The sequence below is a fragment of the Rhinichthys klamathensis genome, unplaced genomic scaffold (assembly GCF_029890125.1).
Source record: "Rhinichthys klamathensis goyatoka isolate OS25496 unplaced genomic scaffold, OSU_Roscu_1.1 h1tg000229l_1, whole genome shotgun sequence".
NCBI classification, from domain to species: domain Eukaryota; kingdom Metazoa; phylum Chordata; class Actinopteri; order Cypriniformes; family Leuciscidae; genus Rhinichthys; species Rhinichthys klamathensis.
Genome location: NW_026606753.1, coordinates 3309342 through 3381430, shown reverse-complemented (window position 1 = coordinate 3381430; position 72089 = coordinate 3309342). Strand labels below are relative to the sequence as shown.

At 40.8% G+C, this 72089-nt stretch overlaps 1 protein-coding gene across 1 annotated transcript; it reads right to left on the bottom strand.

Annotated features, from left to right (window-relative positions):
• Positions 1–17599: 17599 nt before the first annotated feature.
• On the bottom strand, positions 17600–58794 carry tet2 (tet methylcytosine dioxygenase 2). The gene is made up of 10 exons (XM_056265132.1): positions 58377–58794; positions 25453–28317; positions 24441–24531; positions 24250–24343; positions 23828–24036; positions 23023–23173; positions 22845–22934; positions 22507–22644; positions 20418–20769; positions 17600–20259 (listed from the first exon to the last, which is right to left on the bottom strand). The coding sequence occupies exons 2-10, from the start codon at positions 28271–28273 to the stop codon at positions 18896–18898; spliced, it is 5310 nt and encodes a 1769-aa protein (XP_056121107.1). The 5' UTR covers positions 28274–28317; positions 58377–58794; the 3' UTR covers positions 17600–18895.
• Between the last annotated feature and the right edge of the window lie 13295 nt (positions 58795–72089).

The window sequence follows — 72089 nt, the reverse complement described above, 5'->3', positions numbered from 1 at the left end:
AGTTCATGTAACGTTAACACACAGACAGCTACAGGCTAGCACAACCCAAATCAAACCCGAGTGTGTGGTTTATTTGTGTGTTTTGTTTTTTATCCGCGGAGTTGCGGTCTTGTAAACATCGAAAGTATGACTGAAACTAATAGATTGGAGCCATTTTCTGGGTTGTTTTGTTGTATTACATTTAACTTATATGCGAATGTTGTACACCTCCCCATTACAAACTTTCAAGACTATCAATGTTATAAAATGACCAACTTCTAAAAACAAATGTATAGTTGTCTTTGTAAAGAATTGCTCGCTTATATATAATGCCGAAGTCATATTTCAATGTCTTTGGAAAACAAGAAAAAACACAAAATGACTTAAGCAATTATGCTATGAGGCTAACGATATGTAGCTTTGGAGCCGCTGCTGTGACACTGTCTACAAACGCTTCCAGTGTGAATACTCTCGCGCGTCTGCAGCTGCAGTGACGATGTTACGCTGACGCGCTGCTCAAATGCCGCTCACGCTTGCGGTGTGAAACCTATATGTGAAACGGCCGTAAGGCTGCATCGAAAGGTAACTTCGCGTCTACTGCCATGTTTGATCCATAGGTATAAACAAACTGCTTCGGTGTGTCGCATAGACGCGTCATCGTCTTGCTGCTCCCTCCCCGTTCTGTGATTGGTTCCCTAAATGAGGCGAAAATTTGGTCCATGGTCTCCATACTGCCTTTCAGCGTGAATAAAATCGCGCTGCGGGAAGGCAGTATGGGGAAACCCAGACTAAACTTAAACATTAATGAAATCAAATCAAATATTAAAACAAAACTATACCACTGCCAGGGCATTACCTTGTATCTAGATTGTTAAAACGAGTCCAGTTTTCTTGTTTTTTTTTCTGAACAGGTATCAACAGGACAGGTATCTTTTATCAGGGAGCAGCAGAAACAGTCTATGTAGTCAGAGGTCATGACCACTAGTACAGATATAAGTCGACCAACGTTACTTCTCTGATAGTAGCTTAGGTTTGGTCATGACATGGTTTCCCACGTACACTAGATTACATTAAACAGATGTAAAGCCCAATTTATACTTCTGCGTCGAACTCACGGCGTAGCTACGTACTGCTGTATGTAGCGCGCGTACCCTGACGTGCACCTCTCCAAAAATGTAACAATGCGTCAATTATACGCGTAGCCTACCGCAAGCGCTGTGATTGCTAGAACCGACAAGCTAGTGCGACAAGCGAGTGTGTTCCTGTGAAACTGTTGCGGTCATGCTCGCCTCACGCACGCGCTCGCGCCCTCCCGTTGCCGAAGTTGAATTGACGCGCAGCACAAATCATTGAGACTGATCCTCGGCTCGCTGTTTGTGAGTTTCCACAATCTAAATAGTTATCAGGACGTCATCAACAGAAGGGAATTCAAATGGCAGCACATCTCCACTAAACTAAACGCAGGCCTATCAGGTAAAGTTATGTATAATTTTAATTTAAGTTAAAAAGGCTACAGCTGCGTAGCGCACAGAAGCCGTTGCCATGGTTACTATCCATAGAGCGCCTGTCATTCACTCGCGGAGCGCTGTCTCCCTTTCTGTTCACCTGAGAGAACCTGCCAAAGCCCCTCCACTGCTTGTTTGTGTGGGTTATTTGCTGGCTGACCAACATCCCACCCCTGCTGTGATCATGGTTTGACTGTAGGCCTATGTGTATTCAGAGCCAGTGAGCAACGGACTTTCAAAATAATAATAAAAAAAAAACTGCGTTAACGCGCGATAAAAAAATTTGTCGGCATTAATTAATAAATGCGTTAACGCAATAATAACGCGTTAACTTGCCCAGGCCTAATTTTTTTATTTTTTATAAATGCTTCAACTTCACAAACAAGGTACATAATCAAATACCTGGATATAACAAATTTTGTTCAGTTTGAGCATAACCAGCAACTAAATAGAAGGATCAGGAAAGAGTTGGGAGATCAGGAAAACGTATAAACAGAATAATTCAAGTTGTTTTGTTGTGATTTATATTACACACATTTTTGTCATGCATTTCATTGGGGGTGTGCATGAATATTAGAATTTTCGAACATTCGATCTGCAATTATTATTCGAAAAATAACTCGCAGTTAGAACTAAATGCACTGGGTGGCACTGTGGAGCGTGTTTACAAGTTGTTTGTGATCACATAATGTTGTCCTCTACTCTGCCTCGCGAAGTTTGGAATTACTTGAAAATGATCTTACTAAATGATTTTACAAAATGGAATTACTTTTAATCAAATTAATTAATGAATCTGAGTTATATCATCACCACAATGAGAAATCACATGAAATCCAAACAGCAGTCGAATGTAAGCGCAGCTGTACCCCGAGTGAGCCGAGAAGATAACTTATCTAATAGCAAAATGATTTTGAGACATATACTTCCTTTAAGTTTCGTTGAGGGAGACAGGTTTAAGAACAGAAAACGCAAAGTCCTGTTGGAAACTTCGCTTAGCACACCGTTATCTGTGTCTCGGAAACATCTGTCAGTTCAGTGTGTTTTCTCACTCGAGCATGTGGATATTAGTGTTTTTCTCAACATAAACGTGAACCAATATAAACACAATAATCATATGCTGACTCGAGTGTATATATATGTACGTTTTGTACGATAACTGGCGCAGTCTGCTTTATTAGGTGTTTTTTCCGTTTGTGCTGCTTGAGCTTAAATGCTTTTGTTCTTTATATTTTTTGTTTACATATATTTTTTAATGTGTTCAACTAAAAGAAAACTTTAACATATATTGTTAGTTTGTTGTGTACAACCTGAATTGCGGAAAAGTTGGGACGTTTTTTAAATTTGAATAAAATGAAAACTATAAGACTTTCAAATCACATGAGCCAACATTTTATTCACAATAGAACATAGATAACATAACAAATGTTTAAACTGAGAAATTTTACACTTTTATCCAATAAATGAGCTCATTTCAAATTTGATGCCTGCTACAGGTCTCAAAATAGTTGGGACGGGGGCACGTTTACCATGGTGTAACATCTCCTCTTCTTTTCAAAACAGTTTGAAGACGTTTGGGCATCGAGTTTATGAGTGTCTGGAGTTTTGGTGTTGGAATTTGGTCCCATTCTTGCCTTATATAGGTTTCCAGCTGCTGAAGTGTTCGTGGTCGTCTTTGACGCATTTTTCGTTTAATGATGCGCCAAATGTTCTCTATAGGTGAAAGATCTGGACTGCAGGCAGGCCAATTCAACACCCGGACTCTTCTACGATGTAGCCATGCAGTTGTAATAGCTGCAGTATGTGGTTTTGCATTGTCCTGCTGAAATACACAAGGCCTTCCCTGAAATAGGATTGCTCTAATGTTGCTCTAAAACCTTTATATAGCTTTCAGCATTCATAGTGCCTTCCAAAACATGCAAGCTGCCCATACCTTATGCACCCCCATACCATCAGAGATGCTGGCTTTTGAACTGAACGCTGATAACACGATGGAAGGTCTCCCTCGTCTTTTGCCCGGAGGACACGGCGTCCGTGATTTCCAACAAGAATGTCAAATTTGGACTTGTCGGACCATAGAATACTTTTCCACTTTGAAATAGTCCATTTTAAATGAGCCTTGGCCCACAGGACACGACGCCGCATCTGGACCATGTTCACATATGGCTTCCTTTTTGCATGATAGAGCTTTAGTTGGCATCTGGAGATAGCACGGCGGATTGTGTTTACCGACAGTGGTTTCTGGAAGTGTTTCTGGGCCCATTTAGTAATGTCATTCACACAATCATGCCGATGAGTGATGCAGTCGTCTGAGGGCTCGAAGACCACGGGCATCCAATAAAGGTCCTTGTCCCTTACGCACAGAGATTTCTCCAGTTTCTCTGAATCTTTTGATGATGTTGTGCACTGTAGATGATGAGATTTGCAGAGCCTTTGCAATTTGACGTTGAGGAACATTGTTTTTAAAGTGTTCCACAATCTTTTTATGCACTCTTTCACAGATTGGAGAGCCTCTGCCCATCTTTACTTCTGAGAGACTCTACCTTTCTAAGACATCCCTTTTATAGCTAATCATGTTACAGACCTGATATAAATGAACTTAATTAGTAGGGATGGCCCGATACCGATACTGGCATCGGGGATCGGGCCGATACTGTCCTAATATACTCGTACTCGTACTCATAAAAATTTGCCGATACCACGTACATTTTGCAAAACGAAACTGGCCGCCGCGAGTGCTTTGTCGAGGTGAACTGAGGCATAGGAAAGTATAATGTCGGCGGTTTGGGCTCATTTCAAGATAAGGGGTGATGACAACAGCAAGGCAGACTGTGAGTTATGTTCAGCTAAGGTGTCGAGAGGAGGGAAAGAAAGTACATCGTTTAACACCAGCAATCTAATTAAACATCTGAAGACGCATCATAGATCTGATGGCCGAGCGCGTGCGCGGGCGGTAATGCACTCACTCTGTGTGTGCGGCTTACGGGAGAATAAAACGATTCGCGGGACTCCCGCAAACTAGAAATATCTATGAATAAAACATAAAAACTAAAAGATTTTTATTCATCTCTTGCAGAAAAGCAACAAGAACAACTACAACAAAATAGAAACGATTTACAGGCCAGAGTTTCTATTCATAACATGGTTACAGCGTTGAGCGATGTAGCCAATCACAGACATATGTGTTGATTTCTGGAACGCAATGGCCAATCAGAAGCATTTAAGATAGACTCCCCTCACCGCTCAAAACGGACTTTTTTGTTCAGTGCTGAATTCTGTATGCTGGCAAATCCTCTAATTATAACAAACAAAGTGTGGATATTATGAAAGATTGATTGTGCAGTCAGCTTCATTGATAATAACAGAGATGTGTGAGATCGCGATGAACTGTCAGCTTTTAGGATTTATTAAGGGAGCGCACTTTGCGTGCATTCAGTCATGCCAGACCATGCACGCAGTAGCCTGCTTGCTTTTATGTTAAATTAACAGTGGTTTGTGTGTTGTTAATACATTTATTATTTTACTAATTTTTATTTATTTTTAGACTTGTTAAAACAAGCAGAGAAGAAAATAAAAACAGTCTTCTAACCTGTGTTCTAAAATAGTCGTCTTCTTTTCTGGGAGCCTATTACTTTTGCGGTAGAAATATCGGTATCGGTACTCGGTATCGGCAAGTACACAAATGTAAATACTCGTACTCGTATCGGTTTGAAAAAAAATGGTATCAGTATGTTCTATGTTTCCCTGAACATAGAACATACTGAATCGTACCGAAACCGTGATCCTAACTGTGTGTTCACACCAGACGCGAATAGCGCGTCAAATTAGCGCACACCGCGTCTAGTTATACGCTTGAACACTTTGAATCTATTTGCGCGTACAGAGCGAAATTGACGCGTGTAAAAAAGAAAAGTTTGAAGCGAAATTTACGCGTGTCACGGAGGCGAAATCCGTTGAAATTCCGGAGGCGAAACCTGTTGGCGGCCATCTTTTTACAAGATGGCTGATGTTGATCGAGCATTCATTGTGAGAGTCACTGCTCTGTATTTGCTCTGGAGAGCGGAACAGCGGCGTAGGGATCATCGTCGCCGTATTTTGACCTGTTGTCCCACATCGGAGCGAGGATCACCCTCGCCCTCACCCACCTAATCTGTCATTTATTTATTTTTGATGATTTTTCTTTCACTTTCACACAACACTGTCCAGACACGAATTATGTTCTTATGCACTAAAGTATGTTGGTTGTCTTTACATTAGAATAATAATGTTTCATATAATCTAGATTAGATACGGAAAAAATAGCATTCAATACAAAATGAATGTCTCATATATTGAAATCAAGTTTTTATGTGATAAAATATTTGCTTTGTTGTGCATTAGAACCACACCGGGGGGCTGTTCCATAAATGAAGCTTAGAAAAGCGGGGATTAAACTCCAAAACCGGACTTGAATGAGCCTAACAAATAAGTTGGGGCTAAAGTGGTTCCATAAAAGGTAATTGAAGTTCACGCAATCTCACTAATTTGATCCAGGTTTATCTAGTCTAGATAATTGGTGTGCACGCGTTTCTGAAGCAGCCCTAGAGGTCGATCGTGGATCAAATCGATCCACCATCAAACAGCCTATATTTTGTGCTGTTCTATGCGTTTGTGACATGTTTTTTTTTTCCCCTCAGTGCAAAAATGACATTTTACAGTTATATTCTCCATCTGTAAATGTTAGAAAGTCGTGCAAATGTATCCATTTTGCTGCTAAACTTCATATTGAACGAGCGCTGCTGCGCGCATGCGCGCCAAATAGGAGCGCAATAATTCTGACTAAAATATACATTTTGCTTGGAAAATGAATATGCGATATTTTATAACACTAGAAATATCTTCTAATTATAATAATTTCTCTTTAGGATGTTGGATAAGTTGCAGTGAACTTCTAGCTCATTACACTCATATATTTTATACTTCTAATAAAAAAAGGAAATTGAAAAGAAGTAGCCTAATTCAGGGAAGATTTTTTTAAAGAAACTAAATATATAAAGATACTAAATATAGTTTTGGGTATAGGACCTATGCTTTATAAAGATGATATATACTTATTTAGAATGCTGAGAATTACAGCTTTTAATGCAATCATTTTTTTGAGAAAGCAAGAATCCCCAGTTTTAAATGAGTGGTTAGATTTAGTTTCTAAAGTACATTATGGAGAGGATAACATTAAATTAAGAACAAATGTACATTTTGAAAAGATATTTGCAACTCTAAAATCAAAGAATATTCCATAAAATAAAGGAATATATATTGGCCTACATTAACTACATTTTTATGTAACCTTCCCTTTTATTTCTAGTTATTTACTTATTTAATATTGAATATTTTATATTTAAATAATATTACTTGAATAACTATTAGGAATTATGTGTCATTCATTATAAGAGTTTGATATATGTGAATGTTATATTTTTATTAATATTTATTTATTGTTTTATTTATATGTATGTGTTGGTATTATCACAAAAGAAAAAAAAGTAGAAGGAAAAATAAGGAATATTTATTGGGGGAAAATATGATGTCTTTAAAAGGAACTGTCCATTTGTATAATTGTTAAATGTGTTTGAATTGAAAGACATAATAAAGTACATTATATATATATATATAAGAGACAGTGTAGAGAAAGAATTCTCTGATAACCGAGGCATTCCTTAATTAAAATGTCTTTATTACAAAAATGACATGTCCTAAACGGACAACTTTAAAACGCCTTATATATGTGTCTATATTGTAGCCTTATTTAAGTTGATTTTCTGTATACTGTGTATTTATAAAGTCCAATAATGGTATAATTAGAGACTGTCAGTGTGTTCTTGTCGGTCAGTGTTGAGGATCTGTGTAACAACTGAGGCTTAGCCTGACAGTTAGCCTGCCCTGGACCAGGCTAGTTTCCCAGCATAAGTTGCCAGGGTAACTGAGTTTGAACTTTTTAAAGTTTGATTTATGAAACCGAATCTACCAAAAATAAGCCTGACTAACCGAAATAAGCCTGGCTTATACTCTAATCTTGGTTTATGGAACAGCCCCCAGGTATTGTCATATTACAAAATAAGTTATAGATATAAGGTATTGAGGCCAAACATAAAATAACATTATAAACTGAAAAGCGGGCCTGTCCCCGTTTATCACGTCACTTCACCACGTGACCGCAGCAAGCAGGCTCCTGATTGGTTATTGCGGGCGCAAACTGACGCAGAAGTTTCGATTTTTCAACTCGGGCGGCTGACGCGAATTCACGTCAAATGCGTGATAAATTATTCGACGCGCGAATGAGGCGAATTCGCATCTACCGTGCCCGCGTTCTACGCCTCATTCGCGCTGTAGGAATCTTTTACGCGCGTAATGCGTCTTTGCATTGACTTAAAGGGGTGGTTCAGAATTTTGGACATCGGGCCTCATTTCCAAGTTAGCCTTAGTGTTATTTGTCAGTGGAGTTTTCAAAAAATTTTCATCCAGTCGTTCCAGTTGCATAGTTCGCCGGTGCTAGGCTAGTGCGAGTCAACGTTAACTGCTAGCTTACCCACTCCACAGTACACCAAAAACAAATAAATTATAATGGCAGACTATCGATGTAAATGTCTGTTAAGAGAATAATGTTAAAAATCAAACTACTCTTGCATCTCAATGATCCCAATACATTTACAGAAACTATAGTTTCTCAGCAGCGGCGGAATTTTACTTTGCTCCGGTTTGTAGTACTGCGCCGAAAAGTAAACACAGAACAGAAGCGCACTACGCGGGACTACCTGTACTACCTCTCTCTACCTCTCTCTCTCACTACCTCTCTCGGTTGCCTAGGTAACTTAATATCACTCCGCCGCTGCTGTAGACTGCGCTAATAAATACAGGGAACAAAGTATATGAAGAGTTTGGTTCCAAAACGCGATAAACGCCATTTAAAAAAAAAAATTTGTTACTGCAAAAATCAGTATTGGATCTGGTTGGTATTGAAAAGTCAATGTTTAATTTTAAGTAAAATGCGATATCCGCCGTGTGTTATTCTGTCATGTTTTCTCCCTTTCTTTCCAAACCGCGACAAACGCCAGTCTCCCCACTCTGCAGAATGCGATATATCCGCTCTCAACCAATCACAACGCACCATTCCACGCAATGTAAACAGTAACGGCAGCGCCTTAAATACACCTGGCTTCCTAGTTTTTCTTATCTATTTTGTACTTTTCGATCAACAAACAAACAAAAAAATTAATAATTTTGACGGCATTGATGAACCTGTGGTTGTTTCTGCGGTGGGTAAGAAACGTAAGGCATCGAAATCGAATCATTTACGTGAGGAGATTAAGAAGATGAGGCACTCGGGAGGAGGAAAAATGTTTTCAATCTTCTTTACAGTTCTTAATAAAAATATTATACTAATAAACTTACGTTGTTGTGTATTTTCAACAGTTTCAATATGAAAAAAAAAAACTTTTATATTGATTCAATGGATTAATTGCATTTTGAATTAAAAAAAAAATGGATTTATTGCATTTTGAGGAAAAAATAATCCGTTTTTATAATAAATCTTTAAAAAACAAAACCTGGATTTTTTTTTTTTTTTTTTTATTATGACCTACAAATGCTATGTGAAAGTTTGAAACAGAAAATAGTGGTTTTCATCTTTCCACTTTCTTGGTAAAGAAAACACATTTTTACTCAAATTAATCTAAATGGATTTATTGCGTTTTGGAACCAAACTCTTCAAATATAGCTGCGAGCAGCGATTACGGGCCCAAGCTGGTGGCACCGCCACCCTGGTGCCTTTAGGTAGAGGCGGTGGCACCGGCTTGGGCCCTCCATCGCTGCTCGCAGCTATATATATATATATATAAATATATATATATATACACTCACCTAAAGGATTATTAGGAACACCATACTAATACTGTGTTTGACCCCCTTTCACCTTCAGAACTGCCTTAATTATACGTGGCATTGATTCAACAAGGTGCTGAAAGCATTCTTTAGAAATGTTGGCCCATATTGATAGGATAGCATCTTGCAGTTGATGGAGATTTGTGGGATGCACATCCAGGGCACAAAGCTCCCGTTCCACCACATCCCAAAGATGCTCTATTGGGTTGAGATCTGGTGACTGTGGGGGCCATTTTAGTACAGTGAACTCATTGTCATGTTCAAGAAACCAATTTGAAATGATTCGACCTTTGTGACATGGTGCATTATCCTGCTGGAAGTAGCCATCAGAGGATGGGTACACGGTGGCCATAAAGGGATGGACATGGTCAGAAACAATGCTCAGGTAGGCCGGGGCATTTAAACGATGCCCAATTGGCACTAAGGGGCCTAAAGTGTGCCAAGAAAACATCCCCCACACCATTACACCACCACCACCAGCCTCAGTGGTAACAAGGCATGATGGATCCATGTTCTCATTCTGTTTACGCCAAATTCTGACTCTACCATCTGAATGTCTCAACAGAAATCGAGACTCATCAGACCAGGCAACATTTTTCCAGTCTTCAACTGTCCAATTTTGGTGAGCTCTTGCAAATTGTAGCCTCTTTTTCCTATTTGTAGTGGAGATGAGTGGTACCCGGTGGGGTCTTCTGCTGTTGTAGCCCACCCGCCTCAAGGTTGTGCGTGTTGTGGCTTCACAAATGCTTTGCTGCATACCTCGGTTGTAACGAGTGGTTATTTCAGTCAAAGTTGCTCTTCTATCAGCTTGAATCAGTCGGCCCATTCTCCTCTGACCTCTAGCATCAACAAGGCATTTTCGCCCACAGGACTGCCGCATACTGGATGTTTTTCCCTTTTCACACCATTCTTTGTAAACCCTAGAAATGGTTGTGCGTGAAAATCCCAGTAACTGAGCAGATTGTGAAATACTCAGACCGGCCCGTCTGGCACCAACAACCATGCCACGCTCAAAATAGCTTAAATCACCTTTCTTTCCCATTCTGACATTCAGTTTGGAGTTCAGGAGATTGTCTTGACCAGGACCACACCCCTAAATGCATTGAAGCAACTGCCATGTGATTGTTGATTTAGATAATTGCATTAATGAGAAATTGAACAGGTGTTCCTAGTAATCCTTTAGGTGAGTGTTATCGTCTGGTTTTAGCCAGGTTTCTGTCAAACACAGCACATCTAGGTTATAATCTGTGATCATATCATTAACAATAAGTGCTTTTGAAGTAAGTGATCAACCCGAGCTTTATCATTTGTTCATTTGTATCATATCTGTTTTTATTTGTTGAACATCAATTACATTTTTACTCTTAAATGGGTTTGGGAGTTTTTTGTATTTCCTAATTCGGGGAACAGACACAGTCTCTATATTATGAAATCTAGGTAGACGAGTCTCTATGTGATGGGATTTATCTGATCTTAGTGATGTGAGAGAGCTAGCAGACGGTCGGTTTAGCCAGTCTGTCTGCTTCCTGACCTGAGCCCTAATTCATGTTTGAGCTCTAAGACTATGTGCCATATTACTAGAGAGAAGAGCAGCACCATCCCAGGAGGGATGAATTCCATCTCTTTTCAACAGGTCAGGTCTGCCCCAAAAACTTTTCCAATTGTCTATGAATTCTATATTATTTTGCGGACACCACTTAGACAGCCAACCATTGAGTGAGGACAGTCTACTAAGTATCTCATCACTCCAGCGAACAGGAAGGGGGCCAGAGCAAATTACAGTGCCTGACATCGTACTTGTGAGTTCACACACCTCTTTAACGTTAATTTTAGTGATCTCCGACTGGCGAAGTCGAACATCATTCGTGCCAACGTGAAGAATAATCTTAGAGAATTTACATTTAGCATTAGCCAGCACTTTTAAATTTGCTTTGATGTCAGGCGCTCTGGCTCCCGGCAAACATGTGACCTTGGTGGCTGGTGTCTCTATTTTCACGTTCCGTGTAATAGTATCGCCAATAACTAGGGCACATTCAACAGAATTCTCAGTGGGTGTTTCACTGAGTGGGGAGAATCTATTTGTTATGGTAATCGGAATGGAAGAGCAGTGTTTTGTCCCGCAACTACAGCGTCTCATGGTCACCCAGTTGCCCTGCTGCACGGGCTATTCAGCCGGAACCGAACAATGTACAGAGTACACTAAGCTAGTTGCATCCAAAGCAGTATCTAAAGCCCTTGCACTCTTTCTATCCTCAATTAAAGTTTGGATGTGTGTCTCTAGTTCTGAAATCTTCTCCTTCAGCCTGACTATCTCCCTGCATTTATCACATGTAAAGCCCTCAGTACTGACAGAGAAGGCTATGCTATACATGTGACACGAAGTGCAAGTGACAATAACAGGAGAAGACATTACTCACCGTGTTTGTTGACTAATCCTACTAACCACAGTTGTTTGATACTCGTAAAAAACGCGAGCGAGAAAAAACAAACAAAGCACGGATGGCAGGTTAACAGGCAAGCGAGATACTAGCGTGTTGTGCTAGCGATAACGATTTAGATAAAAGCTAGCGATGTCAGATTAATGTCATATCAACATATATTAGATAGTCTAATATTTCCTGAGTAAGTTATATTTAGGAATATAAACAACAAGGAATGATAGTAAATAGAGATTCAAAACAGAAAGCTATTTGGAGCTTACAGACGCAAACCAGCAGCAAGGCAGACAGGAGCAATCCAGAAAAGGAGTTAAAAGGAATATTGAATGAGGAAAATACACTCACCGGCCACTTTATTAGGTACACCTGTCCAACTGCTCGTTAACACTTAATTTCTAAGCAGCCAATCACATGGCGGCAACTCAGTGCATTTAGGCATGTAGACATGGTCAAGACAATCTCCTGCAGTTCAAACCAAGCATCAGTATGGGGAAGAAAGTTGATTTGAGTGACTTTGAACGTGGCATGATTGTTGGTGCCAGAAGGGCTGGTCTGAGTATTTCAGAAACTGCTAATCTACTGGGATTTTCACGCACAACCATCTCTAGGGTTTACAGAGAATGGTCCGAAAAAGAAAAAACATCCAGTGAGCGGCAGTTCTGTGGGCGGAAATGCCTTGTTGATGCCAGAGGTCAGAGGAGAATGGCCAGACTGGTTCGAGCTGATAGAAGGGCAACAGTGACTGAAATAACCACTCGCTACAACCGAGGTATGCAGCAAAGCATTTGTGAAGCCACAACACGCACAACCTTGAGGCGGATGGGCTACAACAGCAGAAGACTCCACCGGGTACCACTCATCTCCACTACAAATAGGAAAAAGAGGCTACAATTTGCAAGAGCTCACCAAAATTGAACAGTTGAAGACTGGAAAAATGTTGCCTGGTCTGATGAGTCTCGATTTCTGTTGAGACATTCAGATGTTAGAGTCAGAATTTGGCGTAAACAGAATGAGAACATGGAACCATCATGCCTTGTTACCACTGTGCAGGCTGGTGGTGGTGGTGTAATGGTGTGGGGGATGTTTTCCTGGCACACTTTACACACCCCTTAGTGCCAATTGGGCATCGTTTAAATGCCACGGCCTACCTGAGCATTGTTTCTGACCATGTCCATCCCTTTATGGCCACCATGTACCCATCCTCTGATGGCTACTTCCACCCTGTCACAAAGCTCTAATCATTTCAAATTGGTTTCTTGAACATGACAATGAGTTCACTGTACTAAAATGGCCTCCACAGTCACCAGATCTCAACCCAATAGAGCATCTTTGGGATGTGGTGGAACGGTAGATTCGCATCATGGATGTGCAGCCGACAAATCTGCGGCAACTGTGTGATGCCATCATGTCAATATGGACCAAACTCCCTGAGGAATGCTTCCAGCACCTTGTTGAATCTATGCCACGAAGAATTGAGGCAGTTCTGAAGGCAAAAGGGGGTCCAACCCGTTACTAGCATGGGGTACCTAATAAAGTGGCCGGTGAGTGTAGATGGCGTGGCTTGTTTTTTCGGGGAATTGAATGGATCTAGAAAAGTAGGTGTTCCATTCAGCTTGTTTCCAAAGATTGCAGAAGAATGACAGTTGGAGGGGATGTTATACCCAGGCCATTATACTGACGTCATCAGAGAAGGAAGGCCATTCCAGAGGGGAAGCACATCTTCAGATTTTGGTGAAAGATTATGAAGACATTTTCTTTGTGGATTAACTTGGATGAATTGTTTACAACAAGACTAGTAATGTGCGTAAACAAAGCAAATACATTTTTATTTCATGCTGACTTTAAGAAAACCCTTACAATTGTAATGGGATTATTACTTGGGTAATAATTGTCCTATAGGATTTTGTCAGTGCACAGCGGCTTTTTTTTAAAAACGATAAATTAAATTTGGGAAATAATAAATTTATACTGTGAATAAATTTCACAGTAAGGTCTTATTAATTAACATCAGTTAATGTGTGTGTGTGTGTGTGTTTGTGTGTATATATATATTTATATTAGTTATCAAAATTATTCAACCCCCATTGCAAATCAGGTTTATTGGCAAAATGTACAGACTTTGAGCTAGTTTGCTATGATAAATCAAACAAAAGTAATTGAAATGGCTCAACACAACAAATTATTTAAGTGGTTTCCCCAAATTCAACTGAAAATGCAACCTTTAATGACTACTGCAGTCTCAAAATTATTCAACCCCTTCATGGCAAGCATCTTTAGTACTTTGTAGAACACTATTTTGCTGTTATGACCTGCTGCAAATGAGAAGTATATCCAGACGCCAGCGTTTCTGAGGAATCTTAGCCCATTCCTCATGAGCAATGGCCTCCAGTTCAGTAATATTCTTGGGTTTGCGTGCTGCAACAGCCTTCCTCAAATCCCACCTGAGATTTTCTATAGGGTTCAAGTCAGGTGACTGTGATGGCCAATCTTCCTGGTCTGTACAATCTTCCTGGACTTCTGCAACCAAACCCTGGTGGAATTTGAGGTATGCTTAGGATCATTGTCCTGTTGGAAGGTCCAGTGACGCCCAAGCTTCAGCTTCCTCACTGACGGCATGCCGTTTTCTCCTCTAGATTTCCTGATACTTCAATGCCAGTGCCAGAGGATGCAAAGCAGCCCCAGAGCATCATCGAGCAACCGCCATGCTTATCTGTATAGGCAGGGTGTTCTTTTCAGCATTATTATGCTTCATTCTTCCTCCAGACATAACGCTGATCCATAGGGCCGAAAAGTTCCAGTTATGTTTCATCGCTCCACAGAATGGAATCCCAAAACTTCTGTGGCCAATTTATATGATTTTAAACAAATTTGAGCCAACTTATCTTGTGCTTTTGGGTCAGTAGTGGTGTACGTCTGAGTTCTGGCATGTGTTTAGTACGGCCTTACTGTGCAAGCTGAAACCTCAGTGTCTGTTGCCTCCAAGTCTTGCTGCAGGTCTTTTGCAGTCACTCTAGAGTTTTTCCGAACCTGCCTTCTCAGAAATCTGGTTGCATCCCTTGATAGCTTCCTTTTTCATCCCCGTCCAGGTAGTGTAACCACTGTACCTTTAACTTTTAACTTTCAAACGGTGTCTCTAGGAACATTTAGTGCCTTTGCTATCTTTTTGTATCCTGTTCTTTGTTTGTGAAGGGTGATTTATATCTTCTCTTAACTTTGTGGACCATTCTTTTGACTTAGACATATTTCTAACATGCAGTCAAACGTGACACTCAACACACCTAGCCAGTTCAGATATTTCATGTTTTCTAGCTCAAACACACCTGGTGCAAATGAAGCCCTTAATTAGTTGCGTCAGGTTAGCTTGAGACAACACCTGTTTTGCAGATTGTGCTGTTGTGAGGGATTCATTCTATCCAGGGGGTTGAATAATTTTGAGAATGTAGAAGTCATTAAAAGTTGAATTTGGAGAAACCACTTGAAACATTTGTTGTGTTGAGCTATTTAAATTACTTTAGATTTGTTCATTGCAAAAAGCTGAAAGTAATTAAATTTTGCCAAATATACCTGATTTGCAATGGGGATTGAATAATTTTGATTACAACTATATAGATAGCATTTATGTGTCTTTGTTAATGCTAATTCATAAAAATACAATTGTTTGTTCTTCATTCAAAGTTAATACTTTAATGTGAAAGGATACAACCTTTTGATAAAAGTTACATAAAATAATAATTAATGCTGTAGAAATAATTATTAGTTCATGTTAACTAATGTCAAGAAATGGAAGCTTATTGTAAAGTCTTCCAAAATTAGAACCACCAAGACTTTTTCTGGCTTCAAATTAGGACAAGATGACTTAGTAAGGTGATAAACTCAAACGCTATAAATAATGAATAATGCTGTAATACTTTCCCTGAAATGTGCAGCATCAGAATCAAGGACTAGTAGAAATGAACTCCTCCAATCTTTTCTGTTAGTCTTTTCAATGAAAATATATTAATAAAAAACAATTTATCTAAAAAAAAGCTTTTTCAATGAATACATTCTCAAAGCAAGAAGAATGGTGTCTTAACCCTGTGAAATGTTAATTGATTGTAATTTCTATAAAACAGCAGTTATTGTGAAAACATACATGCTGTGCCTTTTCACCTCTTTAGACTTTGTTTATATAACATAATAATAAAAAGCAACGAATAATCCAAATGTTGTAGGAATAAAACATGAAAACTTCAAGGGTTGAACACTTTTCTGTTGATTGTTTGTATTTGTACTATTTGCAAATTATAAATAAAACGTTGTATATATTTAACTGTTTAATTACTAAAAAAGTCAAAGTTATTAAACATTGTACAATTTACTGTAAATGCTTGAAATAAATATACATTTTATTAAAAAACCCACATTTCAGCAATATTAGGAATGATAACAAATCATAACAAATATTTTTCAAATAAACTGCATTCAGTTCTTCAGTACAATACAATACTTACAGTATTCAAAGCCATTCTTAATTCAATGTTTTAAGCATTACAAACGAGGAGCAATACAAAAAAAGCAGAAAATAGGACATTTAAAACTTTTAGTGTCTAATGGCAAAATACCAATGTGTACATAAACTGCTAGCTTAATGTAAAAGTTGTGCACCCCAGTTCGTTAGTTGAAGTCAGAAATTCATTCAAGTAAAGTTGACTCCACTCAGAAACACTCTGAAGCATCTTCAAGTATGGCTATTCTTGTCACTCACTAAATTTTAACCACCCATTTCACTTGCTTCATACACAACCTGCTACTCAAGCTGGGCCCTGTACACTTAAATTTAACATCTAATTTAAACTACAGAACTGGAAGCTTCTTCCTTAACTAGTCAGTACATCGAATTGATTTCTAATAGAATTTTTTTTTTAAACGTTGCTATTGTATGACAGAAAAAAAAAAAAAAACCTCAGGTAACCCGAATACCAACAAGACAAAGGTTTTTGGAGCAAAATCTATTATGATTATTATTATTATTGTGTGAGTTGACTTTAAACAAACATGGAAATTAACCTTCGTACATAACATGGACTTAGAATTAAGAAGAATGGACTTAGACTTATGCAATGCAATTATGTGGTGTATATACAACGTGGAATAATCTATTTAATAAATGTACAATATTTTGAATTTACATCTAATTTTTTTGAAAAACAAATTGAAGTGCTTAATTTTTTCATGTCAGAGTGGAATGAGTTGTATTTCATTAATTACCAATAACTCATCAAATATCTAATTTAATTCAGGGACAGGAGTGTAAGAGGCAATAACATGTTTAGTGGTTGTAAATGCATTCAGCCTCAAACTATACATATGCAACTTATTGTCCACATAGTATTTTAACTGACTTGGTCTAACCCTTCGGTAAAGAGCACATGCATTGATTTATATGTCATGACACTTTCCCTTTAATTAAATCAGTGCATGTTAAAATGTTCAAATTACTTCTTAAAAGGTTTATCAGCATTTTGCTTCAACAGTACATAAATTCTGATTGTTTTAATTTTCTAATAAAGTTAGATATGTGTGTGGTATACAAGTAATTCATAAGGATTTAAAATACAAAGGTTCAAACCTGAATTAGAGAAGACAACATGAACACAAGTGATGTTTATGCACAGAAATGAGCTGATATATCCCTGATTTTGCAATTCCATTGACACTTGAAGTTCAAGCAATACTTTCTAGTAGATCAAGTGTGAAGAAAGTAAGAAATGAACTTTGCATCAATAATGGCCTTAAGGTATGTGTTATTTTTGCTACAAAGTGTTTGGAAGTAAAATAACAGAAACACCTTGATATTATAATTCTATTGCCAAACTAGTTCTGAGGTATATGATAAGTAGGTTTTTCTACATCATTCATAAGCCTTCTCAACGCCCTTAGAGATTCTCACATTATATTTATAGCAGGTCAAGTAGCACCATTTGAAATAAAATCAGTTCAAACCCAAAGAAATAGTACTCTTCTTTACTAAACTATTGTCTAAGCATACATTCAAAAAAAATTAATTTACTGTACACATCTCAACTTTTTTTTATACAGCTAAAGTTGCATTATGTAAAAAACCCCACAGCAAGCCAAGCCAGCTGCCTCTGAAACAGTGACATTGATGTAAAAATAACCCTGTAATGTGTTCCTTGATATATGCTTTAAGGACCTAATATTGACCATTGTTTTTCTCTACTCCAGTATTCAGTGTTCTGAAATTTCACGTTTTTTGTTGTTGTTGTTATTTTGTGTGATTTCTTTCTCAGAACATTACTGTTACAAAATTGACCCTCAGTGGCTCACTATACAGTAAGTGTAAAGAATTTGTGAAATTGTAAAAGCACCAGAGAAATTGTTTAAAAGTCTTTTAAATTATTTTTAACTATCCACTATGGAGTTCATCATTATTGTTTTCCACATTGTGAAACTAAAATGAATGCAGTATAATTAACTGTCTTTCAAACTGGAGAGCAGCAAGTGATACCCTCATTATTACTAAACAAGTGCTTCTAAAACACTATTTAAGCTTGATAATGTCTTAATTGCTTAATAAAAAAAATTGTGTATTACTTTAAAATTATACAAGTTGTGTGTTGTTAAAGAAAGGCATTTAAAAACACGTTTTTGCATTCAAAACACTCACTAGCACCATAAAAAGTGATTAGCCACAAAAGTCACCTAAGATGAATATTTCTTTCCAGTAATATGTCCAAATTTGTTGGACTGTAAGCACCATGGATGAAGAACAGTGTTATCATACGTGAGTATTTAAATAATACATAAATATTTCCAATTGATCAAACAGTAAAGATTGACTTTTTAAGAGCGTGTAAAAAGCCAACTGATGCTCTACGTATAGTAATAATACAGAATCTTACTATTGTCAATAACCTGAAACCGAACAAGAATTATGGGTTATGTGGCCAGTGGTACTGAGGTCACTATATTGTTGTAGCACCATTTCATGCACCATATCATTTTTCTGACGCCACTCTCATTCTTGTGTTTATGAATGCTCTGAACCTAGAGAGGTTTTTACAGGAAATGATTGTAAGGCCCGGTCACCTTGGTAAAGGCATAGGGAGATGTGCTTACATATGTATTAGTAGTGCAAGACATTGACCGTTCTGTAAGCATGAGAAGAAACCGCTTATATGGAGGTTCAGAAGGTTCTGAATGTTCTCGTTTCACTCTCTTTCCACTGCTCTTGCTCGTTGTATTTTCAGCACCGTGCTTCTCAGCATCTTCCTCTTTCTCCCGGGCCTTCTCTGCCATCTTTGCTTCCCACAGAGCCAGTCCGTGTTTTGCCTCATTCAAATTCTTGTGCTGGTAAAACACCAGTGAGATACGGGTGGGATGGTTGCGGTCAGGCTTCTTGACTGGTGTAGTCGCATGGAGTTCCCGCTTAGCACACTCGATAATGATCGAACCATGACTAGGTGCCACTGCCACCCCTCCAATTTCAGGGTCAAGGAAGTTGTGCTCGCTGTCAGACCACACATCCTCCTTTTCTTTTTGTTCTGAACTCTGGGTAAGTGGTGTCTGGTTGACAACGGGGTTAAGGGCATTTTCACTGGAATGCCTCAAGCCTGGATGTTGGTTTGGGTTGAAGCATTCATTACCCAAAGGAGAAAACACCTGAGGGATACCATTTGCTCCATGCTTGTTTATCTCTAAATCTTTATTACTTTGCAAACTTAAGGTATTTGGATTTGGGGGAAACATCTGAGGATTCTGGGACATATGAGGTTTGGGGTAAGCTTCAAACTGGCTGCTTTTGCCAATAGTAGCATAGTCCAAATGTAGATGAGCTGAAGGAGGCCTGGAGAAGGCATCAGGTGGCATATTAGGATTATAACCTGGGTAATGTCCCATAGAGTGCATGCCAGGTTTCATGTTACAGGTGCCATAACCATTGGGTGGTAAGCTAGGCTCTCCATAGTGTGGTGGGTAGTTGACGGAATAATGTTGAGGTGCACTGTACTGCTGCTCAGAGTACAGTGAATTTGTTTGGGGATGATACATATCTGGATGCTTTAGATTAGAAGAGTAGTAAGGGTGGTAGTTGTCCATTGGAAGCCCCCCATTACATTGGTAACCAGTATAGAGAGGGTTGGGTGTAAGAGACCTGGGGTATGGGGTGGGTGCATTAGACACGTTAATGTAAGAGTTGGGTGCATGTAAAGGAGAGGGATAAGGACTGGCAGTAGGTGTTGTTTGAGGATGTGGGGTCATTGGTTTAGGAGCATTCGAGAGGGTTCCAGATGCATTTGAGAATCTAGGGAACTGTGAGACGGTGTAAGTGGGATTAGAATTAGGTTGTGTTTGCTGCCGGTGCTGCTGAGGCTGATGGCCAGCTTGGGGGAGATGCCCAGAATCCAGATTTATGTTACCTGGGCCTGGAAGAAATAATGGGATTAGACCAAAATGTAAACTTTTGGTGTTGAAACATTGATAAACACTTTGAATCTGTTCCAATACTCTTTTATATAATTTATTTTATCACCCTAATTCAATTATTTATAACTGAATACATTTTGAAGCCTTGCTTTTGTACCTGTTACAGTTGTGTTCTGGCCTGGGTTCTCAAAAGCGGTCTGTTTCTGCTTTGCTTGCTGGGTGCTGTCCATTTTGGAGTTAGGTGTGTTGGGGTTTGTTTTGTTAGCTGCGGCTCTCTTGGCATCCAGCTTCTTTTGCCGGCAAGACTTGGCAGGCTCTGGTAGCATACGCACCTGTCTACGAAAGGCACTGAGCACCTGAATGGCACCAGTCTTGGTCTTCTCCAGCTGAGCCTCAGCACTGCCAAACTCATCAGTGGAGGAGGCCTTGTATAAGGGAAGCACGTGCAGCTGCTCATCCTCAGGAATTTTTCCAATCTCACGATTGTCGTCTCGTGTTAGCGTGCAGACCTACAACAGGAGTAAAGAGAGAGGGAGGTTTGGCCTGTTTAATTGACCGTTCGCAATAGCCACGCCCCCTAGTTATTGTTATTACGCCCGTCAATCAAATGGTCAAACACGACCAGCGCGACAGATTGCCATGACAGGAGGAGGTATACCCGTGCGTGTCAGTGACCTTTTTTGGAGCAATACCTCAGCGATATCCTCCAGATCAAGGCAAAAGGGGTTACAGCAGTGGAGGGATATATTCAAAATTTAAAAATACGCAATGAAGGAGACACGACTACTATCGAGGCTAATGCTTACCGGTCTCAAGTGAAATCTGAGAAACCCCATGACCTGTACCTCAAATGCAACCAGCACAGCCTTGAAGAAGATTTTATAAGCTGGTTCAGTGGCTAATTGTTTGGAGTTAAAAATATATAACTCGTGCTGCATATTTAGTAATTTTGCCTCAGATACAGGATTATACATTCGCTTTAACAAGCAGGTTGTTCATTACCACGGCAACCGCTTGCGTGCCATGCTGAATGCAATTTTCGTGTTTAAAAAGTAACTATACATAAGAGACGGAAAGATGCAGATAACCATACATTATTTAAGGTTATTTCTATTTGTTACGATATTGATATATGAACTGATGTTGTCAAGTAAGCTTCATGCTTTCCCCGTTGTGAACGTGCAATCATCTAAACTGTAGCTACGGGTGCTGCACTGCTAATTGACTGCTGCTCGTTTTCCCCCGAGAATATCATGTTAACAACAACCCTTTAGAAAACGTAATTCCTTTGTGGATCCTCTTGATCTGCTTTCTCCATGTTTCTTTGACTAATCTCAGTGTCTCAGTCTCACGCACACACGCTGCACGCGAGTTAACCATGTTCGACACATTTAACTGGGAGTGGGGCCGTCCATACTGTTTGATCCATTGTAGGCACCGCTCACGTTGTGTTTTCGGCTTTGGAAACGGAAAGAACACAACTCCTCCAGACAATCTCTCGGGGTACCTAGTGTCCGATTTACAAACGCCGTGGGCGCACCGCTTCACCATCTTGCTTGGAGTCAATGTTTGATGGACCGGCTCACATAGTAACGGTTGCTATGATGTGTGATTGGAAAATGGCCGTTTTGGGGGAGGGGCCGGCGAAAGGTCAATTGGTAATTTTGCAACCACAACTGTGTTTTAGCTATCTTTTGTTTTCCACCTTCAGAGTATAAAGCAGGGTATATATTATTTGTATCGTGTAATAGACTTAACTGCTGGCTTTGGTGAATGCTCTTTATTAGTCTTATTAGGGTACACTACCGTATTTAAAGTTACCATGAAATCAAAATGGACAATTTTTTTTTTTTTACTGAATGTAAATGTTATTTTTAAAAAGTTTTTATAATAAATGATTTTTCTGTGCACATCTTTATTTATTTTTTTATTCATCTCCACTCATAATCTTCAATAAAAAAACATCAACCTCCCCTCCCCTTCGAACAGCATCTGCTCTCTTCGTGCCATGTCTCGGTGGAGGGTGAGATTAAATATCCTTCACAACTGACTGCTAACTGACATTCAGATCTCCCTCCATTTAGTTAGCAACTCCACTTCCTACAGTCCAATCAATTCCCAAGGACGAAATCCAGTTCCGCCCTACATTTATTTCTCATTCCAGAAGCCATTTCACTCGGAAATACATCACTATAGGGAAGAAAAGACTATCACAATGTCTGTTTCATGTCGACTTTAATTCTTACCACAGTACTGCCCCCTTGCATGTTGTGCAGGTCTCTGTGGGCATGAGCACAGAAGTCTAGACAGGCTGTCACTCCAGAAAATGGCCGTCCTTCTTTTAGGCCCAGGCGGCAATCGGGAGCTCTGTGTTCATGCTCCACCTGTCAAATATCGGTAGATATATAAATGTGAAATTTGTTTTAACTTAAAATTTGCCTACTTTGGTATATGCCACTTTTGCAATTAGCCTAATGCACTATTGCAGTCACTTTACTTATTTTTATATATTACAACACTATACATACATGTAAATACACTATACCATAAAATGAGACCTGAAGCAGAAAGCTTAAATGTATACCTGATTGCCGTAAGCATCGGGTGCCATTTTTTTATACACTGGGGCCATGAAAGTTGCAAGACCCTGGAGATTTTGTTCCAGTTTCTCTTCCTGTAAGGGAATCAAAAATTCTCCTGTTATTTCCTATTTTGTATGTCCTTTGTTGAGTCCATTTTGTGTTTGTGTGAGAGCATCTCACCTCCCTGGGATCATCACCAAGCAGTTTGAACTTTCGTGGGATTTTACTTCTGGCAAATTTGCAGCCATTATAGTACATGCTCCAGGAGCAGCCGAAGGAGAAAGAAGCTCCACAGGCATCAGGTTCCAAACCCTGACATGCACATGTTCTCCTAAGGAAAATGACAGAATGTTAAGTTTTAAGACAAATAACATATTGTAAAGATACCTTACGATATCTAGAATTTGAATGTTTTGTTGAAGCCATTAAATATCTTGTCTTTAGGAAAACATAAAAAACATAACTGTACAATAAGCAGAAAGTTGTCAGATATGTAGCAATACCAAGACCACAGACTATAAATGTATCGGTCGATAAAAAATTTAATATTATATAATAATAATTAATTTAATAAAAATGTTTTTGTCTTTTGGTTAGTGAATGTTTATTAATATTCACACTTAATATTCAATGATATTATTGATCTGACTGCATTGACACCATTGTATGAGATCTGAACTGAGCTGACTGATGATATTACTTTTTTCTCCAGAGCTGCTGTATAGATAAATTAAATAAATTAGTAACCAATGATTTTTACTACCAAAATGAATCAACATTGAATTTACTTTAGCTGGACAATGACATTATTTTCTTCTACAGCTGCTGTACAGCCAAAACAAACTTTGTTGCATTATTTTTCTGTTATCACTGTAAAGCTTCTTTGAAACGATCTGCATTGTAAAAAGCGCTAAATAAATAAAGTTGACTTGACTTGAATGTTTACTGTATTTGTGATAAAGCAATAACAAGCATTTGTCCTTACTCCTCATTTAGAGCACATCTGCGGTTGGTTAGGGCACCATGTTTTGTTAGCGTGTCACTGAGTTCAGTGTAGAGACTGTCAGCCAGGTTCGTTGATATGCCTTCCCAAATTAAGATGACCACTACTATACAGGATGTTTCACATGAGTGACCAGCCCGTTCTCGTACCAAGACCAGGAGTTTCTCGTCTACATTTGCCCTCCGTATTACCTACACAACATAGTGCACATGTACAGATATATCCAGAAAATATACAGGTAGCAGTTTGAGACCTCTGTCATGTAACTGAGTTTTCCATAGAGGGTGCTGTAGATGAGAAAACTAACAATAATGTTTTAATATTTAATTACAGAAACAGACAAAGAGAGGTGATGCATATGCACAAAAAAGAGAACACACAGGATATAAATAAATTGCCTTTACCCATTTAGCAATGGGGCAGCCCTGCCCACTCTTGCCTTCCTTGCCAGTATACACAACTTTTTCAATCCTAATGGCACTTCCAGTCAGTCCAGATCTGTCACAGGAAATATAGTGTAATAGCTAGAAAAAATACTAAGAGAGTAAGTTACAAGCATTTATTTTGTGCATTAGAGAAGTTCATAATATCATACCTTTCCTCCATAATTTTGCGGATGCCTGCAACAGTCTGTGCTGATCCTAAGTGAGTATAATATGGTCCTTCGTCCCTTTCACTGATTTGGTCTATGGATTTTGTAGTAGATTGTCAGGAGAAAAAATTGTATAACTAATATAAAAATGATTTAATTTGATTAAAAATATCAGTAAGATATCAAACTATTTACATTAAAGTATTAGTTCACTTTAAAATGAAAATTAGCCAATGATTTACTCACCCTCAAGCCATCCTAGGTGTATATGACTTTATCTCTAAACGAATACAATCGGAGATATATTAAAAAATATCCTGGCTCTTCCAAGTTTGAAAATGTGCATCCATCCATTGTAAACGAACTCCAAACGGCTTCTGTGGGTTAATAAAGGCCTTCTGAAGCAAAACGATGAGTTTGTGTAAGAAAAAAATTCATATTTAACACGTTACAAAGTAAAATTCTAGCTTCCGGCCAAACGCAGTCTACTTGCCCCTAATGCGCAACTTACGAAATTTATGATGTCAGAAGTAGCGTTAGTGCGTCATGGCGTAGCGTAAATATCAACAGTACGTCGCATTACTTGCACTTAAATGGAATCCGTATGTTCGTTTGGCCGGAAGCTAGTTATTTTACTTTATAAAGTTTTCAATATAAATATTTTTCTTACACAAACTTATAATTTTGCTTCAGAAGGCCTTTATTAACCCCTGGAGCTGTTTGGAGTTCGTTTACGATGGATGGATGCACGTTTTTGAGCTTTAATCTGTTGGTTGCAATCCACTGCCATTATAAAACTTGGAAGAGCCAGGATATTTTTTTAATATAGTGTAACTCGGATTGTATTCGTCTGAAAGAAGAAAGTCATATACACTTAGGATGGCTTCGGGGTGAGTTAATCATGGGCTAATTTTCATTTGAAAGTGAACTACTCCTTCAAGTGTGCAGTTCTAATGTATAAACAACACAAAATGTGTAAAAAAAAAAAAAAAAAAAAGCAGTGTGAATCTCTTACCAACACAGTGACATGAAGGAATATCATACTGTGTCTTCATAGGTGTATCTAGTAAGTTTTTTATTGGTGTATTAAGCATCTTCATGGGTGAATCCAGAAAGCTTTGTAACCCGGGTTCAATCTTTTTAGGTGGGGTGAAGTTTTGTGGTTTGCACTGTTCCTTGACATTCCCCTCAGCACTGGTTGAGAGCACAGTCACAGCCCCAGCCATCTCCACCTTCACCTTATTGGGTGACTTGATGACCAAAGACTTTCTTTCAAACACAGGTGATAGTTGATACTGTTTTAACCGCTGTTCCATGGTAGCTAGAATACTGCTTTGCAGGCTTTGTTCACAGGATGAAGAAGGATACTCCTGCTTTACAACCACTGGCATGACTTTGGTTTTGTCTTGATCTTGCTGTAGCACTTCCATGGGTGGCAGTTGAGCTGAGGTCTCTAATTCTGAGCTGTTTTCAGTTTTTATGGTTGGCATAATTGGTCTGATGTTGTTGGGGCCTTGCCGCTCCTGCCTCTGCAGAAGGTGCATTCGCAAGGCTGTGTGCCTCTGCAAATCGCCTTGAGCACCTTGGCTTAGGAGAGACTCCCTCTGGATTTTGGCAAAGAGCTCTTGCAATTCAGTTTTGGTAAATGTTTGAGCCGGTATCTGAAGACCATTAGAAACTTGTGATTGAGAAATCGGAGACTGGGGGAATTCCAAATGATTGTGTACCCTGCGATGGAGAGGTTGCTGGTAGTTTGGTTGTTGTTTACTGGTGTTTTGAGAGTACTGTATGTTCTGCTGGAGTTTCCTATCTGTTAGAGCTTTTGTTTCTTTAGACAAGGATTGTACATTTGAATTAGATGGGTCTGGAAATGTTGAGTATTCTCTTATAGTTGACCTAGACAGTGTTTGTGCTGGGGGTTCAATACCTAGAGATATTGTCTGGGATTCTGAATGAAGACAACCCTCTGTTTTAAGCCGTTTTAAGAGTGGTGCATCTACCTGGATGTGGGAAACATCTTTTTGTGGAGCTGCTTGCATATTCTGTCTGTCCTGAGGGAGCTGATGGGCAAATGTGCTGGTGGCCTGCTGATGAGGCTCAGTAGGTGGTGGCTGAGAGAGGAAGCTCTGGGATTGTATCTGGTCTTGATCATTTTTGCATAATTCCTGGCACGTGTGTTGGGGTTTGTCAAATTGCATGGAAGCATGATTGTGCATTCCAGATTTTCTTTGTTGACATTCAGGGGCAGAATTGTGGGGAAATTGTGTAGGAGGTAGGGAGTTTTTGTAACAATCTTGTGCCTGACTGTCATGTGAGGGAAAACTGGGATTACTTAAATTCAAAGACTGGAAGTTGTTTGAGGGCATGGAATTTGTACAATGACTTTGGCTCTGCGAGACTGTATGTTGCTGCATTTGGGTCTGTGGAAGGAAAAAATCCCACATCTGTGAGTGGTCAGTAGATGGCTGTGGAGCTGAAGCCGAGTTTAAATCTATCCATTCCATCTGGGATGGGGGACCTGTACTCTTTGACATGGTCTTTTCTTGACCTGGTTCAGGCTTATTATCGTGGTCACTGTATTGATTCTTTGATGTTGGTGTACAGGCCTGGGAAATCAACCTGCTGTCTACTGTTGGTGGCTCAATATTCTGTTGCTGTAGCAAAGAAAAGTCTCTATGGTTGTGGAGGTTTTCATCAGTTGGTTGTTTCTGTAGCACCTTAATCTGTAGGTTCTGCTGACCTGTCTGAGTTTTTTGTGAGGGGGCACTTGCCATCACTGGGGGCAATTTGTACGATTCACAGCTAAAATCCTGGTTGGACTTAGAGAATATACTTAAACACTCAGTCTCGCTCAGAAGGTTATCTTTTCTATCTTCTCTATCTTTTTGAATCTGTGAGCAACCATTAATGCCTGTCTGTGATGGCACATTGGAAGCTTCCTGACTCCGCGATTGTGTTCCCAACTCTGGGAGGTCAGAGAGAGGATAAGCAGGCTTCTTTTGCTCAGCTGCAAAGCTAGAGTATCCATTCATTGTAAATTCAGGGTTGTAGCCATTGCTGCCTTGTACTTCTGGGGCTGCCTTGGCAAGTGGCTCGGAGGCTGATGTATGGGGTGAAATAGGAAAACCTGAGGTAAATGAAGGTGAAGAAGTCGCCTGCTCAGGCAGGTTGCTGGTGACCTGATCTACTTGAGATGAGTTGGTTTGAGGTGCAATAGACACATGCTCTGGGTAATACTGAGACAAAGTTTTCTCTAAGAGGTCACCAGTTATACCCTGTACTGAAGGTGGGCCTGTTGTAGCACCATTGGACATTGGAACTTGCTTGTTCTGTGACATTGAGAATAAATCCCCATTAGGGAAGTTACAGTTTCTTTTACTATGTTTTATCTCAAAATCTCCTGGCTTGTTGTGCTTAGAGAATCCTTCTAATCGGTTCTCCATTCCGGTTTCTCTTTTATCCCAAAGCCTCAGGTCTTCATTTCCATTCACCTCTGAATCAGTACAGAGTTTTTTAGGCTGGTGAAAGTCCAAATATGTCTGTTCACTTAGAGCATGTTTCATCTGTCCATTCATCTCATACATGTTTTGATCAAATATGCCCTGCATGTTAGCAGGGCTAGAACAATTATCCTGTTGTCGTTTCATCGGGTAGACCACTGTGCTGGGCTTGATATGGCTCCAGTTTGTGTCTCCATTGAACTGCTGAGACAAGACCTCAGGTGACTGATCTCCATTCTGTTGCTTGATGAGAAGAGGGTCTGTCTGCTGAGTAGCACCGATTTGTGCAAGTATCAGACTTTTTTCCGTATCATGGCTGGTCTTTTCTGTTTCCATCTGGTCTGCTCTGGGTCCATTCACAAGGCTGCCCTCTCTGCGTCCTACATGGAAGAGAAGGAATATTACCATAATTGTAAAAACATAATTTAGTTATAATGTACTGGTGTAGTGTGGGGTATTAGCTAATGATCTGGACTGTCAAAAATTGATACAAAAAAAAAAGATAATCAAAGTAAAAAATGCCTGGATTTTACCAAGATCTCATACCTACTAACACTGTCTCTACACTGGACGCGACCATTGTTGCGGCGCACCGCCTGGACGTGACAAAGCGACCGCTGCAAATCCATTTGTCCTTTGTGACAGAAGTTGCATGTGTGCTTGGAATACATCAGAAATAGAATGGGGAATATAGAAATAGTCATGCCGGATCCATTGTAGACAACATCACTGTTTATAATTGGCTCTATTTGCTTTTGTCACATTACATTGTGCCGCTCGCGTCTGGTATAGACACAGTGTAAGAGTGATGTATTCAAAATATCATAATTCTTTGGAGTTCTTTGGAATGTATTACAAATGCGTCAGTCACTGCCTTGGTAGCGCAAGAGTTTACAGATGGTATGAGATGAAAATAGTGATCGCATTGGAGGATGATCATATATTTATTTTAATTTTATTATGGTGTTTACTTTGCTCAAACCACTCAAATTACTTCGCTTTGCCAGATACAGAGAATTAGGTAGCCAGGCAACAGACAAGCAGTGTTGGGCAGTAACGCGTTAGAATTAACGCGTTACTGTAATCCGATTACTTTTTTCAAGTAACGAGTAAAGTAAGGGATTACAGTTGCAAAAAAAGTAATTAGATTATAGTTACTTCTCCGTAAGCCGGCTGCGTTACTGCATTACTTGACCGTGATTTTGTTTCGTAACACTGTCTCGTGAGTGACGTGAGTCGTGAGTGACAATGATGACGTATCAGCGCCGCGACGTCAGTGGTAACTGTAAACACCGACATGTGTAGTGTTGAACGAGACAACATGGAGCGCGGAAGAGAGCAAGACCATTCAGCGTTTAATACTTGGAAGTACCGACATTACTTTGAGTTTGACTCGGTTAAAGGTGACAAAAACATCAGCGTCCGCTGTACACTCTGCGTGGGAAGAAAACTTTTATCTACCGCGAAAAATTCGACCTTAAATCTGAGCAAGCACCTAGCAAGCCAGCACAGGAATGTTAAACTTTCTGAAAATAACCCTGGACCGCCAACTGACATGAGCGCTGCGGCTACATCCAATTCCACCGGGCGAACCTCAGACGGCCCCTCTCCTGCTAAACAGGTGAAAATAGACTTAAAAGTGACAGGACTCAGTGCCGCTGAACTGAATAAGCTCGTCGCCGGCTATATTGTCGAGGACATGCTGCCAATTTCCACTGTTGACTCTGAATCATTCCGACGCATCGTAGAAAAAATACCGACCAAACACGGTGTCAAGCTGCCGCAGAGAAAGTCATTTGCAGGATACCTTGAGAGAGAATATGACATAATGGACGCTATTTGAAGGCTGCACTCGGAGATGTAGACTTTGTTTCCACTACTGCTGACATCTGGACGATAAATAACAAAAGTTTTATGGGTGTAACAGTTCACTGGATTAATTCCACTTTACAGCGCAACAAGGCCGCCCTAGCATGCAAGAGAATTAGAGGCAGGCACACCTATGATGTAATTGGAGCAGAGATTGAAGAAATCCATTCATCATATGGACTGCATGGTAAAGTTGTTGCCACTGTAACTGATAATGCATCTAATTTTGCCAAAGCATTCAGAGTGTATCAGCCCTATAATTTAGAGTCTGAATCTGAAAATGAAGAAGGTGATGATGAGGAACCGACTTTTACAGATGTCATAGAAGCTCTTTCAACCACATCTGGTGATGGACAGTTTAGCCTCCCTCCACACTACAGGTGTGCATCACACACAATTAATCTCATTTCAACAAGTGATGTTGACAAACATCTAAATTCCTGTGCAGACACCAAGGCTGTATATAGGAGTAGTATTGCAAAATGCTCTGCTCTTTGGACTAAAGCAAGTCGATCAACATTAGCCTCTGAACAGGTGGAGGAAATCAGCCGCAGGAAACTAATGGTACCTACATCCACAAGGTGGAATTCCCAGTATGAGGCCATTTCCAGAATCATCACAATTCCGATGAATGAGCTGAATCCCCTGTGTGTAAAACTGGGAATCAAGTGCCAAATGAAAGGGAGTACCTATTCTTACAAGAGTACTGCACCGTGATGAAGCCCCTGACCGTAGCACTAGACATCTTACAAGGGGATGAGTGCACCTATGGGGCTTTACTACCAACACTCACAAGCCTGATGTCAAAGACACTAGCCCTGAAAGATGACCTCTCTAGAATGACAGCCAGCCTTCCAGATGTTATTGTAAAGGTAAGATTATTATTTGATAATTGATTTGGGTGGATTTGTTGGATTTATTATACAATTCATGGTGGGCAGATCTTACACTTTGTTTGTTTTAAGCAGTGAGTACAATTATTAAAATGATAGAATATAATAAATGATCAATTATTTATACCCTGTTCAATATCAGGGATATTGATCATCATTAATCATGAATATTAATCATAACAACAATATAAGATTGAAATAAAGAGGTCAAAACCGCCTCAACCAAAATTAAATCTCATACAGTATTGATAGCACATGAGATGGTTTAGGTCAGAGGAGCCCACAAAATAGTTAAAATAGCCAATTTATATAGTAAAATAAATATATTCTTAGTTATATCATATTGTATTTTACAGGCCATCAAGATTCGTTTTGATGCTGTACTGGATAGCCAAGAAGCACTTCTTGCAGCGGCCACTTGTCCCAAGTTCAAACTTCGATGGCTGAGGGATGAGCGTAGGAGAGATCATTTGAAGGAGCTTTTGACAACAGAGTGTCGTAAAGCTGCACCTGCAGCTGACAATGCTAATGTGTCCCAACTGGCAGCCAGCCCAGCTGAAATTGACTTTTTTGATTTTGAGAACCAGCCCACAGAAAGCTTCTCAGCAGGAAATGAAGTAACTGACTATTTAAGGTCAGGCTATGAGCTTGAGATTCTGAATCAGTTCCCAAACCTCAAAAAGATGTACATGAAATACAACACTCCAACTCCATCCAGTGCACCAGTGGAACGGCTGTTCAGTTTAGGTGGATTGGTGCTTTCCCCGAAAAGGAATAGACTGTGTGATAGGAGGTTTGAGAAGCTTCTGCTGATGCGATATAACCACTGTTTCACTCCGAAAGAAAGCAAAAAAGCATAGGGCTTTGTCAGGGTAGCCATAAAATGAGACTGGAGTCTGGACTAACAGCCTAAATGTGGCATGCAACAGCATTTTCTGTTTTGGTAAAATTATTTTTCGCTTCTCTGCACTTTACTATTAAAAAATGTAAATGTTACTTATTTTGAATACAGTCAGGAGATACTTTCATTTTAATTACTTTATTGCTGTATTTTATTTAGGCCTACATCTATTCGAATGAAGGGTTTAAAAAAATGTTTTTATTTTATATGCTGGAATATGCAGAAATTTAAATATTGAAACTAATAAAACAAGTTTTAAAAAAGAGAATGTTTCATTTGATTCAATTTTAGATGATGGAATATGCAGAAAGGATAGAATTAGAATGAAAGGTCTATTGCTTTATAGTGTATTCAGGTCGTGCATCATGTTTTTGAAAAGTAACTTAGTAAAGTAACTAGTAAAGTAACTAATTACTTTTGAAAATGAGTAATCAGTAAAGTAACTAGATTACTTTCTTGGAGAAGTAATCAGTAATCAGTAACTAATTACTATTTCCAAGTAACTTGACCAACACTGCAGACAAGTGACCAATCCTGAGTGGCGACGTCACTACATGGATTCTACCAGTATACGGTCAACCGTGCTGAGAATTGCGGGTGTGCCGAACCAAGCTCAAGTGGAAATATAACCGTAATCGTCTGTTCCTTAGAAACTTACGGCCCGAAGGTTAAAAAGCGGCTAATGTATATGTGTATATTCAGTTGAGAGATGCTGAGAAATGTTGTAAGAAATTATAAGTCTGAATGTTGTTTTCCCTCTCAAGTCAGACTGTTTTGAAATATTAGCCCATATCTCAAAATAAACTTGCCCACCAGAGAAGGTCTTTAAAAAAAGAAAAAGATATGTCATTCCTTGCATGCTTAGCATTTTCTTGTACAGTCAAATCTGAGAAGCTAACAGGCAAGGGTTGTGTAGTATACCAATGACTTCTTGAATTTTGTTAACCCTTTAGAACCGGCTGTGTCATCGCCGACACATACCAGCAAGCTGTATTCATTTTACCATAACTCTTCAACCGTTTGCACTATCAAAACCATTAAAATTGCCCCTGACAGTAGTCAATACGCGCTTTTCGGCAATACAACCTTATTACGGTAATTTCATGCTTTCCGTCAGCAAATGACAGCAGCTTTCTGGCAGAGCGGGAAGGAAGGATTTGAACAGAGATACAGATTAAAGCGGCAGATTAGAGTGTTTTGGATTGCATAAAGTAATAAAAGAAACTAACAAATACATGGCGAAAGAAGTGGTAGACAGCAGAAGAGGGGATTTTTGATTTTTAATGAAACTTGGGAGGCGGATGGCCGTTACTCTTTCACGTATGTTAGCATGTGGTGTGTGCATGTGTATGCGTGCGTGCCGCCTATGAATGCATGCATTTGTATGTGTGCGTGTATGAAAAAAAGTGTCCTAAATGAAAACTGTGCAACCCAATGTCATAAAAAAGACTTGTATATATGTATTAGTTCATTTTTCAACTTTAAAGTGTTAGTTTCTTTCGTTCGTGATTTTTCTCTTTTTTTCTAAATAAAAATCAGTAAATTTATTCTCGTTTTTTAATATTTTTGTCTATTTAAATTCTATTTACAAACTCACCACACACAATAATGGTCAATAACTGTAATTTGTTGAAAGCTAATCTTTTTCTGAAAAAGATTACACATTGCACACGAAGATAGCACATTGTTTTAGAATTTTACAGTCAAAAAATCTAAATGTGAGAAGAACACCTATTTTAGCTTCAGGTTCTAAAGGGTTAAGACATGTTAAAAAAACATAGTCCTGGATCTCACAGCTTCAGTCATAAACATTGCCCTAACTTTCACTAAATATTTAATGACAAAGAATGGTTCCAGCCATCTTGTTCTGTACCCATGTCAATTTGTTAATGATGTTGGTTGGTATTTATAGATTTGAGCATATGAATTGGAACTGTTGAACATGAGAGTAACTGGGGGTTGATTATAATTTATGCTTTTAAATTGTAAACATATATGTAAATTTACACTCCTAATACTGCATTTATCATTAAGTGGCTTTGGATTATAGCAAAGAAAGATTTGTTTTTTTCGACCAGTGGCCATTTGTATATTGCGCCTTTATTCCCTGAGCCCCTTGCATCGGTTTTAAAAAAAAAAATCATTATCTATTTCACTATACATTTCTATTTAATTTTACTATGCACTATCCTAGAAAACCAGACTTCTATAAATCATAATTTTTTATCTCTTCAAAAACACATTTTCACATTTATGCAACCATATAACTTAGAAATGCTAAAATATCTTTGAAAATAGACAACTGTAGATTTTTTGTTTGTAAATAAATCTACAGAGCCATATGGAAAGATCTGCCCTACAGGATATCAAATATGTAACAGATTCTTCATGGAATGGTTTCCATCTGTTTGAGTCAAGAATGGTGGGGGTAAAGGACAGTTAAAAACAGCTTTGAAATGGCCTTTAAATTGGAGTCAGCGTATGGAGTGATAAGGTCAAGATTTATTAATAGTATTTTAATATATATTTTTGTTTTATTAACTTTTTTATTTAAGAAAAGTCAATCGTGATCTACCTTGTCATGAACTATACTCACATAGTCATATAAATTGTATTAGGTTTATTTACTATGTTAATATTAAAAATGTATCTCTTTCTCCGCCAGTGTTTTAAAAAAAGTTGCCAATCAGCGCCAGCCTTTTTGATAATTTTCACAAAACTTTCATGCCCCTCAGAATATTTTGGTAATATGAATATCTGAACATACAATATATCAAAAGAAAGAACAGAGCAGAGAAGACAAGTCAAAGACTTGTGACAAAAGTCTGGATCTGATTCAGAACGATGATCAAAACATAGAAAATTATATTTTGTTAAATGTTTGATGATTGCGTTTGGTTACATGTGACACCCGCATTAGCTTTTGCGTTAGCCTAGATTACATTACAATCCACCTGCATTTGGCGGGTTGGTGGATGTTAATGTCAAGCCATAGACACACACACACACACACACACACACACACACACACACATATATATATAATGTGTGTGTGTATATATATATATATATATATATATATATATATACACTCACCGGCCACTTTATTAGGTACACCTGTCCAACTGCTCGTTAACACTTAATTTCTAAGCAGCCAATCACATGGCGGCAACTCAGTGCATTTAGGCATGTAGACATGGTCAAGACAATCTCCTGCAGTTCAAACCGAGCATCAGTATGGGGAAGAAAGTTGATTTGAGTGACTTTGAACGTGGCATGATTGTTGGTGCCAGAAGGGCTGGTCTGAGTATTTCAGAAACTGCTAATCTACTGGGATTTTCACGCACAACCATCTCTAGGGTTTACAGAGAATGGTCCGAAAAAGAAAAAACATCCAGTGAGCGGCAGTTCTGTGGGCGGAAATGCCTTGTTGATGCCAGAGGTCAGAGGAGAATGGCCAGACTGGTTCGAGCTGATAGAAGGGCAACAGTGACTGAAATAACCACTCGTTACAACCGAGGTATGCAGCAAAGCATTTGTGAAGCCACAACACGCACAACCTTGAGGCGGATGGGCTACAACAGCAGAAGACTCCACCGGGTACCACTCATCTCCACTACAAATAGGAAAAAGAGGCTACAATTTGCAAGAGCTCACCAAAATTGAACAGTTGAAGACTGGAAAAATGTTGCCTGGTCTGATGAGTCTCGATTTCTGTTGAGACATTCAGATGTTAGAGTCAGAATTTGGCGTAAACAGAATGAGAACATGGATCCATCATGCCTTGTTACCACTGTGCAGGCTGGTGGTGGTGGTGTAATGGTGTGGGGGATGTTTTCCTGGCACACTTTAGGCCCCTTAGTGCCAATTGGGCATCGTTTAAATGCCACGGCCTACCTGAGCATTGTTTCTGACCATGTCCATCCCTTTATGGCCACCATGTACCCATCCTCTGATGGCTACTTCCACCATGTCACAAAGCTCTAATCATTTCAAATTGGTTTCTTGAACATGACAATGAGTTCACTGTACTAAAATGGCCTCCACAGTCACCAGATCTCAACCCAATAGAGCATCTTTGGGATGTGGTGGAACGGGAGATTCGCATCATGGATGTGCAGCCGACAAATCTGCGGCAACTGTGTGATGCCATCATGTCAATATGGACCAAACTCCCTGAGGAATGCTTCCAGCACCTTGTTGAATCTATGCCACGAAGAATTGAGGCAGTTCTGAAGGCAAAAGGGGGTCCAACCCGTTACTAGCATGGGGTACCTAATAAAGTGGCCGGTGAGTGTATATAATGTGTGTGTGTGTGTGTGTGTGTGTGTGTCCATAACTGTGTAAATTGATGTAGGGGTAGTCGGTGAATAACAGCTGGTCTTTTTTATTTCTGCTCACAACTGGAAAGTGGCTTTATGAAAAATACTCTGTGACTTGACCTGTGATATATTACTGGCTGCAGTCAAACAATACTAATAAAAGTTTGATCACATGTTTTTAAAATTGTATTATTTATCATCAAAGGCGTAGATTGTGATTGGTGTGCTCCATGAAGCTTGAATGTGGATCCATTCCAGAGCCATTTCAGAGTTTCCCAACAGCTGAGAAAAGCCAAACGGCTTGCCACAGTTGGATAAGCCCACACTACACAAAATCTCTCTGAGCTAGAATGACAAAGCACGAGATCCCAGCTGAAAGCTGTCTATATGCACAAAATTTTCAGACAGTGGGTTTGCATTGGCTGTATCCATACATATAATTAAAATAGGATGATTGATATGTTTCTTAAACTTAAATGTGATATATTTTAAAGAAATGCCTATGGACAATCCATAAAAACACAAACAAAAATCCTTATGTTTTTATCTGGTCTCTTGACAGCTAGGAGTGGCTTTAAATTCAGTTAGTTGTCTATCCTGTTTTTTTAGTTTCTTTCTTTTTAAATCCTCATTCTCTCTCTGTTCAAACTGTTGTGATTTTTCAATACATAAGTGTATAAAAACTGATCAGTGCTTTGGTTGCAGAACCAATAAAAAAATAAAATAAAAAGCACACATGTACAACAGCAATGGTATTTTTAGTTTTTGTAATTTAACAGTTCCTTAGCCTCAGGGTTGTGGTTGAAATATACAGCAGGTCAGTGGGGAGTGACATTTTCTACGTCTTTCATGGTTTACACTCTAATAGTGGTAGACCTACTATGGACAAACAAGTGAATCAACATCATTATTATTATTATCGGTAGTAGTAGTATTATGCTTTAAATAATTTCTTTGGGATTAGGGTTTGGGTTAGTGCTAGGGTTAAATGTTATAAAAAATATGTGGTGCACTACTCTGTGTCAATGTGTTTCTGTGTTTTGACAAGAGACAGGAGTTGTTCTTGTTTCAGTCATGGTCTCTGATAAACAGTCACAAATGTTTATCATGTTTATATATATTTGTGTCAAGAACCAAAAATTGAGACAGTTGCTCTTGCGCAGTTCAGACAGGAATTATGACCTTTTTTTAAAGCTCTAAATAATTAGCTAAACATATTGCTGCTAGTTGTTTGGCTGTAGTTGTGCTCTTGAGTGAAACTTCATCCCTTGGTTCCTCCCACTGTAATTTGATCATACAGCTCATGTGCAAGTGTGCTTTAAATGTCACGCATGCAGGGTTGTAAAAGTGTCTTTCTCTCTCTTCTCCTCTGAGCATTAACCATGCCTTATTTTCCTCTGACACACAGACAAGGAAACAAGCTCAACCAGAATGTCAGGTTTTACAGACAACTGTTGTTGGCATTTTGGAACTTTGACTTGAAAACATTTTCCACATTGCTATAAAGAGTACCAAAAGAAACCGTAAGCCAGTTAACATAATCAGGATCAGTGTTTCTTTCCTTTTCAAGTGTCACACTGCCATTGGAATGTGTGTGTGTGTGTCCGGAAAAAAACTGCACTCTCACTCCATTCAACACATCAGCACTATGACTCATGAAACAAAATCATTAACCAACTTTCTTTTTTTTTTTTACTTGGGCTCTGAACACCACTGCCTGCTTTAATGGTGCCACCAACATCCGTAACATTTCGTCATTTTCCAATAAGAAACCAGAAGACATAAGCATAAGAATGGAAACAAAGAGGAAAGAACCCCTTTGAAATGAACGGGTATTATAGAGTCAGCTTGTGTACGGGGGAAGGTATGAGACATGCTTCAGTGTCTGTTTAGAAGTGCTCTGTGAGAATTGTTTTGTAATTTATTTATTGTGTGTATCACATTTTGATTTTAATCAGATTTCTTTAGAACAATGGAATAGTAAACAAAACAATAAAATAGAAGTTGTCTTTAAAGTTGCTTAATTTTTCCTCGTCTGTGAACCCTTTGTTCATCCCCAGTGACATTTTAAATCCTCTTTGTGGGAGAGGATTTGAGGAGAGGTAGATTACTTCAAATGCTAGGCAGATACACTCTTCTGTTTGTAATTTCACCCACAACTAGGTCCCCTCTTAAGAGTCAGGTCTGTGTTGGACCTGCCATTGTCCTTTGTTACTAATAGAAGGCAGATGTGGCTCTGCTGAAACAATTTGCAATCCAGTTTTTGTGCTCTCATTCATACCAAGCCACCTTTGCATGACCTGCATTGATACAACCAATGAACTTAAAAACTTAATTTCTGCCTTAAACTTTTAATAAAAATCAAAGTGGTGCCAAATTGACAACTTACAGTGATAAGTTCATTGCACATTTCAACTACTTTAATTATAGCAAATAATATCAAGTTGAAAATCTGAAAACCCTTTAAACTCATATCACATAATCAAGTTAACATGACAGAAATTGTACTGAAAAAATAAAATGTTATAATTATGGAAACATTTCTTACAATGCGGTCTTTCACGATGTGTTCCAGACTTCCAGTTATATTAAAGACTAACCTTAACAATATAATTTTCGTTATAGAGGTTCTACAGTAGTGTATAAGTCCCTGTCTGGGTTTTATTTATTTTTTTAATTCAGAAATTAGCATCTGATTTTTGTTTGAAATACGGTTCAGTATCCACCCTGCTACAGGTGCTAGAACATAAACATTAACATGCTAAATATTAACTTGTCAAAACAATAATTTTATAAATTGTGTTTAGGTTGTTGCTCCAACACATTTATTTACATTTTAAGATAAGGAAAAATTTGATAATGCGGTAAATTCAATCATAATGTTGTTTTTTGTTTTGAAAACTTCATAACTGAAAACTTTATACTGTACTGACTTTGAAAGAAAAGAAAGAAATCCCATCCTCAATCCCTGCTGATCTCCAAATAGGGGATGATAAATGATCAATCTGTAGTAGTTTGGCTATCTGTAATTGTTCACTTAAACCTACACTGCCTCTTTTCTTCCCTGTGGTGGTGTTTGGTGTGTTTGAGTCGATGATAATTAACTTGGCATAGGTTTTATAACACACTTTATAACTCCAGTTTTAGCAGACTGACATTTTGCTTCAGACAGTAAACAGTAAAAACAGCCACAGATTACTACAGTGTTAATATGTATTTAAGCACATTGTTTCATACAATCTCCCTTCCCAAAAATCAACTTCCAAAATATAATTCCAATATACATTCATCTCAACTTCTTTCTGTTTCGTTCTACAACCCCCAACCCACCCCATTTCTTTGTGTCTGCACCAGTCAATATATCTGACTAATTTGATGAACTGTGCCCAGTGCAAAGCAAATTTCTTTCAGAGAGTGTGGTAGCCATGGTGATCATTATATTGGTGCTGCATGGCCATCTGCTCTAAACATTAACCAAGCATGACTGACTGACACACAGATATAGAGACAAGAGATAGAGAAAATGCAAAAGAGTGAACACATGTGCTAAGCACATTGATTCTGGTGGGATCAGCTCTCTTTTTTATGGGTATGTGACAGAGTTTTATTTACTGCCATGATACTGCCAAGCTGAGAAGCCCTAGCCATCTCTTTACTTTCAATGTAACTCTTATATCTTGACTGGGGTCTTCAGTTGCTGTGAAGAAAATGTGCTCAGAGTTACAAAACAAAGCTAAACAAAGGCATATGCTTGTGGCAAGCTCAAGAATAAAAAAAAAAAAACCAAGATGTTTAAGCTTGCCATATGCATGACATTTAAGTCTGCTTTGTTTTGTATTAAATATTTAGTTTATAAAATGTTCCATTGTAAATCCTGACAGTTTCCTCTATACATTTTGGCCCTGTTTACACCTGGCATTAAAATGCATTTTGGTCGATCGGATCACAAGTGAACGATGCTAAATACAGGTGTAGTCTGGATGTAAAACGTTTTGAGCTTGTCGACTTTCAACCACTTCCAGAGGTAGTCAAAAGCCCATTCGTCCGGATTGCTTTCGTAGTGTAAACGCTCATGTGATCGAATGTGTTCGAACAGCCGTGAAAGCCCGCCCACTCTCCACCTACTGACTTAATGCGTAAACATTATGGGAAGCGCTAGCCAGACAGGATTTAAACTTTGATGAGAGTGATGAGATACTTAGCAGACTGTCATCACTCAGTGGCTGGCTGTCTAAGTGGTGTCAGAATAAGCAGAATAATATAGGGTTCATAGACAACTGAAATTTTTTTGGGGCAGACCTGACCTGTTAAAAAGAGATGGTATTCATCCCTCCCGGGGTGGTGCCGCTCCTCTCTCTATGGCACATAGTCTTAGAGCTGAACCTTGACTAACTGGGGCCCAGGTCTGCTAGCTGTCCCACGTCACAGAAGTCAGATAAATCCCAACACATATAACCTCTTTCACCTAGATATCATTACATAGAGACTGTGTCTGTTCCCCGAATTAGCAAAAATACAAAACACTCCCAAACCCTAACTCGTGAGGGTAGCAATTTAATTGATGTTCAACAAAGAAAAATAGATATAATACAGATGAACAAATGATAAAACTCAGGTTGCTAAATATACAATCCATTTCTTCACAATCCATTTCTTCAAAAGCACTTATTGTAAATGATATGATTACAGATCATAACCTAGTGCTGTGTTTGACAGAAACCTGGCTAAAACCAGACGATTACATTACTTTAAATGAGTCCACCTCCCAAGATTACTGTTATAAACACGAGCCTCATCTGAAAGGCAAAGGGGGAGGTGCCGCTTTATGTAACACTATCTAGCTATCTAGTGTAAGTAATAAATCCCATTTGACATTTGTTCTGGCTACTGTATACAGGCCACCAGGGCACTACAGACTTTATCTAATTTTATGATTTCCTATCAGAGTTAGTACTGGCTGCAGATAAAGTCCTAATTGTTGGTGATTTTAATATCCATGTGTAGATAATGAAAAATACGCATTGGGATTAGCATTTAGAGACATTCTAAACTCTAAACTATTGGAGTTAGGCAACACGTGTCAGCAAGGGCGTAGGTTTAGGGGGGGATGCTAGGTACTAGTCCCAATCAATATTTTGAGATGACAAATTTGTCCCCACCAATATTTAGCAAGCTCCTTTGAACTGCTATTTTGATATTTGCGCTGCATTTGAATCTTTGCGCTGCTATTTGGATCGATTCCAACAGCCAGGACGACGACAGTACAAGATACGCCGTAATTTGATTGGCGGCGAGGTATCTGACAGGCAGGCTACACGCGCGGGCTGGGACTACTTTTTGTGCTTGCACTCACTGGCAGCGAGCGGGTGGTGTGTGCGTGTGTGTGTGTGCGTGACGACGCCGACGGTAAGTTACCAGGGCTGTCTCTCTGCCTGCAATATACAAAGGCCAGAGTAAAACATTTTAATATTCCGTTTTTTTGCCCCTTTTTGTACTTTGTAGATCAGCTATGTCACCCAAGAAGAAGAAAGGGGACATACGAAGCTTTTTCATAGTGGTAGACAAAAATAACTAGCCACACAAATAACTAGCAGTAGTAGTGACTGACCAGGCTTTCAAATGCAGATTCTACTGTGGAAAATAGTATTAACTGATGATCCTGGTTACCCAGGATATTGTTACAGTTAAACCTAGCTTCTGCAATCTTTCAAGGTTAGGAGCATTAATTAGGGGTGTGCAGCACGGATAGACTCAGGGGCGCTGTAAAGGGGGGGGTAAACGATGACGATTCTCGGGGCCCATGACTAAGAGGGGGCCCAGAGAAGCCCCCAATAAAATTGTGGTGCTAAAAAAATATATCTGATAGTAAAAATTATTAACTTTAAATTATTCTATTTGCTGTTTCCTGGTGTCAATTTTTTTATTTGTTTAGGAAACACAAACGTCCGTGGGCCCCTCTCCCCCTCTCGATTATCATAAAATGGTTCAGTCCGCCCAAATTGTATCCAGGCAACATATTTTTACGCTCTGATTGTGTGAGACGTACAAGCTCGGACAGATTCGGCTTGAAGTCGTTCATCCTCGGATGCGGTGCCGCGCGCGCTGTTACAAAAAAGCTGTGCACATAGCCAAGCGAAATGAGGTCTTGCCGGTCTTGCGCACCGAACTTGTCACTTTTGCCGCGCTCGTGCGGACGCGTCGAGAATAAACAAGGCTTTACTCCGTGTCAGCGCGCGCTCTGATCGGTAAAGGTGCACAGACCTCTCCCAATCATCTTCAGCCTCCGAATCACCAACTAACTTCGCCTCCGTTTCCCCCGTAAGCTGATATTAGTATTTAAACATTCTCTATGATTTTTTTTTTTTAAATGACACACTGTCTCTTTCTCTCTCATACACACATTATCTCTTTCTCTCTCACACATATGTAGGCTAATTATAAACTCTTTAGACTTTTAATAGTGCTTTATTTTTAAAGTTTGTGGTTAAGAATCGTGTAAAAAAAAATCCCTTATTTTCCCAGATAGCACAAGTCTATTTGATGTGATGTTTACATCTGGAAGACGTATTTTTAAGAGTGTTTGCTCATCTGCAATACGTCTATTGGACGTTTCCTGTCAGATGTCAAATAGACGTTTAGAAGATGTCTTTAAGATGTAATGATTTAGAATGCATGTTAAACTGACAACTTCTAAACGTCTATTTGATATCTGACAGGAAACGTCCTATAGACGTATTCCAGATGAGAAAACACTCTTAAAAATACGTCTTCCAGATGTAAACATCACATCAAATAGACTTGTGCTATCTGGGTTGGGGATGGATTCCGGGAAATCTCCCTTATTTTCAATGTTCAATGTTGACAGCTATGGCGTACGCACGCTTTGTACATGAGGCCCCAGGTCATACGGTAGCATTTTTCGACAAGTTAGCACGTTTCGATAGAGCAGGGTGCAGCGGGTGCACGGCTTTGTATTACAGAGGACAAATTACGGGTGAGGACATGGGATGGAGTTCAATTGTCTGATTGACTTAAATATATGAGAATGATAGTCAAAATACCATAAAAGCGCATGGTTTTATGTACATTAATGTACATTATGTACATTAATATGAAAAAAGTCTCAGCTGTGTTGGGGGCCCTGTCAAGATTCTTTTCATGGGGCCCAAAATCCTTAGCAGCGCCCCTGGATAGACTCATAGAAGTCGCGCTATCATGATAGAATGCTACGTTAGCAAGTCACTGAATGTTAATTAGCCTACCTTAACTTAGAATCTTGCAGTCATAAACAGTGGATCATCTGAGACATTTTTCGTTTCTACATTCTTTTTATGTAATGTATTTGTGAGTGTAGCCTACTTGCTAGACACATGTGCTGGAAAAAACATGTTGGCAATGTTAAAAAGGCAAAAGTTAACACTGTTGGTTATTCAAACATAATGAATCATTATTTGATTGATAATATCCAAATTCCAAATAATAATAATTTATGTTAAATAAAATGTTTGGTTGTTCAGCATTACACAGTCTCAGGTGTTTATTTTTTGAGAGTGCATTTTTGAGATTATACAGTTATACTAGCTCTTTATTGACAGTATACAGGATGGTGTATCGGGGTCAGGATACAATATAATGAGATTAAGTAGATTCGCTTCTGTATTGTGATATTCTGTATTGCAGTCTGAAATGACAAAGGAAATTGCCATTAAAGCAATGTTAGTTATCTTACAACAAAATAATTCCCGGGGGAAGGAGGGGGGGGGGGGGGGGGGGGGGGGGTCTCAGCTTGGTCTCAGCTTTCCCACCAAAGCTGAGACCAAACCTACGCCCATGCGTGTCAGGGACCCACTCATTATCGGTATACTTTAGATCTAATATTATCACATAGAATCAATGTTGATGCCGTTGAAATTGTGCAGCAGAGCGATGACATCTCAGATCATTATCAAGTCTCGTGTTTACTCCATTTAGCCAAGGCTGCAAAACTGACTCCCAGTTACAAATATAGCAGAACTATCACTTCTATCACTAAATATTGCTTTATAAATAATCTTCCTGATCAGTATCATCTCCTCAGCATCCCAGATAGCTTAGAAGAACTCGATGTTGCAACAAACTATTGACTCTCTCTTTTCCAGCACTTTAGACACAGTTGCTCCTTTGCACTTACAGAAGATTAAATAGTCCAATGCTGTGGTACAACAAGCACACTCGGGCCTTTAAGAGAGCAGCCATAAAAATGGAGCGCGGCTGAGAGAAAACAAAACTAGAGTTTTTTCGCATTTCGTGGAAAGAGAGCACAAATGCATACAGACAGGCTTTAAAAACTGCTAGATCTTTTCAACCCTCTTAGAAGAAAACAAATACAACGTTTTGTATTTATTTAATACAGTGGCTAAAAGAACGGAAAATAAAGCTTCAAACCCAGACGTTTCCAAGCAGCACAGCAGTAATGACTTTATTAACTTCTTTACTTGCAAGATTGATAATATTAGAGAGAAAATTATAACCATGCAACCGTCTACTACAGTATCACATCAAACAGTGCATTGTAGTCTCCCTGAGGAAAAAATCCATTCATTCGTTGCTATAGGAGAGGAACAATTGTCCAAACTCGTTAAATCCAACTAAACTAAACTAACTAACTAAATTACTGAAAGAGATGCTTCCGGAGGTCATAGATCCTCTTCTTAATATCATTAATTCATCTTTGTCATTAGGATACGTACCAAAAACTTTTTAGCTGACTATGATTAAACCGCTTGTTAAAAAAACACAACTTGATCCTACAGAATTAGTCAATTACAGGCCGATCTCGAATCTACCTTTTCTGTCAAAGATACTAGAAAAGGCAATATCCTCACAACTATGTTCCTTTTTAGAAAGAAATGGTATCTGCGAGGATTTCCAGTCAGGATTTAGACCGTACCATAGTACTGAGACAGCTCTCATTAGAGTCACAAATGATTTGCTGTTGTATCTTTCTATTAGTGTTACTCGATCTTAGTGCTGCTTTTGATACTATCGACCACAACATTCTTTTGAATAGACTTGAAAATTATTCTGGCATTAGTGGAATTGCATTGGAATGGTTCAAATCATACTTATCCGACCGTTTTCAGTTTGTAGTAGTAAACAAAGAGGTGTCATATCAATCACAAGTTCAATATGGAGTACCTCAAGGCTCAGTACTAGGACCGTACATGCTAAACTTGGGAGATATCATTAGAAAGCATGGCATTAGCTTTCACTGTTACGCTGATGATACTTAGCTCTATATTACTTTGTGCCCCGACGAAACTTACCAATTCACAAAATTACCGTAAAGCATAGCTGATATAAAAAATTGGATGACTAGTAATTTCCTAATACTTAATTATGAAAAAAACAGAGATTCTAATTATTGGAACAAAAACCTCTGTACGTAACAACCTAGAATACTGTCTAACACTTGATGGATGTTCTGTAAAGTCTTCGTCGTCAGTTAGGAACCTGGGTGTGCTCTTTGATACCAATCTTTCATTTGAAAGCCACATTTCTCCGCATTCTTCCATCTTAAAAATATATCTAAATTACGACATATGCTCTCAATGACAAATGCGGAAGTTAGTTCTTGTGTTCATGACCTCAAGGCTATATTATTGTAATGCTCTACTGGGTGGTTGCCCTAAACAAACTCCAGCTGGTCCAAAACGCAGCTGCTAGAGTTCTTACTAGAACCAGGAAGTATGACCATATCAGCCCGGGTCTGTCAACACTGGATTGGCTCCCTATTAAACATCACATACATTTTAAAATCTTGCTAATTACTTACAAAACACTAAATGGTTTAGATCCCCAGTACTTGAGAGGGGTCTTTTAACGTCTATTGACCGTTCGCAAAAGCCACGCCCCCTAGTTATTTTTACTACGCCCGTCAAACAAATGGTCAAACACACGACCAGCGCGACAGATTGCCATGACGGGAAGAGGTATACCCGTGCGTGTCAGTGACCTTTTTTGGAGCAATACTCAGCGATATCCTCCAGATCGAGGCAAAAGGGGTTACAGTATGCAGTGGAGGGATATATTCAAAATATAAAAATACGCAATGAAGGAGACACGACTACTATCGAGGCGAATGCTTATACCGGTCTCAAGCTAAATCTGAGAAACCCCATGACCTGTACCTCAAATGCAACCAGCACAGCCTTGAAGAAGATTTTATAAGCTGGTTCAGTGGCTAATGTTTGGAGTTAGAAATATATAACTCGCGCTGCATATTTAGTAATTTTGCCTCAGATACATTCGCTTTAACAAGCAGGTTGTTCATTACCACGGCAACCGCTTGCGTGTCATGCTGAATGCGATTTTCTTGTTTAAAAAGTAACTATACATAAGAGACGGAAAGATGCAGATAACCATACATTATTTAAGGCTATTTCTATTCGTTACGATATTGATATATGAACTGATGTTGTCAAGTAAGCTTCATGCTTTCCCCGTTGCGAGCGTGCACTCCTCTACTGATTGCTGCACTGCTCTAGTTAACTGCTGCTCATTTCCCCCCGAGAATATCATGTTAACAACAACCCTTTAGAAAACGTAATTCCGTTGTGGATCCTCTTGATCTGCTTTCTCCATGTTTCTTTGACTAATCTCAGTGTCTCAGTCTCACGCACGCTGCACGCAAGTTAACCATGTTCGACACATTTAACTGGGAGTGGGGCCGTCCACACTGTTTTATCCATTGTAGGCACCGCTCACGTTGTGTTTTCGGCTTTGGAAACGGAAAGAACACAACTCCTCCAGACAATCTCTCGGGGTACCTAGTGTCCGATGTACAAACGCCGTGGGCGCACCGCTTCGCCATCTTGCTTGGAGTCAATGTTTGACGGACCTGCTCACATAGTAACGGTTGCTATGATGTGTGATTGGACAATGGCCGTTTTGTGGGCGGGGCCTGCGAACAGTCAATTGCAATCTCAAAATTCTGGCCAGTTGATAATACCTAGAATATCAAAATCAACTGCTAGCGGTAGATCCTTTTCCTATTTAACACCTAAACTCTGGAACAGTCTTCCTGTAAAAGGATCCACTGGAGGCAAGTGTAAATGAGAACCCAAGTGCAGTTTATTACAAACAAGATTAAACATGAAACAAAAACATGGCGTGGCATGAACTCAAAACAAAAACATGAACATAAACATGACGCTTACCAACAGTGGTTACAGGGAAACAAAACTTGACCAAGACACATGGCAAACATGAGGGCTTAAATACACAGACTAATGACAAGACAAGGGACACCTGTGAACAATGAACAGACGATTAACCAATGACAAGACACATGGCAGGATCACATGAGAAACAAGGAATCACATGACCGACATGGAACATGACATGAACAAACCAAAATGTGACAGATCCCCCCCCCCTCTAAGGGTGGCTCCAGACACCCAAACAAAAGAAAAAACTGTCAAGCAGGGATGGTGGGCCAGGCCCTTGCATGGGGACAGGACATGGGACGTGGCATGGCATGGGCGGGCCTGGGTCGTAACATGGCGTGGGTGGCGCCGGCAGTGCAGGAAGCCAGGGCGGTGCAGGAAGCCAGGGCAGTGCAGGAAGCCAGGGTGTCGCCGGCAGTGCAGGAAGCCAGGGTGGCGCGGCCTCCATGGTCCTATCAAGGGACCTACTGCTGTCTCTGCAGTCTCTGCAGTCTCTGCCTGGGCAGGCATGACGTGAACAGTCCCTGCCTGGGCAGGCATGACGTGAACAGTCCCTGCCTGGGCAGGCATGACGTGAACAGTCCCTGCCTGGGCAGGCATGACGTGAACAGTCTCTGGCTGGGCAGGCATGACGTGAACAGTCTCTGGCTCGGCAGGCCGGATGTGAGGAAGCTCAGGTTCGGCAGGCCTGATGTGAAGAGATTCAGACTTGGTAGACGTAACGTGAAGAGGCTCAGACTTGGCAGGCATGACGTGAAGAGGCTCAGACTTGGCAGGCCTCCATGGTCCTATCAAGGGACCTACTGCTGCCCCCCCCCCAACCCCCCCCCCCCAACCCCCCCCCCCCCCAACCAATTTTTTTCTTGAGGCAGCTATGGGGTTATGGGCAGGAACAGACACCGGCTCAGGAACAGACACGCCGGCGGCCATCTTGGGACGAGACTCAGGCGCGGCGGCCATCTCGTCCGAAGACACAGGCACGGCAGACATGACGTGAACAGTCTCTGGCTGGGCAGGCATGACGTGAACAGTCTCTGCCTGGGCAGGCATGACGTGAACAGTCCCTGCCTGGGCAGGCATGACGTGAACAGTCCCTGCCTGGGCAGGCATGACGTGAACAGTCCCTGCCTGGGCAGGCATGACGTGAACAGTCTCTGGCTGGGCAGGCATGACGTGAACAGTCTCTGGCTCGGCAGGCCGGATGTGAGGAAGCTCAGGTTCGGCAGGCCTGATGTGAAGAGATTCAGACTTGGTAGACGTAACGTGAAGAGGCTCAGACTTGGCAGGCATGACGTGAAGAGGCTCAGACTTGGCAGGCATGACGTGAAGAGGCTCAGACTTGGCAGGCATGACGTGAAGAGGCTCAGACTTGGCAGGCATGACGTTAAGTGGCTCAGGCTTGGCAGGCATGACATGAAGAGACTCAGGCTTGGCAGGCATGGTGTGAAGAGACTCAGACTTGGCAGGCATGACGTGAAGAGACTCAGACTTGGCAGGCATGACGTGGAGTTGCTCTGGGTGAGAGGATACTGTGGGGTTGCGGGGTTCCTCGTCCGCAAAACCCACAGTAAATGAGGAGCCGCTCAACAATAAAGCACGGTCAATATATTCCTCTAGGGAAAAATTGATTTCCCCCCAGGCAGTTCATAGCACACGTGTTCGTCAAGTCCAAACCTAAAAAATATTTTTTAAAGCCACGTCATTAAAATCTACCTGGTAGCACAGCCCACAAAATTCCTCCACATATTTTTCCAGGGGACAATTCCCCTGGCGTAAATTTAGGAGGGCAACCGCTGGGTTCATTGTTCAAGTTTAAGGGATCCACTGAAGGCAAGTTTGAAGAGAACTTAAGTGCAGTTTATTCACATAACAAAATCCAAGATCAAACATAAAACAAAAGTATGATGTGGCATGGACTCAAAACATAAACATAACGCTTACCAACAGTGGTTACAGTTAACAAAACTTGACAAAGACACATGGCAAACATGAGGGCTTAAATACACAGACTAATGACAAGACAAGGGACACCTGCGAACAATGAACAGACGATTAACCAATGACAAGACACATGGCTGGATCACATGACAAACAGGGAATCACATGACAAGACACAGAAACATGACAATAGGCTTGTTTGAGATGCGCCTTGCCTCGCCTGAAATGTAGTCGAGAGTAGGCGGCTGCAGTGAGAGGAGGAGTGAAAAAAGCACAGGCAAGCCGGACAGATCTCGCTTCTCGCAGTGGATCAGACACCTGTGAGATCAAAGGCGGATATCGCGGGATTCACGCCCCGTCCAGGTGTTGCTAATAAACTGGATGTAACTTAAGTTGCTGCTTGTATATGAAAATAAATTTAATGAACAAGACACCCAAAGTACTTATTTAATTCCATTTTAAATAGGCCTACATGTTTATCAATAATTTTTTCTTTAATACAGTCAAACATGTGTTTTTATTTTTTAATTAAAAAAAAAATTACATCACATAGATCGCACTGTCAGAGAGTTTGGGAATATCCACACATAATTTATACACATAAAACATGATATCAGAGTTTTAAAATCAAACATTTTAAAAGAGAACAATACATCACGGTTGTTTAAACCAATGAGCATTAAGCTGTGTCGTCAGCAAGTCGTTTCCCATCGTGCTTTTGATCAGCGCAGTCAGTGGAGAGCAACTGCGCGCGACTGCAGAATCCGACACGTGCGCCTTGCGCTCACGAGAGTTTTTTGAAATACGTCGGTATGACATCAGAGCAAGGCGGACCGCACTCGGACACATTTCTAACCGGCATGCATCTCGCGCTGATCACCGGTGATCGGTTCTGCGCAGATTTTGCTCATCTCAAACAAGCCTAGTGACATGAAACGTGACCAAGACATGACCAAATCGTGACACTTCCTAGCGTTGTCCGGGAGGCAGACACACTCTGTCAGTTTAAATCTAGACTAAAAACACATCTCTTTAACCTGGCATACACATAACCCATTATCAATCTCTATAATTCAAGTCATATAAAATGATTGTTAGGCTGCATAAGTTAGGTCAGCCAGGAATACTTCCCATAACACCTGATGTATTTTTTACATCATAAGAAGAATGGGATCTATGCTAATATTAGTCTCTCCTGAGGTTTACCATAGTCTGCCAGATCACATGGTGAACCTAGACATGACCGCAGCCCTGAAGTGTCCCCTGTGAGGCCTCCTCGATACTACAAAAGTTATTTTTCTCCCTCTGTATAGATAAAAACGTTATCAAAATGATTCCCGTTCACACAGATCCGTGGAAACAACTTTAAACTCTGTATTATGCATGCCAGACAAGTAATTTGGCAATGTCACTTTGTAAAGGACTTGATGGAGGACCTGCGCCTAGAATGATCATAACGCATCCCTGAAGTGTCAGCAGAGAATGTGTCAACTCCATACCGGCGTGAAGAATCCGATCTTCATCCAGATGGAACTGGATAAATATTTTGAATGTTCTGATCCAATCTGACCTCTGACCTGAAAAGCAGCCTGAATCATAATCATGCACTGTTCGTTCGTTAGCCAGAGGAGAACTGCCCAGCTGCTGCTTTGAAACAATCTGTATTTTAAAAAGCGCTATATAAATAAAGGTGACTTGACTTGACAAAGAAAGACTATGCACCCGCGCACATACACATTCGAACACGCATACTTATAGATTACCGTAAAACTTCAAATAATAGCCGAGTCCCAAATAGACGCCTGTCTCTTTTACACGCCTGGTGTGGCTGCAGGTTTGGGTAAATAAAAGCCGGTCTCAAATAGAGGCCGGGTCTGTTTTTTAGTTTCGGGTTGTATTTAATCTTCTAAAACCCGTCAGATCGTCCGCTTTTTGGCGGCTGCCAAAGCAAATTTTTGTCCCGCCAAAGCCTTTTTTGATCGGTGAGTGATGTAGAATAGAATGACTGCTGGCTGCGCTTGACAGGGCGCATCGAGCAGAGAGAGAGAGAGAGAGAGCGCGCCCCGGCCGCGCGCGCGCACTCTCACGTCTTCAAACAACACGAGCGCTGTCCTGCTCTCCCTCGCCCATATTAATCAAAATCAATTGACACGATAGTAAAAGGTCGGAAGACCGCAGTTTTACGTGGAGCATTTGGAGATTTTTAGAGATTAGAGAGACTACGCCTACACTCAATGAACAACATCTCAACACTAAATTATAAAGGCCTGTCTCATATAGACGCCTGTCTCAAATACAAGCCGGTGCAGTTCGACGATTTGGGAAAATAAAAGCCCGGGCTATTATTTGAAGTTTTACGGTAAACACGTAATATGCATGTGCATGCCATCACCGTTTTCACAGATTCACGTTTTTGAAGTTTACACGGAGATGAGAACGGTCTTATTTTCAAAATTTGTTATCAAAAACTTGCATTTTGAAACCTATTTCAAAGTTTGCGTTCTCAGGCCACCAAACACCATTTATGCTGTGTAAGCTGCCCCTAAGTTAATAACTAATGATTTTTACAAAGGAAATGAATCAAACAAAAACGTACTTAAACTGGACAATGATTTTTTTCTTGAGCTGCTGTACAGCCAAAACAATCTTTGTTTCATTAATTTCCCATTATCACTGTAAAGTTGCATTGAAACAATCTTTATTGTAAAAAGCGCTATATAAATGATGGTGTCTTGACTTGACATTGGCTGGAGACCCAAGTTTGGTTTGAAGACAAAAAAACGTACTAAGCACAATGTTCTCTCACCATTCCATTTTCACCATTAAAACACCAGGTGTAAATGGGTAGGTGTCTTCCTTGTCTACTTGTGGTCCGATCCACGAAAACGCATCTTAATACTTGGTGTAAACAGGGCCTTTGGTTAACACTGATTTATAAATGCACATTAACTGAGCCAAACCATGTATGCAGAACCAAACCTTAACATAAGTGTAACCTGTGTATGGGAATACTTGGGCTAGCTGCAGTTGGGTTTCATCTTTTTTAAACTTCAGTGTAGTACGAGATATATATCACTTTGGCAAAAGATGAGGTCCCACTGCTTTTCTGGTGCTCGCATTCTTGAGGAGCGCCAAGAGCATCTTGGCAGAGTCAATGACATCAGACTTACATCAACTGGAAATCCCGAAGAGAGACTTCTGCAGCCTTAAACAAAGTGTAGCATACTTCACTGGAGATGAAGATTACCATTTCACCTGTTCTTTTCATGGCGTGAAGAAGGAAATATTTGAATGATTCTAACTGAGATAACTGATATACTCTAGGTAAGAGACCACAATTATGTCATGCTGGTAGTCAGCAGCCATAGTCAGCATAAAACTTTGTCAAGGCACTCAGTAACGGGTGCAGTATTTCCATCTATTCATTTTCTATTTGTGCATATCTCAACATATCTTCATTTTGATTACTGGTTCATCTAATTCAGTTTATATTTAAAATATATTAACACTCCCAGCATTAACAGAACCAAAACTTTGAGTCGAGTCAATTGTTAATAATATTTGATGGATTCTGGCATGCTAATGGTTTGCATTGCCTTTATTTGAAGCTAAGGCATTCTGAAGCTTGTGAATGGAGCATATTATTCTGATAAAAAATGTATCTTCTTACCCCTGGTATTCTTACCAGTGATCCATATATTGAGTTTATAAGGGTGTATAATTGCCTATAACATGGGCAATTACCTCTTTAACCACCTCCAGTGTGCTGCATCCATTTCAGCCATAGTGCACCAGATTGTCCACCACACACCAACTCTGGAGACAGAGAGTGATATGGTCAATCTGTGTATAGGGAGGCGATTAGGAGTATGATTGTTTGAGGGGTGAGATTACACCTGTCAGATCATTATGATATGATAATAGTTTTTTTCATGTTTTGTACTGTAAAGCTGCTTGCTTTTAAACAATTGTATAAAGTGTTGTATAAAGTGCTATATAACGTGATGTAACTTTTCTGGAGTGCCGAAATGCAGAGCTTGTGCAAACATATCCACATCGCTATAATCAGATGCTTTCTCAATTACTGTTTTCTTACCATTATGTGTCGGATACGTTGAATTTTGGGGTAAAATCATACCCTAGGTTATATATTGTATTGACAACTCATCAATTAAATATTTACCATCTTATATTCTACGTTACTGTTGCGTATTTGTCAGCGTTTAAAAAAAACATCCATTATGATTAGCATTGGGCTCTACAAAGGGGAATGGCTAAATAATATTAGGTAAACCCAGTTTTCCTTACAAAGCAAGTTTAGATAGATACAATTACAATATAAATAAAACAAAACATACTGCAGTTAAAAACACTTCTGTGTTTTGTGTCAATGTGCTCACATAATAGTCTGAACTAAGGTAGGTAAGAATGTCACAACATCAATATTTTGGTGATTCAGGAAAAGAATGTGACGGCATGAGACTTCCCTAAAGATATTAAAGCTTTTGCTAATCTACCCCGTTTTGGCCATGGCTGACTATTCCTAACAGGAATATTTAATCAGAACTTTAAAATAGTAATTGCATTTTTTGTCATTTGTGTCTTGTTTCGTCCCAATGTTTCTTCCTTGTCTTACCTAGAAATTTAAGTCTGTAAATGTGCAACAACATGTTGTGGACAAAGTTCTAATAAATAAATAAACAAAGTTATTATTATTATATAATTTTCCAGGAAACATATTCCACACAACACCGACAAAGCATGTGCTTTACATTTGATGTTAGCTTGGAATATCTTCCCATTTATTATTCAAAAAACAGTCTGACTTCAGAGACCACCATTTTTTTTTACTGATGGAAATGAAAAGCACATACATCTTCTCTGACACAAACACACAGGACACACCATTTGAAAATTATTTGGCTACATTGGCTACACCCTCTGTCTGTTCGAAATTTTATTCTACAAGTTTTATTCTTTCAAGATCGACCCCTGGTCGTCATTAACCTCTATAAATGGGCTAATGTCATGCAAATCTTATGGGTAGTTTATAGTCTTGAATGACTTTGAGATTCAGCTGTCTGCCTGTCTCCGCTGTCAACAGTGTTGGGAAAGTTAGTTCAAAGTTCAGTTCACAAATTTTAAAATGAACTAGTTCAGTTCATAGTTCATACTTCAAAAAATGAACTAGTTCATAGGTCTTTTTTTCCATATGTTGCTGCGAGCTTCTTTTTTTTATTATTATTGCCACAGCCCATATATAACCACAGACAGCAATTATTTTATCGAAGTTTCCACAGAAATGTAGATTTTTCCCATCCTCACCGACCTTGTCATAAAACTCGTTTAAATGATCATACGACGCCTCCTCGTTCGCTGCTTTGTCGAGTATGCTGCTTTTTGTTTTGATGACTCACGAGGCGGTGCGATGCGACGCGACGCTGGTGGCTGGTGTTGCCATATTGGGTGTTTTTTTAGCTACATATTAAGGCCTGTTACGTGTGTTTTAGCCGGGTTTTCGCCTGGAAGGCTCTATAGAAATCTGGCACCCTATTGAACGAAGATAAACTGAGAGAGCGTGCGTTCACAGACACCAGAATGAACGCGTTCACAGTAACGTTCATCAGGCAGTAATTCAGTACGTTCAGTTCACGTTCGCCCAAAATATGAACGAGTTCATGAACTATCGTTCATTGAACGCGTTCAGGCACAACACTGGCTGTCAACAAGGTGACTTATTTTGGCGTGCCAACCAATGACTGTATGTCAATGATAAACCCCATTTTCAGTGTATCAATAAGTATTGAAAACACTCTTCTGAAGTATTTTATGAGAAGGGTCCTTTTAGATTTCTTGACTCTGTGGCCTAGTTGCACTGGGCTGCTGGGCTTGTGAGCAGCCTGGTTGTGATTAGTGTGTCTGCTGGTATTAGATTTGTGCACACATACAGACACACACAACATTTCACAGACACATGCAACAAACCTCTTCTTGGTAGACTTATTTCTGAGCAATTCTTAGGCAAAATCCCCCTACAACCTTGAAATGACATAACCGTTTTACGAAAATTAGCATGTGGCATATGATTCTTATATCATCCTGACATACATTTTTTCTTAATCTTTGATTTTGAAGGGGGAAAACCAAGTGTTTCTGTTATGAACCACTGTTTTCTGAAACCAATCAGATTTTCTTTGAATCTGCACAGCTGGAACTGTAGAGAAAACCTTTTGAAAACCACATTTATAAATGCATCATCACTTCATTCACCTCAGAGGAAATGAACATTTGGCTTTTTCAAGAAGTACGATACCAATCTGTATTACTTTATTTTAAAAGATGATGAATTGAAAAATCTTTTTTAGCGATTCAATGAGCTTTACAAAGATGTTCAGCCAACTCCTTTAAAAGAACTGAAGATGGCAGAATAAAATGCAAACCACGTGCCATGAGTTTAATTTAGCTAAACCCATTTGAATACAGATGTTCTGGAAAGGGTCTAAATTGGCGTAGTCAATGACCTGCTTTCCAGTGACCTCCTTGGCTGGCATAAGTACACTTCCCTACCTAGCCCTGTGACTCGGTTGTAAGTTAGTGTTTGTAAACAGAGCAACCATGTGCGCTTACGCACGTGGAGTGTGCTCTTCAATTCATGCCCTTGCAAATTCAGTCCAAGATTAAACCTTCACAACAATACATATTATAATACCCTGAAAGTTTCCTCAGTTTGCTGGCTCACATCAAACATCCAATGACGTGCACTGAAGGATGAGAAAAAGGTGTATCTGGTGTCATATAAATGCCATAAATCAGAACTTACACCAAAATTGCTAAAGTATTACTAAATGCATGCAGTGCAATATAAGCTACCATCTAAAACAGCTAATAAATTACTATGCAGGCTGGAAAATGTTTTGGACCAAGGGGTATGGTAATTGATATACAGTATATATTCCATTTTTAATAAACCCTACAAATAAAAATACTGTAAATGCCTAGTATAAAAATCCAATCCAAGTAGAGACAATAAAGTCTCTTTTGAGAGGAAACTATATGGAAAATATTACTATAAACATCAAACCAGAGCAAATAAAAAAATGAATAAGCTGATGATAACAATTATCAACACCAACAAGGACAACAACAATAATACAATATACTATAAGTACAATCAATGTACAATCTGTCACCCTAAGCATTGATTTGAAAACAGATAATGTATTCTTTTTTTTTTTTGCCAGAGTGTTTATAAAATTGAATATGCAATAAAAAGACACTGTCAGCCACATAAGCCATTCTCTAGAACACAAATGTTTGTTTTTCACTCATGAATTCAACCAAATAAACATTTTTTCTAAGGAATAATTCAAGTCTACCCCACACAAATATACTTCTTATCATGCAATGATCTACCATGTCATGTACAGAAGTACATGATTGTTTTGTACATCTTGATCCAAACATTCTTAACAAGGAAAAAGGGTCTGTCTAAACTTCCAGTTTAGTTCCAGATAATGTTGTCAGTGTTGTGTATTCTCACCACTAAATATAATGTCATGCCATGGAGATGTACCAGTTACAATTGTATTAAAGTAGAATTATGCTTATTGAGTGATGTACTGCGATATCTCCGCTATATCACCAAGGGATTATCAATTCTAAGCTTAAAGTTGGAGTTGAAGCTTAAACAGTAACATGAAGTCAGTATGGCCCTTGACTCTCTCCAGATCCCTTCATTGTAGTTACATTAGCATTTGCACCACCTCTCTATAATGTTTATTGACAACACTCCATAAAGCATCCCCTTGCAGGCATGGACTAACTTCCACACTTCTCATCTAAGCAGAATGTTGGAATACACAAGCTAAATACACAAAATAAGGGGGCAGGACTTTTATCTGTATTATTCCATCAGCTAATTATGATGCAAATCCTAATAGGGCTGTTAAAATCAGTTACACAAAGGTCGTATTTGCAATTCATTAGTACATATGCTGTAGCCTTTTGTAACAGTTCACTCAAATTAATACTTTTGATTGTTACGTGTCAAAAGCAACTATGAATTCAACATATCTGAAACATTCAGACTTGGTCACTTTCAGCTGAATGTTGACTTTATTAATACAATGGTCAAAGTTATTCAAGCATTTGACTTTTTTTTCTTTGTTCTTTTTTTTCTTTGTTCTTTGCTCAGTAAGGAATTTCAATAGTCTAAAGCTTAATGTCAAACATATGCAGATATGTTCCAGGCAACTATAGCCCACCTCTGCTGTGCATAATATACTAAAGGAATTTAAATCAAATTCAGCATGGACAATAAACTGTTCTCTAATGTAATAAAACATTTTTTGCTCCAATTGAGAATATTCATGTGTGAGCTTAAAATTTAAAGAAATAATTTAGATCTTGTGTACAAATAAACAATGGGAATCCTATTAATGTCAGACAACTCAAAAAAGTCCGCTCTCCGGTGGCCCTCAGCTAATGGTGCTATGGGGTTGGGTTTCAGTTCTTTTAAAGCCTCTGACCTTGTGGGCTTCCACCACTACGCTCTTCTGTGTTTTTTTTTTTTTTGACCTCAGAACTGTGCTAGTCTTTGTGTCTGCTTGTCACTCACTGATGAATGCAATGAAAGCAAGTAGTTCCACTATCCCTGGCCAAACTCCCACATTCAATCAAAGCACACAACAAATTAAGGAAATGTAGCAAGAAGAATTTTGTCAGATATAAAAAAATATCCTTTACATGAAGAAAGTTTTTGGGAATAAATATTAAAGAAATTCTTTTCACCTCCTAAAACACCCCTTTCTTGTATCTACTTTCTGCCATCCAATAAGGCTGGTGGACACTGAAGAGATAAGATAATTTTGTTAGTAGTGTGACTATTTAGTCTTGCTCTCAGCACAGGAGATCCATTGGGAAATAATGCCTGAAGAAGAATTGGCCAACAGTCTCACAAAGATCAACATTTTTTAAAGCAGGCACATTCCTAAATCTGTCCTCTGCACAACATCTTATATTAAAAAAAAATAAATAAATAATGAAAACAAATGAGATTGAAATGCTTGAAATACTTTCTGTCTGCACAAGCTAAAAAAAAAAGGAAAAAAAAAGAGAGAGAGAGAGGGAGGGAGAAAGAGAGACAGAAAACGTCAGCCATGTTGGTGAAGCTTTATCTAATATGCTTTCATTATTATGTCAGCTCACGGGTTTTAAAGAGGACAGTACAATGCTAAACAAGAGCTTGAAGCCCTTAAAGAGACCCTGGGGGACAAAAGAAAAAGGACAAGAACAGAAAAACTCTCTCACCTCTTTTTAAGTCCCTCCACTTTGTAGAATTCCAACAAACCGTCTAGGTCTCCTCTTAAACAAATCCTAAAGGGCAGCCATCTTGCTTCCTTCTGTTCCGTCTATGAAACAGACTACCTCCGCATCAATATTCATGGGTTAGTCTGACGTTTGCTTTCATCATCAGGGGCAGAAACCCTGCGTTGTTGTTGGCTCTCGAAGCGCTTCCAGATGCAACCCATAAACACACGCTCACTCTTGTATGTGCTTGTATAGACAGTGAGCAGAGTGAGACAGTCCAGTGTACAAGTGTGTGCAGATTAGAGGAACCAAGCTTGCTTTACCGGCAAGCTGAAGTAATTGCAAAATCGCTTTCCTGCTGGGTCCTCTACACACAAAGGGACTGAGTTTCTTTTCTTCCCCCTCCTTTTTTTGCTCTCTTTCTTTTTTTTTTTTTCAGCCGCACACAATAGTGCACACTTTACTGGCTGCCCCGAAGCACTGGACTGGATTACACCTTCCGCCCACTCCAGCGCACACAGGGAGGGAAAACACCTCCACTCACAATCTGTTTCACTGACGGAAAGTATACCAAAATGGAAACATGAAAAGAGAAAGAATTTATTATAAGACATTAAACCAAAATTTCTTACTCACACTATTCTGTCTAATTACTAAAATCTCGCTGACTGTCTGTCTTTCTTTCTCTCTGAGATGACGAAGCACTGCCTCAGCTTCTATGAAGCCTTGCCCTTATTTACACATGCTTGGTCTTATTTTGGCACACAGTGGTTTGGGAGCTGCACACTTAGACTTCAAAAAGTGAACAAATTCTTGTCTGACAAGCAGGAAGCATGACACTGAGTTTATACTGTTGAATTCACCACTGTGAAACAAGAAAGTGAGACTTTGGCGAGATAAAATATTTTATTAATATTTTCTGTACTGACAGAAAGTTCACAGCTTCTCAGTTAACACTATGGCCCTGTGTGTAGTAATGTACATGGTGAAAGCTTGCACTAGCCCTTCTCCTCCTCCACTCTCTTTTTAAAACGTTTAAACATCCTTTTTTTTTTGTCTTGTCTGTATTTTAATAGGTGGTTATTGTCTGAAAAAAAAAAAAATCAGCCTTTGGCTCCTCTCCAGTTTTGAAAGGGAGAGCCCACCTCTTTCCTGTGAGACACAGCCTAGCTGGAGTGACGTTTGTTGACTCAATAGTTTCAGGCAGGGAGCAGAAAAGGAGATTTGTTGTTACACCGCATGGAGGAAGGGAAGTGGGGGAAGGCAGGAAGGTTTGCATGAGCAGTACTCACCAGAAATGGCCATTGCACATATCAGGTTCAGCAATTGTGCAATAAGAGAACAAGCTGCATCCCCTGGTCAAACACTTATCAAAGAATCCAAGTCATTTGGTCATGTTTTAAGAAAAATGTGACTAATCACATTGTAATCCCAATGTTTGTAACATTCATATTCTTAATTATTTGTCAGTGTATTATGGATTATAACATTGTAATAACTACTGAATAACAGATTTATAGATGATGTATAATGTAATTGTGCCACATATTTTACACATAGGCTAGCATGTTACATCCAGTATCTTATGACAATTTGTAAGATCTAACTCACAAAAAAGTGATTTCTAGGTAAAACTTCGCCATGTGACCAAGTTTCACCCCTAAAACTAACCCTTACAATCGCATGAGTAGATCATTTAAAAATGTATAATTAAGATTGTACAAATTCACAACAAATTGTAAAAGAATCAATACAAATTGTTATGTTAGTGTGTTGGAACCATCAAGAAATTATACAATTTGAATTAAACACAACAAAACACAATTCTTGCTTCTGAAAAGCCGGCTCAGTTTCTGGTAACCATTTTATTTTGTTCGTTTGCATTCCCAGAGCATTCCAGTATTCTGTGCATTCATTAACACACATCTCGCACAGTCCCTTAAAGACAAACTGACACCATAAGGTGCTTGTTCATTGTTTGTTGGTTGTGGAATCACTGGAACTTTCTTCTTTTTCCCCAGGTCCTATAGTCACACAATAACTACTAATGTCATTACTATGCATATACACCCTATACGCAACCACAAATGCGGTAACATTACTAAGGTCTTATACTAGGATTGAATTGTACGGCATTCTGGCTCTGGCCTGTGTTTATACAGAAAGCTCTATGGCAATTTCCAGTTTCCTGGACTCAAAGCCCATTGTGAATGCTCTCTATTAGAAAATGAAATGTAGTTAAAAATAACATAGCTACCATGTTGACCAAACAAATCTAAGCATCCCTTCTGCTACCCTCTACAGAAAATATATGTCAAATATATGTAAAATATATGGGGGGGGGGGGGGGGGGGGGGGGGGAACTCTCACCTTGTGCGTGAAAAAGGGGACGATCCCACACTGCTGGGGACAATGACATAATGGACACACTTTTAACACGAGTGACCTCACACATCTGCTTGATTACAGGCATTAAAGAGGGCTTAAACTACATTCTTAGTTTAGGGTTGGAGGGCTTAAGGCAACCCTTGTGATGCTCCAAATAAACACATGAGAGCTGACATTTGACGTAGGCTTGATAAACAACATGCACTGATATATTGAATTTTAAGAATTTTAAGGCTAACTTAAATAATTGTATGCAATAAATCAATTTCTATGCAAAAACACAAATTACTTTAGGGACCAACTCTAAAAAGAAGTCACTTCTGCACTTATCTTACAAGACTCGTTAGTGTAAGACCTTAATTTCCTAAATAATACAGACCCAGCAGGAGGGCCAGAGACCTAAAGTGGGGAGTTCAGGAGGGCACAGAGAGTTTCAGCAGAACAAACCAACATTGCAGAACTAACTCAAAGAGAAAATCTGAACTTGTAATGAAAATATGTTTTGTTTCTCTAGTTCTTGCATCTGCATTTCTATTTATGGGCTATTTTGCATTGTAATTAACCATTTTTAATTACCGCCTACTAAGCAGTTGCTTCAAGTGAAAACGTCTGAAGCTGTTTTCACGCACTCTGTTTACAGGTGCCTGGTTCTTTCTCACTCTGTAGGGATGCAGGATTTTACGAGGCTCTATGCACAAAGGCTTATTATTCTCTTTGCACAGACACAGGTCATGTAGGGCCTTCAGGGGATGAGACCATATTGTGGCCACTGCTGGCCCTGTCTGTTCACGTGAGGTTCCCGTGAGCTTCTGCATTACACTTCTGCTTTTCAAGCTCTACGTTAGGTTCACCAAACTATCATTTGATTCACATATCAACATGAACAGATGGGGATTAGGTAATAGCTGGATTTGATGTCTTTACTGGCACACTAAAGCAATGGATATAAATGACCATTTTAAAACAGATGATTTGTGAACCATCTAAAGTGCCTAAGAAGTTTGCACAGTAATGTACTGAAATATTCTTAAGTAAAAGAGTAAACCTATACTGTTGTTAATGCAGGTATTTAATATCTACATTTAACAACAATCACCAATTTAAATGCATGCTCTCAGTTGTGATTTTAATCTGGGTAGATTTGCTATGTTTATCTTTTTGGTTACTCAGATTTTCTTTTACAGTTCCATGTACTGTCACATTCTTGATAACGTTGGCTGTAACTACAGATAGAGTAACTTAATTTTAATGTAGGATTTTTATGTGCAAATTTGGTCATATCTCCCCTATATTTGCTCTTTGCACTTGCTACCGGTCTTAAAATGTTACTGTTTGTTTTTAAAAGCTCTGAGTGGAACGGCTCCTGAATATCTCTGTGATCTTTTAAACCCAAATACATCCGTTATATCTCTGAGGTCTTCGGAGCAAAGAGTCTTGATGGTCCTGAGATCCAGATTGAAGTTGAGGGGTGACTGTGCCTTTTCAATTGCTGGACTGAAACTGTGGAATTGTCTTCCAGTTTCCCTCAGAATAGTCTCTTCAGAATCTGAATTTAAACCCAAGTTAAAAAAACTCAGCTTTTTACCCAGGCTTATAACTGTCCCTAGAGTAAGGATCCGTCACTCATCAGTGTTCCCTTTCAGTCGCTCACGTTCGACGTGACGACGTCATTGGGATCACTTCAGGGAGCCCTATCAACTTCGAGTATCTACAGAACGAGCCAATGAACGTTGGCGTGCGTGAGAAGCGTCACGCGCCCCGCCCCACAGCGCGGGTATAAACAGGAAGCGGGCGCACGCACTCATTGTCTTTCACTTCGGAGCCGAGATTCGTTTTGACTCTAAGTTTCTGCAGACTGCTGCATCGTTGGAGACTTCAAAAAGAGAATACTCTGTTCCAGTGCTGGTGTGAAGGCGCGATCAGCGGTGGCCGCGAGCATTACAGCTCACAACTGCTGTTTTCACAGCATTGCTTGTGTGTGTGTGTGTGTCTGTGTGTGTCGGTCTCGGTGGGTGTTCCTCTCGTGAGTGTGTACCCCGATTACACCGCGGCTATCCCTGGGTGCTTCAGCACTGAGAGAGTTATTTTTTATTTTTTATATTTTTTTGTTTTCAACTAAAAGAGCAACACAACACAATGAGTCCTTTTCAGGATATCATTCCGCTTGTGCGTTTCTGGATGCGGTCATTCCCTGGCGCCAGCGGACGGCCACAATAGTTGCTTCTCGTGTTTGGGCATTCAGCACGCTGAGGCAGCTTTTGTGAATAGTTCATGTTCCCATTGCGGGAATATGACTATGACAGCGCTGAGATCGAGACTCGCTTACCTCAAGGGAGGTGCAGTCCCCTCGCCTATGCCCCGATATAGCGTCTATTCTGGACCTCAGAATAGACCTACTTCTGTGCATGGTCAGGGTGATCTGAGGATTACCGTGAGGGCTTCCCCGCCGAGGCAATCTTCATGGGTCCCTCACGCCTCACAAGCGCTGCCTCCGTTGGAGCCTCCAAAGGAACGCGCTGGTCCTTCTCATGGACAACCAGCCGTGTCCTTTGGAGCTCCACCTGATGACCAGATGTCTATCGCAGCATCGGAGGGGGAGCTTCAGTCCTCTGGAGTTGAAGATTCGGCTGCGTTGCCCCCTTCGGGGAGTGTAGCGTTGTCCGAGTCTGATCCAGAATGGGCGGCTATGCTTTCCTGGGCCGCCGAGAAGGTCAGGCTTGTGTGGAACCCTCCACCACGTCTCGAACCTTCTCGGTTGGACGATTGGTTTCTCGGGGCGGGCCGTGCTGGTTCTCAGCGCGCCACCCCGGTACCATTCTTTCCGGAAGTGCATGAGGAGCTTACTAGGACGTGGAGGGCGCCGTATAGTGCCAGAAGCCGTCCTAGTGGCTCCTCCCCCCTCACCACCCTCAACGGCAGAGCAGCTAAGGGGTATGTGGATGTTCCGCCGGTGGAGCGTGCCGTCGCGATGCAACTGTGTCCGGCGTCCGCTTCCTCCTGGCGGGGCAATCCACGCCTCCCGTCCAAGGCGTGTAAGTTTTCATCCGGTCTCACGGCGAAGGCTTACAGAGCTTGTGGACAGGCTGCTTCCGCCCTCCATGCCATGGCGCTTCTGCAGGTCCACCAGGCCCAGGCGCTCATGGACATGAACGAGGGTGGTTCTGACCCAGAGCTCCTCCGGGAGCTCCGTGTGGCAACTGACCTCGCTTTCCGAGCGACGAAAGAAACCGCATGTTCAGTCGGTCAGGCGATGTCCACCTTGGTGGTCCAGGAGCACCACCTTTGGCTCAACCTGGCGGACATGAGGGACACTAATAAATATCGGTTCCTGGATGCCCCTCTCTCCCAGGTTGGGTTATTCGGCGACGCGGTCGAGAGCTTTGCCCAACAGTTCTCGGCCGCCCAGAAGCAGACGGAGGCCATCCGACACATCCTGCCCAGGCGGACCGCTGCTCCCACCCGTCCGCCGGCCACAGACCCTCCGTCTGCTCGTCGCCGAGGTCGACCTCCTGCGGCGTCCTCCGCTTCCGCTAAGCCTCAGCAGCAGCAGCCACCATCCAGGCCTCAGCGTGGAGCAGGCCGCAGGAAATCGACCACGCCCGTCCAGGCTGCTGCCAAACCAGGAGGCAAGCGCAGGTGCAAACGACCCTGAGACGGGCGACCCAGAGGTGGACCAAGTTGCTCTTCAGGAGGTGGTGAAGGCACCACTCCTTCCCCCGGTGGAGGGCCGGGTGGAGAATCTTTTGTTTCCTTTTCTTTCTTTCCACGGGCCAGTGGTACCCACATTTTCAACAAAAGAGCAATTTCTGAAACCTCTGGGTCCCAAGAGGGCGCGCTTGGCGGTCGACGACGCTATGCCTTGTCACCCTCAAGCCCCTCTTTCATCGCCAGTGAGCAGCAGTGGCTGTGTTCCGGACGCACTGACGCCTCCGCACACTCACTCTGCCCTTCGACGGAAGCAGGTACGTGTTGCACCACACACTCAGACCCCAATCCGGGCCGCTATGCCGTCCGAGTCGGGTCCCTGCATTCCGCCGCGCTGCCCCACCCCGGGTACGTCTGTGGTTCCGTTGGTCCCGCTTGCGCGGTGTCTGGGAGCCTAGCTAGCGCTTCCCAGCCCGTCTCGCTGGCTCATCCTTACTGTCAGACTCGGCTATGCGATTCAGTTCGTCCGGCGTCCCCCTGTGTTCAAGGGCATTCTGTTCACCTGTGTTCTGGCGGACAGTGCCCCTGTGCTCAGGGCAGAGATCGCAGTCCTACTGGCGAAGGACGCGATCGAGCCGGTCCCTCCAGCCGATATGAAGACCGGCTTCTACAGCCCGTACTTTATTGTACCCAAGAAAGGCGGTGGGCTACGGCCAATCTTGGACTTGCGTGTCCTGAACCGGTCCCTTCACAGGCTGCCGTTCAAGATGCTTACGCAGAAACGCATTTTCAAATGCATCCGTCCCCAAGATTGGTTTGCAGCGATCGACCTGAAGGACGCGTACTTTCATGTCTCGATTCTCCCTCGACACAGACCGTTTCTTCGCTTTGCGTTCGAGGGACGGGCATATCAGTACAAAGTCTTACCCTTCGGGCTGGCCCTGTCGCCCTGTGTCTTCACGAAAGTCGCGGAGGCGGCCATTGCTCCCATGTGCGAGCGTGGTGTTCGCATTCTCAACTACCTCGACGACTGGCTTATTCTCGCCCAGTCGAGAGAGCAGTTGTGCGAACACAGGGACATGGTGCTCAGTCACCTCAGCTACCTAGGGCTTCGGGTCAACTGGAAAAAGAGCAAACTCACAGAGGATCTCTTTTCTCGGTATGGAGTTGGACTCGATCAACATGACAGCTCGCCTCACCGAGGCCCGCGTCCAATCAGTGTTGAACTGCGTGAGCACGCTCAGACGCAGAACAGCGGCACCACTGAAACTATTTCAGAGGCTCCTGGGGCATATGGCATCTGCAGCCGCGGTAACGCCGCTCGGATTGCTTCATATGAGACCGCTCCAACACTGGCTCCACAATCGAGTCCCAAGATGGGCGTGGTAGAGCGGCTCGTGCTGGGTCCAAATAACCCCGCACTGTCGCCAAACTCTCAGCTTGTGGTCGGACCCTTCGTTCCTAAGGGCAGGTGTTCCCCTAGAACAAGTGTCCAGGCACTCTGTGGTCACCACGGATGCCTCTGCCACCGGCTGGAGGGCCACGTACAACGGGCATGCAGCTTCAGGTCTGTGGACGGGGCCTCAACTGCATTGGCACATCAACTGCCTCGAGTTGTTAGCAGTACATCTTGCGTTGGGCCGCTTCAAAACGCCGCTACAAGGCAAGCATGTACTGGTCCGTACGGACAGCACTGCGACCGTTGCGTACATCAACCGTCAGGGTGGTCTATGCTCCCGCCGCATGTCACAACTCGCCCGCCATCTCCTCCTTTGGAGTCAGAAGCATCTGAGGTCGCTTCGTGCCATTTATATTCCTGGCCTGCTCAACCGTGCAGCCGACGAGCTCTCACGCCAGCAGGTGCTACCGGAGAATGGCGACTCCATCCCCAGGTGGTCCAGCTGATTTTCAGGCGCTTCGGGACCGCACAGATAGATCTGTTTGCCGCCCCGGACACGTCTCACTGCCAGTTGTTCTATTCCCTGACCGAGGGGACCCTCGGCACGGATGCCCTGGCACACAGCTGGCCCCCGGGCCTACGCAAATATGCGTTTCCCCCAGTGAGCCTTCTTGCACATACCTTGTGCAAGGTCAGGGAGGACGAGGAGCAGGTCTTGTTAGTTGCGCCGTATTGGCCCAACCGGACCTGGTTCCCCGAACTAGTGCTCCTCGCGACAGCCCCTCCTTGGCCCATTCCTCTGAGAGAGGACCTGCTCTCTCAGAGACGGGGCACCCTATGGCACCCGCGTCCAGACCTCTGGAAACTCCATGTCTCCATGAGGTTCTAGGTGACTTACCCCCAGCGGTAGTTGACACCATCACTTCCGCTAGAGCCCCCTCTACGAGGCGCCTCTATGCATTGAAGTGGAACCTATTCGTTGATTGGTGTTCTTCTCACGAGGAGAACCCCCGAACTTTCTCGATCAGAGCCGTGCTTTCCTTCCTGCAAGATGGGTTGGAGCGAAGGCTGTCTCCCTCCACCCTTAAAGTGTATGTTGCCGCTATTGCTACATCACGATGCAGTTGAAGGTAAGTTGTTGGGAAAGCACGACCTGATCGTCAGATTCCTGAGGGGGGCGAGGAGACTAAATCCTCATCGCCCGCTCTCTATACCCTCTTGGGATTTGTCTCTGGTCCTTTCGGCTCTTCAGAGACCACCCTTTGAGCCTTTGCAGTCAGCTGAGTTAAAAATTCTGTCCTGTAAAACAGTACTCCTGGTTGCATTGGCCTCCATCAAGAGGGTGGGGGATCTGCATGCATTTTCGGTCGACGAATCGTGTCTAGAATTCGGCCCGGCTAACTCTCACGTGATCCTGAGACCCCGGCCCGGATACGTGCCCAAGGTTCCTACCACTCCCTTCCGGGACCAGGTGGTGAACCTGCAAGCGCTGCCTTCGGAGGAGGCAGACCCAGCCCTGGCTTTTCTCTGTCCCGTCCGTGCTCTGCGCCTGTACGTGGACAGAACGCAAAGCCTCAGGACCTCAGATCAGCTCTTCGTCTGTTATGGAGGCCAGCAGAAGGGAAAGGCTGTCTCCAAGCAGAGGATGGCCCACTGGATAGTGGATGCCATCGCCTTGGCTTACGAAGCCCAAGGCGTGCCTTGCCCGCCCGGGTTGAGAGCCCACTCCACTAGGAGTGTCGCTTCTTCTTGGGCGCTGGCACACGGCGCCTCGCTGACATATATCTGTAGAGCTGCGGGCTGGGCGACACCTAACACGTTCGCTAGGTTTTATAGCCTACGTGTTGAGCCGGTTTCTTCCTGTGTGCTCGCTTCAACCAGCCGGTAACACCGAAGATCCCGCTCTAGTGTCGGCTTGCTGCGCCACTCCCCTCCCCTCCACGGAGCGGATTCGTGCACTTTTTTGCTCCAGTCGTGTTTCCCACTCAGGCGAACCCTGTGAGTTCCTCCGCACCCCTTCGGCAGTCGGAGGTTGCGGAGCGTCTGACGCCAGGCCTAATGCTCGTATGCTTGTGTAACTTGTGCTAGGCTGGGTTCCATATGTGGTGATCCCTGCGGCGATCCCATATGAGTATTCGTCCTTCGGATGAGACGTTAAACCGAGGTCCTGACTCTCTGTGGTCATTAAAAATCCCGGCATCCTGGCCAAATTTGCCCACTGGCCTCTGTCCATCATGGCCTCCTAATAATCCCCATATATATATACACTGATTGGCTTCATCACTCTGTCTCCTCTCCACCAGTAAGCTGGTGTGTGGTGGGCGTTCTGGCGCAATATGGCTGCCGTCGCATCATCCAAGTGGATGCTGCACATTGGTGGTGGTTGAGGAGATTCCCCCTTCCATGTGAAGCGCTTTGAGTGCCTAGAAAAGCGCTATATAAATGTAATGAATTATTAATTATTATTATTATTATTCTTCCACGACCAGCTCCCTGCGGTGAGCCAGTGTCTTTCCCTTGGCAGAGTCCGCTCTGCCGTCACTGTCTTGTGTAGCCTCCCCTTCTTAGGCTGGAGCCACCCCAGTGACATTCCATATGTTGCACTGCCCCTACCGGCCAGTCCATATGTGTATTCTCCACATGTTACCTCCCTTCGGGCAGGATGTGGCTTCCGCAGCGTCCCCTTCCCCTGGAAAGGCACGCTTTCCCAGTGTTATCCAAGAGTTCCACTGTGTGGGTTATAACGGAGCAGCAGTCCGAACTCCCTCTACGCAGGCCTTCCGCCCCAGCCAGCTGGGGATCTGAGAGTCTTGCGTAGGGCGCTGGATGTGGCAGCAACCGATGGCGTTTTCCATGGGATCCCAATTACGTCATCACATCAACGTCACGTTGAACGTGAGCGACTGAAAGGGAACGTCTTGGTTACTGATGTAACCCTCGTTCCCTGAAGGAGGGAACGGGAGACGTGACGTCGATGTGATGACGTAATTGGGATCCCATGGAAAACGCCATCGGTTGACACTAGCTCGGCTCCTCAGCGAAAAACAATGAGTGCATGCGCCCGCATCCTGTTTATACCCGCGCTGCGGGGCGGGGAGCGGCGCGTGACGCTTCTCACACACGCCAACGTTCATTGGCTCGTTCTATAGATACTCGAAGTTGCTCCCTGAAGTGATCCCAATTACGTTGTCACGTCAACGTCACGTCTCCCGTTCCCTCCTTCAGGGAACGAGGGTTACATCAGTAACCGAGACGTTTTTGATATTCTCCTCCTCCTTATTGCATTGAGGTCAAAACTGTTTACATTTAATTATGTTGTTTTAGCAAGGTTTTATACAGCACAGTGGTCAACTACTGTTGTTTTTATTGTGCTTTATAAAATTTTTTTGATTTGATATATAAATTTCAACTTGATTCACTAAAACAAGCTGTTAATAATAATAATAAAATAAAATAAGTTTTATTTCACTACAATAAATGCCTTTTTTTTTGCTTAAATGTTTAGTTTAAATGTTTAGTTTTGTTAAAATGTTTTTTGTTAAAATGTTTTTAGTTTAAATGTGCTTAGTCTTATCAGCAGTAAAAAACAATCTAGAAAATATCAAATTGTATTATGAAAAACTACCTTCAGTTTCATTAACTTTATTTGGCTGTTTTGAATAGGCTGTATCTGGATGCAGAGTTTACTGTTTTCAAGTCATCTGGCATGAAGGAACGTTCACGGTCAGTCTGCTAAATATACAGCCAGATAAACATCTGTTTCAAAGAGCAGGGAACTGTGATCCATAAACTCAGCTTTAGCTCAAGGTAGGGTATTTTAAAATGGATAGATGAAGTGCGCCCTCATCTGTTGGCCAACTAAAGTCACTGCTGGAATCAAAGTCTGCAGCAATCAGTTATCTGGACACTAATGCCTAAATTGTAGTTATATATTATATAAATATATATATATATATATATATATATAATATGTATATGCTCAAAGTAAAAGTAATAATCTCAATAGTTACTTGAGTAAGAGTAAAAAAAAGTATCCAATGAAAAAACTACTCAAGTAGCTTACTAGTTACTTCGGATCATATATAGATCAAGGATAGTGATAGTCATAAGTCAGGTAAAATAATAGGGTAAAATGGGCCAAATAAGGTTGTAGAGTCATATCTCTTTAAATTTTTGAAGCCAATCACAATAACTGATCTTGCATTGTTGCTTCAACACTTGTTGACATGTAACAATAGTTTTGATTGGTCTGAGTTTTTTAAGGCGGGCAGGGCAGAGTGTTACATGAAGCTTTTCAGAGAAATTTTAAGGTAAGTGAGCCTGACATAGTAAATTTCATGGTAGCACTTTAGATTAAAGCCTGGGAAGTACTGTGTAATTAAAACAAATTTACTGTGTAACTTTTGGTAATTATAGTGTACCTATAAAAGTACTTACATAAGTATAAGGGAGCAATATGTAAAGTTTTGGGAATAAAAGGGTAACAGTAGAATTAACAAATTATTTATACAGTAAGTATTTTAGAACTAAAGGGTACTTATTCTTCTATAATTATACAACAATCTAACATTTGGAAGCAATATAGCGAGAACATACACTGTGTACCTTTTTGTTGTAATAGTGTACCAATATATAGGCAGAGCCGATCCTGACCTCCCTGGGGCCCTAAGCAAAATTATGTTAAGGGGCCCTACCTGACCCATGAGCCATGTAAACCATTTGCCATTGCCACACAGTCACACCTGACACCCCAGTTCTCCCACTACAATCCTCCCTCCTTTAACTAGTACTAATGAAAATGTTCCTGATATCTGAAATAGACATTGTTACTAGAAAAAGTACATTCTCAAGAATTCACATTTTAAATAGTATAAATTAAATTATTGATATCAAAAATGCATCCTGTGAATGAATAAAAGCTAAAATGACTTGCCATAGCATGTCACTGTGTTTTAAATGATAAAAGCAATACTTATTATTTACTGAGGGATGTGCATCCATATTGACCAGTATGTCCAGCCAATCAACATTTTAAATGCAATATCGCCTATAAATCAATAGTCAATGTCAATACATTGCTTTCCATCTTCCTTTATTGCAGAGTTGTAACTAAACTGACTTGGAGACTATATAATCATTGTCTTGTTTTAAAAGTATGTGCGCCTATAATGAGGAGTGCCATCACGCCCATTTTGTACTGGTTCCCACATGTTTTGCTAGGGCATATTTCAACGCGCGACGCGGTTATCTTTTCTGAGCTGCAGTTTATGAACAAACACTTTTTTTGTCAGGCACAAAGTCACAGAACACAGCCCTGGAAGTGGCCGGCATTAGCAAGCAAGACACAGAAAGACCAAACAATGCACTGCCCAGCTGGGTTAGACAGACAGACAGACTAGAGAGAGATACACATCATCTTAACTTTACTGTTCTTTGCTGACATCAAACTTGGAGAGGAGAGAACACATGTCTACCTGATTGCTGTTCCCGCAATTCACTCTCATGGTGGAAGGGGCCTTGAGTAATTTGCGGGGCCCTACGCAACTTGCGTAGTGTGCGTATAGGGCCGATCGGCTCTGTATATTGGCTTTAAAAAAATTAGAGGGTACATATCTGTGCATTTATACAGTAATCTTTTTAACAAAAGTGCACTGAAAACTAAAACTATTGCAATTTTTGATTAAATACTGGGGAAATTTACTCTTGTTTCTTGTATTTACAGGGTAAGTATGGAATGCCAAAGCTGACTTAATTAAAAATAAATAAATACATAAATAAAATGTACGAAGAAATGTAAAAAAGCAAAAATACATAAATAAATACATAAATAAATATACAAAGAAATGTAAAAAAGTACAAATATTTATGTATAATTGTATTTTTTTCACACATTTTTTTAAATTTTTATATACATTTATTTATTTCCACTTTTATTTATTTCCACATTCATTTATGTATATGTTTTTATGTCTACATTTATTTATTTTCACATTTATTTATTTCTACATTTATTTATTTCCACATTTATTTATTTCTACATTTCTTTGTCCGTATGCTAATGAGGAGGGCGTGTTTTACCTCAGACATCAGCAATCAAGCTCAGAGTGGCAGTGCTGAAGCTTTGCGGCCACAGTGACACCTTGTGGTGTGTGACCAAACGAAACGCAAGAAGTGTGCGGACAGTATCACATTTTAAGTCATGTATATCACCCTAACTGTATGTAGGGTAGGCTATATAGGGTTAACACACATAGCACACATGAACAGAAACTGCACTTCAA

Bases quoted from the DNA above. Each gene is read 5' to 3' on its own strand.
- tet2 (XM_056265132.1), bottom strand. From the start codon at position 28,273: ATGGAAACAGAAAAGACCAGCCATGATACGGAAAAAAGTCTGATACTT. The intron at 22,645-22,844 runs GTATACATTTAA...GATATTTGACAG, and splicing joins CCGATGCTTACGGCAATCAG to GTGGAGCATGAACACAGAGC. The intron at 20,260-20,417 runs GTACAAAAGCAA...TATTTCTTCCAG, and splicing joins CCAGAACACAACTGTAACAG to GCCCAGGTAACATAAATCTG.